The 56,132-nt window shown below is 45.8% G+C and overlaps 1 protein-coding gene across 1 annotated transcript; it reads left to right on the top strand.

Moving 5' to 3' along the window:
- Window positions 1-15,870: 15,870 nt before the first annotated feature.
- Window positions 15,871-54,108, top strand: LOC144145985 (transmembrane protein 120A-A). Its single transcript, XM_077677876.1, has 11 exons — window positions 15,871-16,186; window positions 29,087-29,319; window positions 34,667-34,723; window positions 34,810-34,902; window positions 36,224-36,313; window positions 37,096-37,161; window positions 39,112-39,173; window positions 44,493-44,585; window positions 46,871-46,935; window positions 49,569-49,637; window positions 51,418-54,108. Exons 1-11 carry the CDS (start codon window positions 16,112-16,114, stop codon window positions 51,556-51,558), a joined length of 1,044 nt encoding a protein of 347 aa, XP_077534002.1. The 5' UTR covers window positions 15,871-16,111; the 3' UTR covers window positions 51,559-54,108.
- The last annotated feature ends 2,024 nt before the right edge of the window (window positions 54,109-56,132 follow it).

The following is a 56,132-nucleotide window of genomic DNA, read 5'->3' as shown; positions in this document are numbered from 1 at the left end:
TGGTTGTCTTCGCAGTAGTTTCTCCGCTACGGGGGAAACTCTGTCCCTTGTTCTGACTTTGGTACGCGACCTACAAGAAGAAGGCTTCACGATTCGCATCGGCTGGACACCGGGACACACCATGCACATGGCAACCTTTCGGCACACGCTTCTGCCAGGGAGCGACTTCAAGCACCTCCCGCGGTTCCCAACGCACCAACTCCCTCTCTCCAGTCGGATTGGCAACTTCGGCTTCGGTATCTAAAGAAACTAAGCAGACAACGCTTGCAAGATGCGACACCGGACGGAGTCCTAGACCTTCTAAAGCCCCTTTCACACTCGGGAGAAATATTCGCAAACAAAGTCTACGCCAATGCGTCCTACACCCCTCACGTCATCTACAAATGGGCAGCCTCTGCAGGGTCCGAGCTCCACCGCTGCCCACACTGTGGTTGTGATGGCACACCAAATTTATTTCATTTAATCTGGCTATGTCCCGCCTTCGACAGAGGCCGTGAGTAGCTTAGCTATTGTCCCGGTACCTACATCCGAATCCGAACACATACGCCGGGTGCGGGAAGATCCACCAACCCTTGAATTGATTACTGAATGCGCTCTTGAGAATGGTCTCTTTAAAATGGTGTAGCAGCTTGTCCGACTCCCCTAGAGTGCACCAAGCCCGCTCCATCTGCCCGGTCTCTGTGCGAAAACTGAGAAGAAAACAAGCTAGTGAACTGTGAACCGCATATGAACAGCGAGCATGCGCATTAATATGCAGAGAAAGAGAACTGTGTGAACAGGGAGCGCCGATGAACTGCTCTTTCCCCTACCTTTTGACCTCTCTCCCCCCAGGGCATCTGGCCTCCTCACCTCAATAAATCCATTCTCTCTCTCTCTGCCCCTTGAGAAGTTTCATAGCTGTAACTTTTGCGCACACAAAAAACGAGGACTAAACAGAGACACGAAGACTAGCGCAGTTTGAGAAGTTTTTCACAGCTTGTCTGGAATCGCTCAGGACCGTTGTGCAGCCGGGATCTTTGATTACCAGCGCGATCGCCACCTGCTCTCCTACCTCGGGTCAGCTACTCGCAACGCTGGCCGCCGCTAGGAGGTTGCCCTCGGCGTCGGCTACCGTCACCACGAAGCCCCGTTTGTTGTGGTTTTCTGGTGCATCGACGTAGCGACATCCGGCGTCCCCGGCGTGCAGCTTCGCCAGCGCCTTGGCCCGTGCTCGCCGCCTGCCCTCGTCGTACTCCGGGTGCATGGTGCACGGGACTGCATCCACGTGGATTTTGTCCCTGGTGTCGTCTCGTAGCTGCGCCCTGCTGTTCGTAGTAGTTGTAGCCCAGCTTGCACAGGATTCTTCTGCCTGCTTTGGTTATGATCAGCCTCTTTAGCTGCGCCACCCGCTCGGCCTCGATGACTTTGTCCAAGGTGTTCTGTACGCCCAGGCTTAGCAGCCGCTCGGTACTTGTGGACTCGGGTAGTCCTATGGCCGTCTTATACGCCCTCCGGATGAGAGATTCCAGCTTTTTCTTCTCATTGGTCTTCCACTTGTGAAACGCCGCCACGTATGTTGTGCCGCTCATGACGAACGACTGCACTTGTCGTGTGAGGTTCTCCTTGCGCAGCCCTCTCTCTCTCTCTATTGCAAACCCGTTTCATGACCGGAATGGCCCTGGCTGCCTTGCCGATGACCTTCGCCATTGTGCCCCATTGTTGCCCTTCTCGTTGAGAAGCATGCCCAGTACTTGGATGTGGTCGGATACCCTGGGGACAAAAAAGTCGGGGCAATGGTGCAAAGTGCACCGGGTGGTGCCAAAGGTCGCTCGCAGGAGAACTACTGTGAGATCTGCAATGCCGAATGCCGGATTTCCGCGATCTATTAAGAGTATGTCAACCATGTTATTGTCTGCTCGTCTTCAACAGATATCGTGTCAGGTCAACCCGAGCAGTGGCGTCGCAAACGTGGAGCAAATATTCATAAGGTGATCGCACACGATGTGATCAGGTTATATAATGGGGTCAGGATCCGGGCCTTGGCTCAGGGTCGAATAGGTGGTGAAACGGGAAATACCCAGTTGTAGCATGAAAAAGCTTCCACGCTTCTTTCCCTGCGCTTATTTCTGATGTTCGTGTAACCTGAAGTTGACACACCATGCCGTCTGTCCTACATATATACCCTTCCACAGGCCAACGGAACACGCTGCACAACCCCTATATCGCATTCTACGTACTCGTTTTGGTGCCCAATGCTACAGCCAATATTTTCTTTTTGTACAGGACATGTGTCTTTGCAAAGCCCCGCGAGCTTGTCCTTGTCTTCTGTGTCCGTGTGGTTTTTGTGCGCTTAAGATGAACGTTATGGAATACCAACTAGCCCGAACGCAAGCCCTTCTCCGAACCACTCGGCGGACTCCTTTGGGGCTCTTGCTGGTTTCTGGGCGGTAGTACGACGATAACAAGAGGTACGTACGTCTTAAATTTTCTTGAGCCGGTGGCCAGCTGTATGCGTGCTGCGATAATCCCCTGCACGCAGGTGGAGTATTTGCTTGTGTCGATGAGGGGTGTATACTTGGTCGGAGTGAATGAACACCCCACGCTGTCCCGCAGGCTTTTCTTTTGCATTTTGTGTAATCGTGGGGAGAAAGCGGCTGATGTATCTAGGGATGTGAGGGTTGGCTGTTCGAGTCTTCTTCAGAAGAATGGCGATGGGGCTTTTCGCATAGGATAATTATTCCGTGAGCCGAGTTTTCAAGTATGTGCCGTTTGACGTAAGGCTGCGTGAAGAAGGCCTTGCGTTCGGGCTAGTTGGTATTCCATAACGTTTATCTTAATCGCAGAAAAATACACGGAAACAGAAGACAAGGGTAAGCTCCAACTGAATTTTATGGAATCAGGGTGAAATATATAGTGCAAGACTCGGACACGGGAGATTTGAAGGACGCGTTTAATGACGACGCAGCCTCACCGAGAGGCCGTTGCAAAAATCGATGGTGGAGAAGGCACGACGATGAAAGATGAAGAAGATAGTGTGGTGCTCGCGTGCGAGACACTGATGATGAGTTGCTAGGTGGGATTGGCCATTCGAGTAACAGTTACGAAACAACGATGACGTCTGTGCTCACAATAGCAGCAAAAATACAAGAGATTACGGTTACACAGAGATTAAAATAACGGAATCGCTTGGCACTGTCTCACACGTGTCAGTCATTACCACGACCAGTTCTTTTTTAAGAACGCTGCCTCCTTATCGGACAAGGCTACCGATATCGTACTGACACACTCAAAATCGCCTAGTTGCATTTCATCTGCCTTCTATCTCACGCGTGCGCGTGCGCTTATCAGAGTCGTGAGACAATGTCACAGAGTTTCGAAAGTACGGCTCACACTTGGGGCATTCACCGCAGTGAGTCGACAGTTTCCCATCCTTTCTTTTGTGTACGCTATTTTGATGGTCGCGCAACCTGGAGTTGACGCACCGTACATATACCCTTCCGCAGGCTAACGAAACACGGTACACAACCCCTCTATCGCATTTCACGTACTTGTTTTGGTGTCCAACGCTACAGCCAGTATATTCTTTTTGTACAGGACATGTATATCTGCAAAGCCTCTCGAGCTTGATTGGTGCGGACATTGCAACGCGAACGCCAGCCCTCTGCCCAATTTTCTTTAGGCGATGTGCGATACCGTGCAACTACGGTATAACCGCCGTCTTACGGCGCTCGTTGCAGTCATGTGCACTTGTTTCAGGCGCTTTTATTGCCTGTTTCTCACGCCTGCGGAGAGCCTCAACGACTGCCACAATGACGTGTTCAGGATACCCTGACCGTCCCAGCCGAGATACCTGCGCCTCCACAGCACTCTGCACGTGATGGATGTGATGATTTCTTGAGAGCATTGCTGAAGCACATCGTTGCTACTGAGCGTTTCATCAGTTTGGTGTGTGCAGAGCTAAATGGCAAGAGGGGCTTCTGGCTGCGGGGTGCGTAACTCCAGCAAACCTGGTTGTCCGGAAACATGAGGCTCATGTCCAAGAGCTTCAGAGAAAGGATGGGAACCTGTCGACTCACTGCGGTGAATGCCCCAAGTGTGAGCCGTATACTTTCGAAACTCTGTGATATTGTTTCACGACTCTAGCTGATCAGCGCACGCGTGAGATAGTGCAGGCAGCTGAAATGCAACTAGGCGATTTTGAGTATGTGAGTACGACATCGGTAGCCTTGTCCGATAAGGAGGCAGCGCTCTTAAAAGGAAGTGGTCGTGGTAATGACTGACACGTGCGCGACAGTGCCAAGCGATTCCGTTATTTTAATCTTTGTGTAATCGTAATCTCTTGTATTTTTGCTGCTATATATTTCACCCTGATTCGATAAAATTCAGTTGGAAGTAGCGCTTATCATTGTCTTCTGTGTCCGTGTATTTTTATGCGCTTAAGATGAACTTGAGGCTGCGGCAATTCCATTGCAAAATGGTTGGGTAATTACGTCCCATTCGCGGGTGGGTATGGAGCGGATCGATTTGGAGCGCAATGAGTGGAAGGGGCGTTTCCTTGACTCGGGGTTTGATGCAAAGGTACGATTCCGTTCTCTCCTGCAGGGGTGTGATCGTGGTGTTGAGGTTGGTGATTGCCCCAGTGATGTCATTAACTTTCGTTTCGATGCTATTTGTTCTAGCCTATAGGCTTCCGTTTCGGTGCGGTGGATCTGCTTACTATTGTCGAATTTAGCGTTCAGGGTTTGCATTTATTTGTGAGTTTCCTTCGAAGTTTCGTGGAGACCCTGCGCTTTAATTTGAAGGAGATCCGATTTCGTAGCTATAATGCTGACTGTCTAGATGGCGCCGACGAGTGTGTGTGGGAGCGTTTTTTGGAGTTTTCACGCTGATATCCTGGTGGGGAGACTATTCGCACCTGGTGGTTGCGTACAAGGTTCATTTCCGTCGTGAGTGATGTCATTTCCTAACTCGCAGTTTCTAATGTCTTTTGCAGGCAGTCAACCATTCGAGCCAGCTCTTCTAGACGTCTGTCCTTGTCGCGTAGTCGCGACGTAACTGGCTTCTGGTCAGAGACGACGTCGGACCATACTTTGGAGGCATTTAAGTCCATGCCTGACGAGTTGTTGGCACTGTTTGCCGTATCCTTGCGTGTCTTGCATCGGGATCGCAAACGTGACCCGGAACGCGAGCGGCTCCTGGCTCTGTTGTCGCGTCGGTCGGGTGATTGTTTTGTTGTTTTCTGCTTTCTCCGGTTTGGGCAACTATTACTAATGGCCAGGTGGCCTGTTTCTTTGCATACGGAGCAGAAGCAAGCGTTTTAGCAGATCTCATTCTCCTTCAAGGCATGCACAATGCCGCATTCCAGACGTACTTCTGTATTAGGGCAATGTCGCACCATTACAACATACCAAAGTTTTGGATTTGTATGAGGCCAGCGGAAGGATCTCGTATAGTGATATCTCACGGTGCGGGGTTTTTTCCGGAATTAAACGTGATCAACGCCTTGTTGCTGCGTCCGAGCCTTTTGACGTCTGATATCTCGATCAGCTCGTTGTGAAGGCAGGACATCAGTTGTTCACTCGTTTCGTTCAGCGAAATGCTTATCACTCCTTTACTCGTCGAGCTATTATGGCTGAGGCGGATCATTTCCGCAGAAACGTGCTTTGGGTGTGGGCCTTGTGCCACGGATAGACGGGTGACAGTGCAGAGCCGATTGGCTTGTTCTTCGTCGTACACCGCAATAAGAATAGAGTTTGCCTTCACGTTTTTGCACAGCGAGGCAGCATCGAGATACCTGGGCTTGGTGATCGTGCGTTCAAGGGCCTTGTCTACAGTGTAAGGTTCGGTATATCCGGTCACAGCCGTACCGTAAATAGTGTGAATAAGCACTTGGTAACGGGGCAGACTCACCCGTTCATGTTGCGTGGTGCGAGTCTGTTTCTTGCGTTCTCCTTGCCAGAAGATGCAGCCGTCCCCGTCTTCAGAGATGTCTTCGTCGCAGTCGTCATGGAGTCGTTTCAGTCTTGGCTCATCGGGGGTGCCAGGCGTCAAGTTGTTTTGAAAGCCAGAACGCAGGTCTCTTTGCGCAAGAGGAAGGGAGGCGCCAGAAGGGAGGTCGGTTCGCGCCAGTGGAAAGACGCGCTAGCGGCCTAAGCCGCATCAAACGCACTGTCCAGCGTGGGGCACGTGCCGTCGGGCGCGAGGCTCGTGCCGTCGAGCATATGGGGCAAAGCAGCACGATGAGGTATACCTCATCGGGCTGCTCACGTGCTGCAAGCAGCCGGCGAAGCTCCCAGGCCTAACCCACCGAGTGGGCTAGAAGTTGCCTGGCAGAGAGTCTGCTCACGTGGAACGTCCGGAATTCGGTGTCGAGGTGTGCACGAGACAACCGCGCAGTCAGAAATCACACATACATGAGCATGAGATGAAACTAGACCCTCGAAAAAGTCAAATTCACCAGAGGCCGATGTGAGGGCATCTTCACTTTCCTCGCCCCCTAGCGGGAATCTGTTCAAAGTTAAATAAATACTTCATTATGTACATTCTCAGCCATATAAGAGATTGGTAAGCGATTAATCCAAATTAAAAATAATACTCTTAATAAAAAAGGTCGTAAGGTAGTAACGGCCGTATTTACTAACTCCTTACGAACATTACTACCCTGCTGTCTTGTACGTAGTCTCAGCCACTAGCAACTGCATGGTTAGTAAATTAACTGAGTTTAGGAAGCAGTATGCACTAGATCAAGGTTGTGCTAGGTTATGCATGGCGAGTTAGTAAACGCATGTAGCTCAAAAGAGTGCTATCGCTAGGACTTTACTAGTGGAGGTAGTGGTGCTTACTGCCTGTTTCAGTTTGTAACCCTGACTAGTGCTAAATTTACCTCCAGTTCCTAAGCACCTAGTGTATACTGGGACAAGTAACTTGTTAGTATTCCATTAGTGAATGCCATCCTTAAGGGACGACAGAAGTCACGTGGATGGAGCAAGGTTTGTGTTGCACTAGCAGTTAAAATTGGGAGTGGTCTGTCGGAAAGCGTTCAAGCCTTCTTGAAATATTAGCCACAAGATCGTTTTTGTTTAATGTCAGCCGCTATGGTGCAGTGTCAACAGCTTTGCCATAGTCCATGAAAATTGACTTTTCAGCCAGATGTGAAGCTTCAATAGCAAAAAAAAGAGAGCAAGATCTAGGTCGTTAAAGAACCAGAGTGGATGGGTCTCACGTGAATAATTTTTATCCCGGATTCGTGCTGGTGATCATTAAAAAAGAATGATTTTCTAAGACAGACACAGTGTGGGTTCGATGAGCTTACACGTTAGACTTGTTAAAGGGACACTGAAGTGAATTTGTCAAGCTCCCGTTTTTGCTTGCACTGCGTAGACTGGCTCAAATTAGCACACTTTTCATCGTTTATCCGGTTGACAAATCGGTAATTATTTTACAAAGCGCGAAAGAAGAAAAACTACCATGCGCGGTTTGCGGCGGCCGCACCAACTAAGGCTGTGACGTTGAGAGGAGGGGCGCCGTGATTGGACGATGCCCAAAGTTAGCAATCACACAAGTTTCGGTTTCGGTTCTGTAAAACATAACCAATGGCGTTGTTGGATGGGCATTCTCAATATCTCAGTAATCATCGTACCGCGCTTCTGCCATGTTGTCGGCTGTAAAATGCACAAGATAAGCCTCCCAGGACGGCTTGTAGTCGTAGCATTCACTAGCCGAGACCTACGCAGTGCATGAACGCCCTCCGCGTACCCGCAGCCGCCCAAATGTCATGCGCTTTTCCCCCATATTTGGAGCTTGCCTCCCTCATGCCTGTATCGTAAAAAGCGTGTTCGCACCAGGCCAAAAGTCTGTTCATTCTGGCCTGTGTCCACTGCCTGCAAGCAGTTGGTGCTTATGGCAACAGCACGCCAACGAGAACTCGCTAGCGCGCCAGTGCCAGCCTGCGCGCGTTTTGTGAACTAGTTCGTGTAGCCATGCACGTCGCGGCCCAAAAAAAAGGTGAACTCAATATAGAAAACATCGGCGGAAAACAAAAAAGTTAACTTACAAAAAAAAAAAGCACGTACCTGCGGGGATTCGACCTCGTAACTTGCAAAACATTCGCGGCGACATACCTACGCCTCAGACCACTAAGCCACGGAACGGGACGCGGAGGCTTTCCTAATATAGAGTATATACACCATTTTCCTTGCTAGAGGTGGGCGCCGCCATTTGCTTTTTCTGACCAGACGCTAGCGCCGTCTATGAAGCGACCGCCGAAACCTCCGCGCTGGGCTGTTAAGTGCGCCGTTCTTTGCGTGCGTCTGCTCGGTATCCGTGCATTACCGAGTGAACCGTACTGGTTTGGCGTTAAGTTAGCGGTTGCAGTGCTTGTGTGTGTGTGTTCTGTTTTGTTTTCATCATCTGCGGACGGATTTTAGGTCCTAATTTGCTGCCAGAGCGGGAAATTCCGACCCCGGCGGTTGCGAGCAGCAGTAGCAGTGTGGTGGTGGTGCTCCACAGTTCCGCGATGCAAACGTACCGGTATGGCACCGACTGACATAGAAATCGATATCGGGGAGTAAATACGTGTTTTCAATGCCACCGTGCTTGTTATGTTCACCGATTAGTCATGTTTACGGAAGCGCGGACGTCGAATGCGAAGCGCGCACAGCATATGTGGGTCACGGTGATCCGTGCTCGCGATGGGCTTTCGACGAGGCGATTGCTACACTGTTGACATTAGAATGAAATATAATCTTCCTTAACTAGACTTATGACAGTTACTGACGAAACGAAATTACCCGGGCGGAAAAAAATCGCGCCAATCCACCCCGTGAATGTGGTTGGAAAGCAAAGCTGTACACGGCACGCATAACGATTACCCATGCGAAGTCACTTAAGTTCACTCACATCGCTCTACAAATAGTAAAACCAGAGAGAAGTGAAATGCACTTAAACAGATAATTTATTACTTGAAAGATATGTTCTTGGTAAGGTCAATTCAATGCATGATGCATGAACGGTGTTTGGTTGAGTTTTATTGGTGTAGCACACGAGTGGAAACTTTTTTATAAAATTAAAGTAAGCTCCAACCCGGTGTTAGACGATCTGACTTCCCCGTCTCTGCGCCGCGGACGGAGGCGGCGAGATTTGCGGCAGAGAAGGAGGAGGAGGTGGAAGAAATACTTCTGTTCAGATTTCTGAACGGCCCAGAGTGCAGCCCTGGGGAGTGATTTCTTCTTCTGTGGGACCCATATGCAGTCCGCGCGGCCTGTGTTCTGTCCACCCGCCGAAGCTGGGAAGGTACAGAGGGCCTGGACAGCAGCATCTCCCATTGCTCTTGTTGTGTAGTTGAAGGAAAGAGAGGAGGGTGCTCAGGGCTAAAGCCGCACACCCCGACTACGGGGCGGAGTGTTCCTACTTCTGAGCAAAATTTACATTCAGCGACGTAGCGATTCGGATGCATTAAGTGAAGACGCGTAGGCTGTGGGAAGAAGCCCGGATTGTATGAGCCGTAGGGTAGTTTGCTGTTCTCTGGAAAGGTCAGGGTAAGGCGAAGGTACGGTCTGTCTCAGAAGGCGATAATGCTGGGTTATCTACCTGAACGTGACAAGCGGGTGACTGTCCTCGTGCAGCAACATAGCACGGGAGGTAAAAGCGCAGGTTTGTTGGGTGGGCGTATTCGTTGCCCTCCATTGAAGCGTGAGGGGGTGTCCAGATGAGCTGAATGGAACCGTTTGGGGAGTGGTTTTTTAGCACGCGCAGTGCAGGTCAGGACACCCAACCCGACTAGTAAATCCAGTAGGCTTGCTGGGAATCTGTGACTACCCTCCGAACCCCTGGTTGTGTGAGAGCCAAGGTGATGGCTGCCTCTTCTGCTGCCGTCACTTCTTGGGTCCTAAGCGAGGTACACGCAAGGAGGTTGGTTGTGGAGGTAGCCACGATGATGGCGTATTGCTGCCCTCGATGTTTGGAGGCGTCTGTTTAGATAACTGCATGATCCGCACCGAGGGTGGTGTTTAGCGCTTGAGCCCGTGCTTTTCGGTGACCCTCGTCATGTGAGGGGTTCATATTTCTAAGCAAAGGGAGCATTTTTAGTTTTAGTCGCCAAGAGTGTGGGAGTGGGTCAAGCGGAGTGACATTCTGGGCTGCCCTGCCAATCTGGTGAAGCATGCGATTACCCACCGCAGTTCTGAGTCGGACCTTCTGGTTATAAAGTTGGCCTTCTATCAGCCCTTCCACCGTGTTGTGGAGCCCCGTGCTAAGCAGTCTGTGTGTGGACGCAATCATGAGAGGACCAATGGCCTGCTCGACCGCCTTTCTAATCATTATATAAAGCCTCTCTATGTCTTCCTTGTCGAGAAGACGGGGGTTGAGGTAATTGTGACTCTCCAGAGGACAAAAGCTTCAATTAATAGAAAGTTACCGGATTCCTTAATGCCTCGCTTCTTGGTGGCAGCTCGCCTGATCATGTGTATGATTTTATTAATGCTACATTTGAGGCGCTGCAAGAAGACGTCACTCTTCGTGTTAGCCTCGAGATGTAGGCCTAGGATCTTGATGCTGGGGCTTGGAGTGATGGCCTGGCCATCAAGGTGTATTTGAATGTATTCCTTGATTTGGTGTGAGGGCGAACGACAAGGAGCTGTGATTTTTTTACGTGAACACTGGAAGCCACAGGATTTAGCACATTGGCGTACTAGAAGTGAGATGGCATGCATTGGTGTGAGCTTCCTTTAATTTTTGTAACTCTTAGCACATGAGCAAGGTGCGCACAGGGCCGCTAGATGGGCGTGAGTGGTCGCGTGACGCTATCACGTGGCATTCAGCGAGAACGCAGAAAGCGGCCGTTCAGAAACCCGTAGATGTGCTCGGTGAGTACACCACCCGTCTTCCCCGTCTTTGCGTGGGCTCGTAGCTAAATGGGTAAGACAACGGGATCTCGCCTTGTTAGTCTATTAGTTCCAGGTTCGATTCCCGGCGGTGCCAGTACGTTCTTTTATTTGTTCGCTGGAGTTTTCTGGTGACACCAACGGTCGCGAAAGAACCCTTGGGGGGTAGAGGTAAAAACCTTTGCTTTAAAATAACACGACCGCACAACCAGTCAAATTACTATATTCGAAGGTTGAGCAAAAGGGTTGACGTTCGGGCGAGTTAATATTGGTTGATCATGATTGACTCTGCGCAGCGCATGTGGCCTGTCGCTCGAGCGGAGCGCACCTTTGTGAAACCGCTGCTTGCACCACAAATGTTTTACGCGACCAGCAGTAACTGTTTTGTAATTGTAATACTTTAGATTCCGTGGCAACGCAAAAGGATTAGAAGCTTTTCCTTTGACCGCGTTGTGAACAGGTTGAGCTATTTTCCAAATGCAGCGTTCACGCGTATCTCGAGCTCCATTTCCACATTTGGCTGCCTGCTTATCCTGCTATCGACCAGCAGTTGGCGATGGAGAAAGTTATCCTTTCATATCGTTTGGCAGTGTAATGCGTTGGCCTGAAAAAAAGTAAACAAAACGCCGTGATTTTAAAGGTTAGATTAGCTGAAAAGGGGATTGTTTAATGCCAATCGGCTGTAATGACCAAACAATATATGGTATTTTAAATTGACTACAAGGAACCAGAAGTTATTGTAGTGTTGTGTTGTATCGGCGCTCGTGAAAGATCCCCAAGTGGTCAAAATTAACCCGCAGCCCTCCACTATGGCGCGCCTCATCACCCATGAAGCGTCGGGGCGTTAAACACCATAATGAATGAATGAATGAATCAATCAATCAACCAACCAATCAATGCTGTATTATAAAGGATAAAGTTGCTTCTAACATTTCAGGGGGTTCCGTTCCCTGTCGCAGCTTTGCGTGTGATAAATGGATTTTGCTCCGTCTGCTTGCCGTCCACGTGCACCCAACAAACCCTGGAGTTGGTCGTTGGTACAAAGTCGTTGCGATTTATCAACGGAATCTACCGATATCTCAACTCGGTGTGCGTTGGGAAGCGATGCCGCAAAAACACGCCGCAACCGCACTGCATTTTCTCCAGGCAGTGTCGTGCACATGCGTGCTGTCAGCGACTGTTTCTCGCCACCACCGCGCAGTACTGACCAAGCGACGTTTGCGCCTTGAACGGCATCGCAGCATTGGCTAAAACAGTTGAAAGTTCCACAAAAACTAAGCACACGGTGCGAAATACTCCTGAGCTACGCAGCGGAGCACACCGCGCCGAGCGATGTTAGCAGCCCAGCGCGCTCAGGCAACGCTGGTGGGCCGCCGAGAGAACTGGTTTGAGAGTATTTTCCTCCTTTCCCGGCTGCTTATGGAAAATGGTGTATATTGTACAACCAGTTTACATTTTTATTTAGTTTTGGCATTTCAAGTAGCTTAGGTGACTATTTGTTGTACTGCGATCGTGCAGTAAGCGTCGCCCGAGTTTCCACAGTAGCTCACGTCTAGCAATTGCATTTCGTAGACGGAAAAGCGTTCGCAGATGCGTAGTCGTGCTGCTGACCGCTGTGCTTGTTCGCCCAGCGCAAAAAAGTGCTTCCCGCGCCCTAGTTTTACGCTGTACGGTAAAAATATCAGTTGATTTTATTTCCTTAGTACCTATATTGACTTCGCTGACTCTTCTCCCGCCTTCAAGAGGCCTTATATTTTCCTACTGGCGTACCAGTCAGCGAAGCGTCGCATGTGCGCTTGTGTGAAGCGACCTTGACTTGGAGCTAGATACAGTGTACAAACAAACCAAGTAAAGAAAGGCACATTCTTCCATTCACAAATGTGTCCTGGCTTCGTTTCAACTAAGCGAACGAATTGCGACGACCCGTCGGCGGCCGGCAGACGAAACGCTGGGCCGACTGACTCTGTCTGAAGGCCGGGGAGCCGTGCAGTAGCGCAGCCAGCCAATTGCCAGCTCATCCCCTCCTGACGTCACACGAAACCGCCACAGAAAATGGGCGAGCGTAAAGAGAGGAGGACAGCATTTTCGAATTAGTTTTTCTACTAAATAAAATCGCGTAAACGCGCCTAGAGTGGTCGAAACATGGCCTGGGGACTCCGGACTACAATTTGCGCTAGTAATCCCGCAATGTTTACATATCACTTCAGTGTCCCTTTAATGATGCGAGTCTGTAATTGCTGAGGCTGTGAGTGGTACTTGATTTGTGAAGGGGAACCTCCTTTCATACTTTCCAGTCGCCAAAAAGGCTATGATGTGATAGTCCAAAGACTGTATGAAAATCTTACGTAAAATCACAGAATAAACACACGTATTATGTAAAAAAACTTAGCAAAAACACAAAATTATCCAGGAGCGTAAACAATTTCATGTTTTCTATCGATTTTGAGCCCACCCTGTATTTTGAACCCACCCTGAAGAGTAAGGCGTAAGTTCCTGTTGGCGGTTCCGCGTCCCATAGACACAACAAATTAATGGAGCAACTTATAAAACACGGAGTCTCAGAGCTAAAACAAATAAAAGGAGCAAGGGCCTTATGCCTGCTTAGCCCTTGCCTCGGAAATAAAACACTCGCTACGCTGCCCCATCGAGCGGCGCAGCAGTCAGTCACCAGCCAGGGTGCTCCGCGCGGCGCACCGTTACACTCACTGCCATCACTGAGGCCTCTTCTGCTCCTTTGAGTGCCGAACACGCATAGTGCCAGGTGTCTCCGCAGAATTTTTTTGTACCAACACAGTCAATTATGACAGCTACCAACGGGGCAAAATGTGTGTGTGTGTGTGGGAAGGGGGGGGGGGGGGGGTGAGGGGGTCAGGAAGAGAATGGGCCGCTGCTGGGGCATACGATAAAAACAGAAAGCTTGAGATCCCGCAATACTTTTCCTTGGGTACACAGCTGTTGGCACCAAGGAATAATTCCATTTCGTTTCTTTGTTTCGTTTTAGTTGGCCCTCTGCTAAACTTTGCGGGGTTGGCTGCGACTAAAGTGACGAGAGGATCGATGTTTAATGTTTTCTTTTACGGTGAATAATGCGTGTGCGTACTCGTTACCAACGGAAAGGTAAGCGGGCCACCTTTCCGCCTTATTTTCATACTCTTGCGGTTCCAAAAATTCATTTTTTTTTTACTCAGACAAATCTCACCTTGCTTTTATTAAAGTAAAACTATGAGAATTTGAAAGCAAGTTTCCCGAGGGCTAATAAAGCCCGAAAGGCGGGATAATCTTTTATCATAGTAAAAAAATAATCTGCTTCAATGAGCGCCAGCAATGACAAAAATACAGGCCACAAGTTCCTGATTTTAGAGGGTCAATCGGGGTAAAAATAAAACAAAACTGCCCGTGCCCGTACCAACTCATGTCACATGCGAAGGTCTGGCAGAAAACGTGTAACCCAATAGGCTGCTAGACACATTTGAAAATAGACAAAACGGAACAGCTCTTTGCACAAAAAAAAAAAATTACACATATTCGCGCCAAGACTATGGAAATAATGAATAAAATCAGCGTGTCTCGTAGCAGGAATGCAGACTTGCTTCCTGTCTGGCTCAGTCAGAATGTTAATTTTTGCCTCAAATACGCCCCCACCTTTTTCAGGGCAATTTACGCTCCATAAAACCCTTAACTGCACTCCTTTGGCACCCACAAAAGTTGCGTACAGTCGAATCCACTTATAACGATACCGCTTATAACAATATATCGGAAATAACGATGGACAACGATTGCACTATCCAATTTTGTATGCTTTCTATGGTAAAATAACCCGCTTATTACGATGCTCCCTAGCCGCGATATCGGATATAGCGATTGAATCCGCTTACCGCGCGCGCCGAAAATGCGAGCTGCCGCCGGCGCTGGCGCCGGCACTCGGCGCCGACAGCACGCGACGCGCCTTGCATCCCGTCCACCCCTCAGAAAACGAGTCGGCTGCACCAAGCGAGAGGAGGAGCAGCTTTTCTTCCCGATTCCCCTCCCGGAGCCTCTGCTTTGGCCTCGTCCGCGCGTCCGGCCGAACCAACGTTCGGCTGGTTCGGCCAGTTTGGCTCGCACTGCTCGCAGCTCGGAAGTTTCCCTCGCCTTTTCTGCGCTCCGAACTGAGTGCTTTTTTTTTTCTCCGCATCTGCCTCCGTTCAACGTTTCACCAGTTTCACTGCGGAGTCGGACTGAACGTTCGGACGCCATGGCCGATTCGCCTGCGGCGCTGCGGCGAGCATCTAATTGCCTGGAGCAATTAGATGCTCTCGAAAAAGATGTGCGTCAGCTTCGCGTGAAGCACTCAAAGCTGACTGACTATGGCTTTTCTGCAAACGAGCAGTTGCACTACCTCACTTGCATGCTAATAAAATGTTTTGATCTCTCTTGTGGCTTTTTTTTTCTCGACCCGCTTATAACGATTATCGGTTATAACGATGGGATTTTCTTGGCACTTGGATATTGTTATAAGTGGACTAGACTGTATTCGTAACCGCTATGGGTGGTATGTAGCTAAATTTATGGCGAAAGAACGACCTTTTCCACGTATCCTTTAACTTCCCTCCCCAACAGTCCTAGAGCCCTCCTTACCAATAAAAGCTTCTCTCTCTCTCTCTCTCTCTCTCTCTCTCTCTCTCTCTCTCTCTCCTAAAATCCCATCCCCCTTGGCGTCACCTCCTCGTTATGGGTTAACAGGTCGACCGATTCCCACAAAATCATGCTGGAAGTCCAGAGCATGTGGACTTCCATATCATGTGGACTTCCACATGTGGACCACATGTGGAGCATGCGGACTTCCCTATATGGAAGTCCAGATCATCTGGTAACATTTACGCCATAAAATAAGCCCAAAGCGGAAGAGATTACCGCGGGGCGCAAAGTCGGCATTTGAATTTCCCGCTTTTCGAACGATCAGTGGCGCCTCCGTCGGAGGCGGTTCGCAATCCAATCCAAAGCACAAAAGACCCGCCCATAAGCATTGTAATCGCAAGCCTGCTCCTTTGGCCGGGGTACAAGGCCACAAGGCCAGCTCGTCGTCAGCAAGCGAGCGGGTGGGAGATTGCAGGCTTGTGAGGGCGAGATCGAAAAGAGAGGCCGAAGAAGAAGCGTCGTCGTCGGAGCTGTTGTTGTGTCGGCGTCGTAGGGCAAGGGCGACGTAAAGCCCCGTCAACGTGCAACGGCGCTGGGTGTTTGCTGGCGTTCGTCGTTGCTTCCAGGCCGCCGAGATGAGCTCCACATCGCCGCTGACGGCTTGTTTAGAGGAATGGGACCAGCTAGAAAAGGAATTCTGCGACTTGGAGGTGAGAGCAATCTTCACTACAGCCTCCCCATCGCTTTTACTATCTGCCTAGGATTTGAGCTCGTACGGTTGAATCCGATGTGATGTACTAAGAAAATAGACAGTCGGGTTTTCAAATTCCTCACTCTTTTTTGCCAACGAATAAGCGGAGTTTCGGTGGTGCGTCACGTGTTTCTCTTGATTTCGTTAGCTGCCAACGTGACTGGGCTTTCTCGGCTTTGTCGGAGATTGCTTGTTGTTGGCAGTATCCGCGACTAGACGGGAGCAGTATTGAGCGGTTTTACATAACTTTGACTGACGCAACACGTATGTGTTTCGCTTTCTTCGTGCCGGTCCGGCACGTTGCTTTTTGAGCGGACAGGCCCAGTTTTAGAGTCAGCACCGTTTTAAAAGTGACTGAGTGGTGACTGAGCGACGTTTTTATAAGTGACTCACAGCTGCATCACCCCGCGCGGCAGCCGCTTCGGGTGATGCACCTGGAAAATTGCGGTTTCTGGCCCGTGACCGCAGCTGTTCTAGGCGCAACAACGCTTTGTTGCTTCCATGAAACACAGAAAAACGAAGCAACATTTCTGCGTTCTTACGCGGTTTCTCCGCGTCTGTGCGAGTTTTTTTTTCGGCGTGAGAAACGAAACAAACGCTCGCTCGTTCCAACGATTTGGCGGCCGGTCGCTTCGTCGATCGAGTCAAGGTCGTGCCTGGAGCGTCAACCGCTACTTGGCGTGTTTTCCCGGGCTTCCCTTCCCTAGAGCTCGCGATAATCGTTCAACTGGCGTCACGGAACACTGAAAAACCAATACACAGACACCCGTGCTTTCCGCCGCTGCGGTTTTTTCCCACGTGCATTTTGTCCTAAGGGTCATAGTTTCGTGCGGGACGCGACCCGCCTCCCAAGGTTTCCTCGATCTTCGGCTTGTGACGTAACCTAGCACGGCAAGTTGTAGAGTCTGGGAGGGGGAAAAAATCTCCTTTTTGTCGATTTGTCGACGAAAAATGGAATCAGTGGGCCGAATAACATTCAAGGTAGCCTCGTGTCGTTTTGTACTTAATGCGCGCGCGTGGTTCTGAATAAAATAAGGCGAACTTCAACGGGACGCCCCTCTTGCATTCAAGATGCGGGGGAAATTTATGCGATGAATGCAACTTAGCTGGCTTCCTCGTCTGCCTAGCTTGGCTGGCCAAGCGCGATTTGTTCTTGCCTCACGAACGGAATGCCTCTTTAGCTTCGGCTGGGGCCTTGAATGCTTTCCACTGTATTCGGCTGCTGTTCCTTTCTTGGCACGATAATAAACGCTGGAACACGTTCGATGCTCACCGGCACCTGTTTGAAATTATAGGTCTCATTTTATTCGCCAGTACATGAGCGGTCGGTGGGCAGTCGAAATGCTTTTGTGCACGCACACACACAGACACACACACAAAAAAAGCAAATGAGTTGCCTTGAAGCAGTTCTGTGCAGTTCAGAACGACAAATACAAGAAGCGTAATAATTTTGGTCAACGCCTGCTGGTGGTCTTTTATTTCCATTGTAACAATAAATTCATTAATTCATTTTGGGCTTGTTTCATAACTTTCAAAATTTAGTGCAGAAGACAGATTAAGTACTGCGTTTGTCGACTTGTTCACTATAATTTGTCTTCTGCACTACAGTTTGAAAGTTGTGAAACAAATACCAAAGTCCATATGGAAGTATTGTTCGCTGCTTGAGTGGATATATACTGGCGTGCGTAAGCGCTCTCTACACATTGGGGTGCTCTTTCCGTTCGGAATGTTCGGTCGCGTCCGTGTGTGTGCCGTTAGTAGACAGCGCTCTCGTCGGTCTAGGGAAACGGGGCCCCTCAACCGGGGCCGGGGTGAGTGGACCGGCAGCCAGATAAGGGCTGCCAGTCTGCTTGCTCTGTTCGAGTTGACGCTCGCTGTCTTCTCGAAATGCAGCAACAAATGCCCGCCTGATATCGCCGGCCCCGAGTGCAAAGTGACCGAGGGCACTCCCTGAGAGAGAGAGAGAGAGAGAGAGAGCAAAACGAGGTTGGGCCCCATTTCAGCCTAGTTAGGGGGGGGAGCGTTTTGTGATTTTAGCGGCAGCTCTTCGGGCTGCTACGGTAGTGGGAGTCCGATTTCTTTGTGCTGTTTGTGGACAGCATTTTGGCGAAGTTGATAGCGTGAGGTCAGCACTTTTCCTTAACCAACAAGAAGTGTCTGGTTGATTTTGACGGGGACGATTTAGTTTTTCATTTTCGTTTATGACGTGCCCGGATGACATTTATTTTTGCTTTCGTAACGTGCTTGTGCTTGTAAGCGAACAGTGCTTCTTTAATTTTGTCAGGGTGTTGCTTTTCTTTGGGTCCAATAAAATAACACTGTACTGTCTCAAAAGTTCTGCGCAATTGCTATCATGTTTTCCACTCACTTCAATACCATGGTCTGTTTGTGAAGCCATGGTGGTTGTCGGAGTACTTGTGCACTTTTTTTAATGCAGCAAAGAGCTCTTCTACTAATCGAGATGTAAAAATTCGTGCACACTTAGTACTGCATTCTTGTGAAACACCAGAGCATTACATTTCATTTCAAGCTGTGCTATCCTCGTAGGCCTGTCGTGACAATGCCCTCTTCTGTTTCGTCAGTTTCTTCCAAACGAGAGGGATATATGTCTGGCGTGTGGTAATTTTCACGTTGTAACGGTTGCAGTGATGTCCACTGGTGGGGGTTTTAGGTGCAGTGACTGCATGCTTCTTTGCTTGTCGTGCAACATGTTTGCATATGTGTGCATCCTCTTGTGAAGCACGCCTCTATGGGCAAGCACTTTTCACAGAGGTAGACGCTCTAGACTCTAGCATGATGGAGACTGCACAGATAGGCAGAAACCTATCCACCGGTGTGATTGTGTCTTCTCCTTGCCATGATTGCGATCCTTTTTCCATTCTGTCAATTTCTTCTTTTCTCTGTTATTATGACGGAGATTCGTCAATTTCCCTTGGTAGCCCTATGTATACGCTATTAATGTAAACATGCTTTGCTACTTCGGTAATTACTATGCTAAAACTATGCATGTAGGCATCGGTACATGTCTAGCACACACATTTCAAAGTGGAGGGCCGCAGAACATTCACTAGGTCCATTTTTAATTCGCTAGAACCAAGGCTCTGCCGTGGTGTGAGGAATGCCTGCTCGACTAGCATTCCGTAAACCCTGGGCTCAAATCTACTTTTCTTTGCACCTTTATTCTATCTGCATCATTGCCCATTTTTGCAACTATGGCTCGGTCATGCCAACACTGGATTTCGTGTGACGGGGCGCTTTATGCTTTTGCATTAGCAAGTAAAAAATAATTGAGCATAATATGGTATTACAAAGTAAAAACTGGCTGCAAAAGAAACTTTTTCACAAAGCTTTGCTGAAAACTTCCAAACCATACGCGTTCGACTAGAGAGTATAGTATTCCTGCATTTCAACACACTCGTAATTTTATTCTAAAGAAAGTCTGGTCTAAGAATTAAGGATGTCTAATTTAACTTCATTCAAAGAGGGATGAGGGTTATAGTTATTAGCCTTTTTGTTTGTTTGTTTGTTTGTTTGTGGGTGGAGGCCTTTTAATTCCTAAGGCCTGAGTAAAGAGGGAAGGAGGTCTGCAAAGTTTTAGAAGGGTGTTAACTCGGATCCTGACGATAGGGCTGGGTAGCTAGGTCATAGGTCATAAAATGGGGATTCTAGACAAAGGTTTAGTGCTCAAGTGCACACTGATATTGTACAGCCTCTCTTGCCTGCACAGTATGTAGTTTTAGTTAGGCCAATAGCTCTCTCACAGTTGTATGCCCTCTGTCATTCATGCAGGCTGATATCTTGTTCAAGTTCGTGCCAACATTCATTGCACAACCTTCTCTGAATGGGAAGGGCTGTAGTGTATGCAAAACAGCTCGTGAACTCGGCTGATAATAATGGAGATATGTCACCCCTTTATTGTTTTGGAGCACTCCATTTGATATAGGCTAGATTATTTTTGCTGACGTACGTAATAATAATGATATTCATAATGTTTATTTCTCCCTCAAAAGATACAGAGAGAGAGAGGAGCTGCAGAAAAGCTGTCATGATGGCTTGACTAGGCCGCAGCCCCTGGTCAGACGAGCAGCAGCAGCAGCAGTTAAGAGCAAAGCTGTTAATTACAGCAACAAAATTACGCATGCCACGGTGTTAAGCGCCTTTGGCTCAGAAATATCGCTTCACCAGTGTATTAATCTGGTTGTCATTTACCACAGATGGAGAACAATGAAATGGAGAGCCATGAAACATTTTCTTCCCACTTTTTTCACTATGTAAAGTAAGATTACGAATTGTCAGCAAGGCAGTGACTGTTCACCACAACCCAACTAGCTGACCTATGGATAAGTCCTTGTCAGGTCAGGCGTGGAAGTGCTTGTCCTACCATTACTTTAGGCCTGTGAAAAAGCTGTGGAAGTCTAGTTCCACTGTTTGGGGTGTTGATGCAAGCTATAGGGGTGGGGATACCAATGTTCGAATTTTTTTGCTGTGTGGCGACAATTTTTCTCAATGGGGGGGTTGCAGTATCTTCACTGTCCTTGCTTAAACTGTCTGCTGACAGCTTAAGGAAGGTTGCATGACAGACAGAATGGTAATGAAAATGACCTTTCATTTACATATTTCATTGTCTCGTTGTGATAGATTAATTTTAGTATTCATTTTGCAAATCTTGGGAAAAGCGTCTGTTTGGGGTATTAGCTTCTATGCGTGCTGGGATTTTTAGCCATTCAGTGAAATATTAATCAGATGGGGGTCCTTTTCCTGCAGTTTCGGGGTACTTTACGCATCTACGTCACGTGCAACAAAATTATTCCTTCAAGAAGGCCCAATAGAGACTGTAATGGTATAAGTAGATCCTTGTTTTTGTAGAATGTATCCATTCGTTTTCATTTGACCACAACACTTGGTCAGTGCTAGTCTTCCGTGATCTTAGCAGTTCTTGTGCTTTGATAAAAGAAAAGTACGTAACGATGCCATGACCAAGGTGGATTTATGGGTTCATTACCCATTTCACGAGATAATGTGGTTCTGCCATCGCAAAAAAACAAGTTACGGGGCAGCCATTTTAGGGGGTATGAGGCATAGTTTCAGCCTCGTAATTTAGACCTGATAAGAGGCGCTCAGTGGCTACTAATGGAAATATTAGTAAATAGCTCTGTTTTAATTGTGCACTTGCAAGCCGGCCTTAACAGTGCTTCCTTTAGCCTTGTTTTGGAAGGGCCTTTTTCTTTTCCCGGGCATACCTGTATGCCCTGGTTCTGTGGAAATACTCTAATTGGCTCAGCACTAGCAAATTTCTAGGTGTCTGGTTTACCAGCATTGCAGGGCAGTTGTTGGACACAAAGGCTCTGAAGTGCAGATCCGTACATTTCCTTTCTTTTGTTTCTTTTAACTTCACGGGCGTTTATACTAGAACGCGCCTCAGTGCTGCATTGTTTTTCTGCGTCTGTGTTTCCTGCACGACATCTGTGCTAGGCACATCCTGAATGCCAGACGCTCGTCTGGTCTGGCGTCGCGTTTGTTCTGTTTGCTGGCCTCGTGTTTGTTTTGCACTGCTCTATCTGAGCTTTTATCATGCTCTTGACTCCCAGTGGGTCTCGCCAGTTATCTGATAAGGGCCCTGTCTGCCAGGGTGGTGCTGTTTTTACGAAGTTTCAACCCACATGTGCCGCACTTCCATTTTGAGGGATACAAAGTATATGTAGCCTATACGGAATGGGATCTGGAACAATGTAAACCTACATAGATCTCTACATTGGCATTCATGGAGGTGCAACAAAGTCAAAGGTAATTTACAAAGTATCATGGCTGCACCACATTATTATTAAAGAACCGTGCTATTATTTCGCAGTGATTAGGTAAAACAAGAAAAATTGTATTGTCTTGTTTGTCTGTTTTCTTTTTTTTTCTTTTGGCAGCGTCTTCTAAGATTATAATGCTAACATGAAGGGCAGCAAGTTAATCCACAGCTCACCACTTGCAGTGTGGATTGCACCACACATATTTGTTAAATTTCTTTTCTACTGCCATCAAGCAGTATTTTAACGACTTTGTTCCTCCAGCAAAAATCATAAATTACATCCTTTTGTCATTTAAAAAATTGCAAAGGTCAAATGAACACTTGCAGTGAACTTGTAATGCAGTGAACTTTTAAGGCAATGCGCCATGAATACAGGTGGCCTTTTGGCAGCCTCGAAACGAACACTTGTAAATTGATCACCTCGACGCTCCCTCTCTGTGAGCACTTCTATATGGGATTTGTACGCTCATGTCTGCACCTTTCTTTATCAATACAGGGGAATATCTTTTCACTTTTATTGGCAGTTTCTCTTCTGTACCTTTGACCATTTTCTGGTGTGTCCAATGGTTCAAGCGATTTTTTTTCTTTGAATTTGTCACAAATTTCGCACCTTTTATGTGAGAGTTCATGAAGCACTGCTGGTGAATAAATATAAGCACTGTCTATAGTTAGGTGCAAGGATGCATGGGAGAAGATTTATGGGTTCTCTACATCTAACATTTCATGATAAATGTTGGGGCTGAGAAAAATTGTTTGGAAGGGCAATGGGGTGGCATTACTTTGAACAGGACGGGCTGGGAAAACGGCCAAGAGTGTCGGATTGCAGCGCACTGTATCACTGCGGTCATAGCAGCAGCCAAGGGGCAAAGACCAGTACAGAAGGCACTAAAGCCTTTGACACAGCCCTGGGCTTGTATTTCATGTTCCTTGCTCACAGCTCGCCCCGTTTCGGACAGTCCAAAATGCTTCTGTTTTCACTGTGCAGGTGTGAGTCACCTTGCTTGTGGTTAGTGCAAGCGTGAGCATCTTCAATTGTTGCGTGGAAAACTGGGGCTTTGAAATTCAAGCACTGAGAACGTTACTTTGAGTAACATGTAGAAAACTAGATCTCTAACAGCTAGTGAGTGTCCTAGAAAACCGCTATGACCGTCCCTTTTTTTTTTTCTATTCAGCTTATGTGATAGAGAAGCATTCTAAGAGAGTTAGGATATATGGTAAATTTTGTGGCTTTGTAGTATTATATGCCTACATGGCACCAGCACCACTTCACTGTTCTAGTGGTGAAAAAATTTGAAAAATTCTGTTTGCCCACAATGTGAACCCCTTGCGACGTGCTCACTCAATTAAATGGGCACTGTCAACATTCTCAGTTTTGTCCAGCTTTTTGCAAGCTTGAGTCAATGGATAACTTGGCTCTGGAATTGGACTCTTCACAGAGACTAGTCTTCAGTTGTCAGAATTTTCCCGCTTGGGAGGTGAACACGAGCCTTATATACTGACTCATACTCGTTGCCTCAGGTGTTTCCCCCGTTGAGTCACACACACAAGGTTGCGAGTTGGATTATTCCTGCAGCCACTGTGATCGTATTTCTGATTAAGGGAAAACAGAGCAGCTGCCTGTATAAGGTGTCCAGTTTTTGCAAGGTTACCTGAGCAAGGTTACCTGGGAGCAGCTTGGTGTCCATTGCTGTTCTCTTGTGAGTAATTTCTGGGAAGTGTTTCAGTGTTTGGCAAAGTACTTCTTGCGAAGTTCTTTCTTGTTGAAGGTCTGAACTTTCGTAGTCTCTCTCTCATTTACATGCAATGCGGTGTTAATAAAGTGGTTCTACCAGTTTCCAGAAAAATGGAAGGGATCAGTAACTTTTTGCGACGAATAATGTTTTATGTTCAGCATGAAAACTTGGTGTATGCCCAGTGTGTCGCAATTCTGCTTTGATTGGCTGCCTTCCACCATGGTCTAGGTAATATTTGAGTGAAATGTCTGAGAGTCGCAAATGTAGTTAGAAGTACTTACTTCAGCATGGGGTATTGTACTATGTTGGTCATTAAATTCATCATTATAGTAATGCAAACAAGCTGAGGCCTTTTCCATAGGACATTCCCTGCTTTCTCAGACTCGCAGGTTTCGGTCTTGCGGCAGTGGGTACAAAATGGACCGAGAATTGCTCTGGGTGTTACAAACAAATCATGAGCTCGGATAATTGCTGCAGACCTGCTTTGAAATGTTTGCTGTTCAATACTTAACAGTTCCATGCTTTTAAAGCCAGCCAGCAAATTGAGGGTCTGAAAGAAATGTTTTCCTACGAGTTATTGCGGCCATTGTGCTTCCTAAAAAAAATTAGTGAGGTCCTTCCGAGATAAATTTAGCACAAACTGATGCTCTATTTTCATCACCACCCATCCTCCTTTTTTGGCCTTTTTTGGGATAAACCAAGGCACTTTTTTTCCTGCTTTGTCTCAAAGCAGCTTGAAGAGGCACTCATATAAGGAACAGACATTAGTCGATAAACCTCCGTTCATTCACATTCTGTAGGTCCCATTACATATAGAAAAAAAAGTGCTTTGCTCCCCATCAACTTTTCCTGTTGCCGTTTTGCTCGCTGGTTGCCAGAGAGGACACACCTGCTCGGTGGAGAGCATTAAACAAAGGAAGCATCTGACTTGGGTATGAAAGCTGAGGCCCCGCAGGAAGAGCCTTGCAGCTGCTCTAACCCTGGCAGTTGTGGGCTCATTTTATTCGCGCCCCACACTGTGGCCATGCATTCTTCTTCTTTTTTTTTTTTTTTTTTTTTTTTCACAGCATCGACAGGAGTGGAGTCGTTCGAACCATCCTGATCCAAAGCCGCGCTACCCAGCGACGTAGGAACATGTGAACCTGAATGCTAACTTGAAGCATCAGCGGAGACAAACCAAAAATTTAACCATATGGCTGACTCGTAAAATGCTGACGCATAGCAAAGAGGACATTTTGCTCTCTTCAGGCAAATGTTAGTTTATAATAAAAAAAAACATTTTGCGCTCGAGGAAAGTGCATCATCTCCCTCTGCTTATCCAGGTTTGGAATGCCTTGGGCATTCAACAAAAGAAAGTGCACTAGCATAAAATTTTGGGCCATCTCCACAAAGGGGACACTTGGGGAGGGGCGAAGCATGCAGTGTATAAGTATGTTCTTGGCGCCTTGGCGTTTTGCCAATGGAGATGAAACCGTTGGGGGGTAGAGGTATACAGCTTTCCTGTAAGAGTATCACGTCTTTGAAGCACGAAGCTTTCTAGCACAAGGCGTAAACGCGTGTCCCAATGCTTTTTTAGTATGCATTACGAAGCGTTTCAGCGCGTTGCATAAACGAGTGTCCTGGTGTTTTAGTACCGTGACTACATGAGACGACACTTACGACGACGACATTAGATGCCGACAGCCCGAGCCCCTAAGGGGCTTCACCCCTAAAACTGAGCAAGTTCCAGACCACTTTGTAATCATTATTGGAGGTTGGGGGCGAGGTGAGGGAAGCAGGAGAAGGGGTGATTGTTAGCATATAGTTATGACGTACGGCCGCACCACATAACATCTTTAGGAAGGGGGTGGTAGCTTCTTTAACAGCACTTCAAACACTCTACTTTTCAACAATTTTTAGCGTTTGAAGGTGTTCAAGCAAGCCGGAATTCAAAACTGCACCGAAAACTCTAATATGTGCTAATCAAACGTGACATAAGAACTAACCTGTCATAGAACTCATGAACTTGAGTGGAAATTGAGCCAGGAGGGCTTGGGCTGAACCAGCTTTCCCTTTTTTTTTCCTTTTCCTGTATGATTGTGTTCGAAACAGAAACATATACATTGGGACCAGTAAGTTCCACCTACTCCATACCTACAAATTTGATGTGCAAAAAAAATCCCGGGCCATCTCCTCTAACGTGAAACCTGGGGAGGGGCAGAGCATGCAGCGTTTAAGTGTTTAAGTGAATTCTTGGCACCTTGGTGTTTTTGCCCATGGAGATGAAACAGTTGGGGGCTGGAGGTATGCAGCTTTACTGTAAAAGTCCCGTGTCTTTGAAGCACAAAGTGTTCTAGCACGAGGTGTTGGAAAACGTGTATCCCGATGTTTCAGTACCATGTCTACATGAAATGACAATGCCGACAGAAGACTCTGACAGCCCGAGCCCCTGTGGGGCTTCACACCTAAAATTGTAATGGCAAGCCTGTGCTCATTACGGGGATTTGAATGGAACATAATCCCCATATTGTCTCTAGTTTTTCAAAGTGCTAAGAACGAGAAGAATTCCCATTGTTTTGCGAGTTATTTTTTTTGAATTGCATAAACTGGATCTACTGTTGCTTACCTCACAGAACTAGCCTCTGGAAACAACACACACACATGAACAATAGTATCGTAAATCTTTATACTGTCTTGACACTCATGAAGTAGTCACCTTCTCTTCCTTGTGTTCAGTAATCCAAGTGTTAGGCCCTATTTGATATTGCTTGTTTCGTGCCTTTGTAAGTGCCTTATTAGTTATGAAACAGTTACAAAAAGTCGACTGTAAACGACACGAAGTACGTTATATTCCTGAATGCAGATAACACCATTTATTGCACATTATGAAATATATTTGTACTAAACTTGCTGTTTCTAAATCAGCTGAGGCCACTTGCAGCATGACCATTTTCTATATTAAAGCAGATTGACCTATTCACGAACGGTTGTGGGCTAAATCCAGAAGGTGACCCTACGCATTTCCTGCGTCGTAGGTAGGAGCATTGATGACTGGCATATTCGATCTTGTCGTGAAAATGATCGAGGTAGTGCTGCTGGGATCATTAACCTTGGTTGCCTCGGCGGTTGTCCCATTGTAAGGAGGCATTCAGGTGGCATTAAGGATTACTCAATGAGTACGTCAGGACAGCACTTTGACGTCTTTGTCAATGAGGTTTTTATGGATCGGGAACTTGCACAGAGCTGATGAAAATACCTTTACGACGTGTAATAGTCACGCAATGGGTTGCTAATGTGGGCTTTTGTCTGCAGGTGAGCAGTTGGGCTGGGACAAAATCGTTGCGCTTGGTGGCTGCTTCTGGATTTCGCACTCGGGGCGTGTCGCACAATAGGGCATCTTCCGTGAAACATCTTTGGAAGCGCACCTACTTATAGCCTTTGACATGTTGAATTGGTCACTAGCAGTTGTAGTGGGTACATTGCTCTTACTTCTTTGCTGTTGAATCGAGACAGGTTTGCGGGGCATGCAAAATCTGCTACAGGTGAGGGTTTGGCTGGCTTATCTCTTGGCTTATTGCTTTTTAACTGTCCCGTCTTGGGAGGCACAGTTTGTTGTGCTGTTCAGTTAGATGTGGCCAGACCCCAACTGTAGTGTGAAACTTCTCTCTTCCACTTAAGCTGGAAGCGCTGTCAAAGTTGTTCTTGGCTGAGAGTGGTAAAAAAAACGCATTCTGGCCACCCCCAGCTCCTAACTCTTTATCTCCCCTACCCTGTCCCTGTTGTTTCAATAAATGTTTTCTCCCTCTCTCTCCCTCTCTCTCATAGTTTGATTCGAGCAGTGTCGAAACCAGTAGATAATTGATATGTAGGGCTGTCGCATTAACATTTCGTGGCGGCCACCGCATAGTTTATCAGTATCAAACCAACCCCCACCCCCCTCCAAAAGGAGGGTAATATGTATACGTGCTTTCAGCCTTAATTACGCACTCAGGTAACACCTTGTTTTGTTGCACTGTAGTTCCGTGTGGGATAGCCAAGTGGTTGCAGTGGTCATTTGTGGGTTTTTGTTAGTCCGTGCTGCATTCTTGCTACACAGTTCCAGCTAAATGTCATTTCACCTGAAAGATCACCACTGAAATCCATATGGCCAACAAAGCGTACCCCACTCGCATAGTAATCCCCTGAAATATCATAGCTCGCTTAGTAACGCCTTGATGCCACATGTTCAGTACTTTGCTTAAACGTTCATTAATTTGACCTCACGGGCGACGCCACTTAAATCTGGCCAAAAAAATTGAAAAAATCTGAGGAACGGGAGTTTGAATACATAGCTTTATGCCCTGATGGTACCTCTACGCTCATGTAAATTACTGGCCAACTGCACTCAACTTTTACCTCAACCAAATTTATTTGAATCGTGCTGTATGTACCACCAAATCAGCTGGGACACGAGTGGTAGCCCCGTAAAATGACTCGTTAATTAGTCAGATGCAATTACAATAGCTCTGTCGCAGACGACGCTGCACCTGTTGGCGAACCGCGTAAACGGCCACGACGCGCTTCCGAAGCTCCGGCGAGCCGGGACTTCGGCCTCTGGCCAGCCACGCAGCTGGAGAACCGGTTTAGCTCTGCTGTGAACGCTTCACCCATTTGCGGTCCCATGAGCGCTAAGAGCCTGCACGTGGGCTTGCTCCCGAGCTGCTGACCATCCGACCGCTCGCTGGCCATCTGCAACGTCCCTTCAGTGGCCGCACGCTCCTGAATTTCGGTTAAAATTGCCAATTTTTGCTGATTGCTTTCAGTGTCCATGCGCGTATTTCAGCTGTTTCGCATCTTGCTTTCTTGCGTATTTTGCACCTTGCTTTCTTTTTAGGCAAACTGTACGGAAATAGTGCTTTCAAGGGGACGAAATTTTGAGTGCAGTTGGCCTTTAAGTGGTCAAGTCAAATGATCCGAGGTAAAACTACTGAGCCAGTGTTTTCTGCTCAGTAATCTTAGCTAAAGATGATGAAACAAAATGGCAGTTAACTTTGCTGTCTGGCCAAGGGGCTGTTGAAGAAGGAAACGCCTTGCCTCCCTCATGCCCTCATCATTATCATCATCATCATCATAATAACTTGTTTTATTAAGGACATCATCGAGATAAGTCCGGGCAGGTTGCCCCTTTCCCAATATTTTGGTGCTGAAACCCGAGATTGCACCAGGAACCTTTAGATCAACCGGGACTTTGGACCTTTCGAGCAACGGTCGAATGCTTGTGTCTGTATTCGTTGCCCAGAGTGCACGAATTCCTCACACAGTCCGCCCTGTGCCGAACGCTCGGCATTCCTCCCCATCCCGTCCTGTGCAGAAGGCGCACCGGCACTACCAGACGGTGTCGGTGGAGGCCCATCGTGCGCAGGAGCAGTGCCTGAAGAACCTGTGGCACCACCGGTACCGGTCCACCCAGATCCTCGAGACTCTGCAGAAGCTGCAGCCGGCCAATGATGAGGACCGGGCGCACAAGGAGCAGCTGCTGCAGAAGCTCGACTCCAAGCGGCTCCACCTGGACGACATGGCCCAGGACCTCCCCCACTCCAACGGGTGCGCACCTCCAATCCATAGTTTCATACTAATATACACTAGAGGGAAATCTGGCGCCACTGTCTACGGAAGCCGCGCTTCGGCAAGCGTTTCGTCATGTACCGGGCAGGCACATTCCACTTGTCCTTGGCATGGCTCATGAACAGGCTGAAAAGTTGGCCCTGGCTGCACAAAGCAACAATATTACTGTAGAAGGTTTATCAAATTTGTTTCGTTATTCTAAAATTGAACCTCTAGAAAGAATAATTTGACAGTGACTATGTAGAAGCTTCATGCACGATGAACAAGAAAACATTTGGCTAGCTAAGCCAAGTAGGCGAGGAACGTCGCTAGCGGCAATGGCGCCACCCACGGCGGCCCGCGACTGCAGTGACAGATTTCCCTCTAGTATATATTAGTATGAAACTCTATGCTTTAATCCTCTTTTCTCCAACCAGCCTTGGTTGTGGAGCTTTATACTATAGTATACAGGGTGTTTCACTTAACTTTACCCAGAGTTTAAAAATAAGCCGACGCACTCTAAGAGGACGCGACCAAATGCATATTGCTCACTTTTGTGTGTAGTGTGTCCCACTATTTTTTTTGTATTTTGCTTAATTAGTTAATTAGTCTATTTTAATTAGCAAACTTCCAGACCAACAAAGCTGGGGGAAAAATCCCAATTAGGAAGTTGCAGAGCAGTCTGCAAAATGTCCGAATAAAGTTTCCATCCTTCTACTTGTTACGTAGCTTACTGAAGTGCCTGCGAAATACAAAAAAAAAAACACCACGTGACATGCTGGCTTGCGTGTCTTAATTGCAGTGCTCCCAAACGTTCCGTGCAAAACAACCATAGGCACGCTGCCGCTTAAAAGGCGACAGGCCAGCAATGTAAGCATTGGCTGTGCCATTGACATCATCGATGTGCTTCTTTCATGACGGTTCGTCATAGCGATAAACAGACGCAGCAGTTACCGCTTGTGCTGCCCGAAACAATAGGTTCGTCATCTGCCCTGTCACTTTTTAAGCGGCTGCACACCTATGAATGTTTGTACACGGGACGTTTGGGAGCTCTGCAATCGCGGAACGCGAATGGGCATGTCACGTGGTGTTGTATATCGCGGGCAACTTTAGTAAGCTGAAAAACACTAATACGTAACAGATAGAAAGGCAGAAACTGTTTATTCGCACGTTTTGCAGACTGCTCTGCACCTTTTTAATTGGGATTTTTTGCCAAGCTTCGTTTTTTCAGGAGTTGGCTAATTAAGAATGACCAATTAACTAAGCAAAATACAAAAAATAGCATGACTCCCTGCATACAAAAGGGAGCAACATGCATTTGATCTTGTCGTCATAGAGTGCATCGGCAAATTTTTAAACTCTGGCTAAAGTTAGGTGAAACACCCTCTATACTAGAGGGATCTGGTGCCATTGTCTAGGCAAGCTGCACTTCGGTGAGCGTGGCGTCATGTACCGCAGAGAAGCGTGTCATAGTCAATTGGCATGTCTCACCAGCAGGCTCAAAAGTTGTCTGTGGCTGCGTAAAAACCACGATAATATTGTTCAAAGTTGTTTTATCGATATAAAAGTGGAGCTCTAAAAGATTCGTGCGTCGGAGAAGCGTCGTTCAAGATGAACAAGAACAAGATGTCGCCCGTTTGTTGATTCTGGCTTCAGGATTGAAAAGTAGCCTGGTGGCAAGCCCAGCCAAGTAGGAGAGAAATGCTTTTACAGACTTCCCTATAGTATATACTAGCATGAAGATCAATGTGTGGACCACTGGGATTCCAGTGCCACTGTAGTGCTGTCTTTCTCTTGGGTTATCTATCCAAGGTCGGTCGCATACCGAGTGCAGGTGGTTGTTCAAAGGGAGGTTGTAAGCTGTTCAGACAGTGAGTGCTTGTGAGGAGCGTATGGTTTACAGCAGATCCCCGCTACTGCTATGTGTGCCTTACTGGTAGAGCTTGTGTTCAAGCAGGTCGATGTGCCTTTTAAAAAGAATGGGCCAGTTTGGACACGGTTTGAAAATTTGTATCGGGACTTGCGTCTGCCGTACCTCCTTTATGGACTTATCCATAAATGGCCATTGTATGTCTCTCGAGTCCTTGGGTAGCTCTCAGCAACAAACTTCATTCTTTGTATTATACTTGGACCTTCATAGATGTATCGCAGGCTACGCAGGTGAGGAAGCAGTAGAGCGATGTGTGCAGTAGCCCATGTGGCCATCAGCGTTTATACTTTGATTGCCATTTTGCCCAAAGGTGAAACATGCAACAGAAATGCAAAACAGACATCAGCTTGCTTAATGTAACAAGCTCCAGTGCTCTTTTCCTTTAAAAGACATTTGTTGCTGGGCAAGTTCGAGAATACTAGATGACATTGTTTAAGTGTTAAAAAAGACTGGCACATGAACCGTGACAAGTGCTCTTTTTTTATTTTTTGTTTTGTTTAATGTCAAATAATGCAGAGAAATGTAATCAATCTTTCTGTGGACCTATTAAAGCCCAACGGAAGTGTGCTTTGTAATGGTTGATGAATATTTATTTTTCGCAAGTTCTTCAGGAAATTGTGCTGGCTGCAACATCCTTGATCTTCTTTGCGCTGTTGAATTTTTGCGCCTTGACCTTTCCTGCGCTAACAAGAGTGGCATATTTGTATTCTCACCGCTGTATTGTACCGATGGAGACCAACTTGTTTTTACTCTTGAATCCCCTTTTATATTCAGCAATTTCAGAAAATTGAAGCTAGCCTTTGACTAGATGGACCAAAAAATAGTTGCTTTTTGGCACCTGTCCCCTTATCTAGCGGTACTACATAGGAACAAGTCAAGCATGTATTTTCTTTTGTTTCAAACAGGCTATCATGCAGGGTTCGTACAGATCCTTGAAAACCCTAGAAATTGAAAACTCAGTTTTCAAGTGCTGTGAAAGCCTTGGATTTTTTCCGTCTAGAAAATCCTTGATTTCTTTGGTCAGCAAAGAAGAGGCCCAAATATTTGATGTTCTTTTCATGGCTTATCAGTGTGGCACACTCCCCATCAAAAACAGGCTTTTACAATTTAAGGCCAGCTGGGGAGTACGGGCGTGCCTTTATACAACTGCTCATGTGTAATGAAATCCCCGCTTCAGGCAAGGCAGAAATTATCATAGGTCGCCTTCCCATATTTGGTACTGCTTTCTGCATTGCCTCATCCTGTTGTTCGTTTTGCATGCCTTCCTGTTGTGCCCCACCATAGCTATTCCTCACTACATCTTGAAAACGAATGGTACCTGCCGCGGTAGCTGAGTGGCTGAGGCGTTGCGCTGCTGAGCACGAGGTCGTGGGTTCAATTCCCGGCCGCGGCAGCTGCTTTTTTGGTGGAGATGAAAAGCAAAAACACTCGTGTGTACGAGATTTCGGCGCACGTTAAAGATCTTCAGGTGGTCAAACTTAATCTGGAGCCCTCCACTACGGCACGCCTCATCGCCTGCGGTGCATCAACGCGTTAAACCCTACAATCAAACCAATCAAAAACGAAGACACTCCAGGATGACATAAAATTGAGCACGATAAGCAAGACTCTGAATGTGAGAACACAGTGTATCTAGCTCCTATAGGAATATTTATTTTGACGAGCAAAATGGTGGGTAGGGTCAGTAGAGTCGTCAATACCCCCCCCCCTTCCCCTCTTGTTGATGACTACAGAAATTTAAGGGGGGGAGGTGTAGGGGGACAATGGCAGGAGGTATTATTTTGTGTCTCACTATCTGAGACACAAAACGTAGTGACGAGATACGTAGTGGCACTGGCCGAGTGCAAGGGACAAGCCTTCCGAGATGATGAGAAACATCTCGTACCCTCGCGAATCAACATTTGCAGTGGTTCACAGCAGCTTTGCTGGACATCCACTTTCGCAGGGCAAGATGGAGATCTTGTTTTTTTTTTTTTTTTTTTTTTTTTTTTTTTCGAAATCTCTACTAAAGCTTTAGTGTTGAGAGAAAAAAAAGTAGTAAAAAGTTCGTAAACGTTCTCCCCTGCACCCTTGAAAATGCCTTGCTAGGGCCTTGAAAGTCCTTGAATATCCTTGAAATCTCGTCTCTGAATCTTGTACGAACGCTGCCATGGCTATTAGGCAGAGTTTACTCAGGCATAGACATTGTGCACATGTATTTGAAATAGAAGCATGAGGGGGCCTATGGTTCAGTTCCTTGCTGTTCTTGAGTTTAGGCTTTGTGTGCTCGTTGCGTGTACTAAACAAAGCCTGGATGTAGGCTACTAGGTGTTTGAACATTTAAGGTATACAAAGGAGCTGGGCAGCACTAGAGCCTACTACCAGATGTTGGGAAGACAATACCTAAATGATTCTGGCACAGTAGTACCAAAATAAAACCAACCATGGCTGTACTAATTGTACTCTCTTGAACTAGGTGGAATCACTTTGTTACACTTGCCCTTTGGCCTCAAAACCATGATTTGAATTAGTATTTGCTATGTAGTGAATTTTTTTTTTTGCCATACCCTTTTTAAATGAAGAGCCAGCAGGGCAAAAAATGTCTACCTATCTATGTGCTCTGATAGCTGTGTTCTCAAGCATGCTGTGTATAAACAGTGTCCACTTCTTCCTTATCTTCTCTATGCTATCTATGACAATGTGACAGTGTTGCAGTGTCACCGGTGATGCTGGAGCTCTTCACATCTACCTGTTGCCCAGCCTAGAGATGCAAGCCCATTTTATCTGTTATCACAGGCCTGAAAGCTCTGGGGGCATCAGAAGCATTTGAAAAGGTGTTGGATATGAAGGGGAGGTTTAGACGTAGTGTAGTGGTTCGAGAAGTTGAGGAGGAAATGTAGAGTAGTGGCAGAGTTGGAAAGGAAGGTGTAAGGTTGACCGGAAGAATGCACTCTACTCTAGCCCCTCTGGCCTAGTGCACTCATTGTCAGCGAATGTTCGAGTTGATTTTGGGTCAGTTGTCAAACATCTGCGTGTAACTAACAAAATACAATCTCCAAAAAAAAAAAAAAAAGAAAGACAAGTGTCAGCCTTTGTGCTTCTGAAAACACGTCTGATACTTTTTATGCATTCTGGTTTGAACATATATCTTCAGGTAAGCGTCACAACCAAAAATGGGTCTTGCACGTTGTGACGAGCCCTCGTGATTCAGTTTAGGTAGGGTGCCTTGCAAGCTTGACATTTTAACAGGCCGTTTGTGACAGCAGCAGCGCGAGAGTCTTTCTCGACGCAACAGTCGTGTTAGCTGCATGCTCATCTAAGTTTGCATTGGGACCACTTGCCACTTTGGGCACGAGTGATGCTATGTGACTGCAGTGTGTGTGACATTCTTCCAGCACATGGCGTATCTAATTGTGTCCCTTGCGTGCATTTTTGCAGACTCTACTTGCAAATTGTCCTTGGGAGCGTCAACCTCTTCCTCAGAGATTCAGAAAAGTAAGTGGAATTTGGCTGCCACTGAGTGCCACAATAAGTCATTGGGGGCGGAGCTCATTTTGCCTCGTTTTTTTTTTTCTTTCAAGGTATCGGTATAAAGACGAATACGAGAGGTTCAAGCTGAAGGTCACCGTCTGCATCCTGATCGTCTCCATTTTATGCATAACGATGAATTACAGGTGAGTGATGGAACGTGCAACACCTTCCTTGCAAGTTTTGAATTAGAAGGCTGACAAGGTGCATCCTTATAACCTCGTCTGGGATACGCACCATTGGTGTGGATTTTCGTCATACATTGCTTCAGTTGAACCAGCTGCCTGTGGTTCAGTGAACATTAATGAGTAAGCATTTATGTTAACATGCTAATAGAAGTACAGTTAAACCTGGATGTAACGAACACCCGCCGCGGTGGCTCAGTGGCTAAGGCATTCTGCTGCTGAGCACGAGGTCACAGGTTCGATTCCTAGCCGCCACGGCCGCTTTTCTGATGGAGGCGAAAAGCAAAAACGTCCGTGTGTACGAGATTTCGGCGCACGTTAAAGATCCCCAGGTGGCCAAAATTGATCCGGAGCCCTCCACTACGGCGCGCCTCATTGCCTGCGTTGCGTCGGCACGTTAAACCCTACAATCAATGGATGTAACAAACTTCTTTGTGACAAATTCTTGGATTTAATGAAATTTTTCAATTCTCCATTGCCAGCTCCATCGAAACCCATCTGTTTGCGAACTCTATGTAACGAAGGCGTTGCGACAATTAACCTTTATGTAAGGAACTCGTTACGCTGATGAACCATTGTTTCTTGCAGTTTTTCTTAAAAATCGGCGGGAGAAATACTTTAATTTAGCGGACATGGCCCGCACTGCAAACTAACGTGCGTTTTGAGTTTAAGTGCGGTGTCTGTTAGGTGCGAGGCCTGCCTGTCGACATGTAGTCATGCCTCTCCAGTGCCATCTGTGGTGTTGGCTCGTCGTTGATGAGTTCAGCAGCCAGACGACGATGTTTTGTCCTTTCAAGACAAGCTCTCTCGATTTCAAATGTCGTCTTCGCCGGCGAGAAAGAAGAACATTGCCACCCTGTCGCAACAATTGCAGCAGCCTCTCAACAAACTGGAGTGCGGCTAAGAGCACCAAGTTTGTGAAAAGGCGCCCTTTCAGCATAAGTTTGGTCCTTGAAACGGGTTAAGGCACTGAAAAGTGTCAAAAGGCAAAGGTGATATTAAAGTTACGTATGTGAACACAGGCGTAAGTGAACTTGCTTCTTTGGAGTCGTATATGGCATGTTGAAACCTGCATGCAACGAATAATTGTGAATTTTTTCGACGTCGTTATATCCAGGTTTAAACTGTATTCATTAACTTAGTGCATCGCCTGACGTGCGAGTTTCTCTGTGTGAATGTGCTTTGCTTTTCATTTTATTGTGGTGCAGTTTGCATTAGTAGCCATTTAGGGGCCGATGAGTTGCCAAGAAAATAACGAGCATTCCTCCAACGGGCTTTGCAGGGTCAACGATGCTATCTTGCACTTCCTGCTGGTCTGGTACTACTGCACTCTCACGATACGGGAAAGCATCCTGGCAGTCAACGGCTCCAAGTAAGTCGTGGTCAATTCTTCACTTTTTAAGTGCTAGGGTCTCACCTTGTCATCGTAGCTCGATCACTGGGCTCAAGTAGAGCCACACGGTGTTCAGTCGTTGTGGCGTAACCCAGAGGCTTTGAAAGCCGAGTGGTTTATATAGTTACAAGCATTCGAAACTCCTGGACTGCTAGCGCTTGTCATACGTTTCCCCGTTGTTTAGCGCTAAGAAAACTGTAGGTACATTTGAGGCAAAATGTGCGTAATTCTTTGGCAGCGCCCGCATTAATTCAGTTAGGAACGCTCGTTGGGTTGGTTTTTACGGCGAAAAAAAGTGGCAGTGCAATGCCAGTACGTGCGGGAGGAAAAGCAAGCACAAAAAGAACAGAACTCCCGCTGGCGCAGTTTCAGGAAGGGGGCGCGTGAGGAGTGCGGTGGTGGGAAATTTGAAATGCGTTGGATGGTAGCAGTGAGAGGATAACGGCGCTACAGCCCATTATGGCGAATCACTGCTCGGCACTTCAGACAGATTTCACATTGAGTAGAACAGCTTTAATTTTTAGTTTTTTTTTTTCTTCCTTTTGTTTCCCATGTGCCGACAAACCTGCTCTGCTTCGCTCAGAAAATTGAAAAACTGGCATTTTGATGCTTGTCTGTGCATTTTGGCTTATAATGAGTGGTGCTCAAACGTGACACCTCTGAGTGCACACATTTCATGTTGGCTCCACTCGTACACTGAAGAGATTTTTCTCCGCTGCCTTGTCCTTCCCTTGATTGCAATCTTTCCTTTACGATTTCAGAATAAAGGGCTGGTGGAGGCTGCATCACTTCATCACGACAGCGCAAGCGGGGATCATTATAGTTTGGTAAGATACACGTTGCTGGAATTTTACCTACTACAAGGCTGAAAGAAAGCTTAAGCCTGCAAAATTTGTTACAGAACGTGCACAAACAGCCATTTTGTAAAATGTGGGGATCTAAGTGTGTGTGTGCAACCGTATCATTTCCTGCGAAGTATTTCCTGACTTTCTGGGGGATACCAGCCTAGTTATTTATTTTGGTGTACTCCCATGCCCAGCGGGGATTTTGCTCGGACAGGGCATCAGACTTGCACACACAGCAATGTAGTTACAACAACAGGGCACAGTAGCAAAATTGTATGAATAGTTTTAAATTCTGGACATTGCACGTAATTCAGACGTTCTAATTTGCCAGTTGGAAAAAAAAAATGCCGCTACTCAACACTTTCTACATTGCTGCTATATGTAATGGGCAGCAGATACATTAATTAGCAAACTAAGAATATGGGCGAATGTATTTTATTCGGGGCAATGTTACCTACAACAACAACAAAAACAGCCGAGAATGATCCGAGTACAGCTAAAACTTGTTATAACGAAATTGAAGGGGCACCGCAATTTACTCATTATAACCAATCTTTCGTTGTACCCATAGCGGGCATTTACTGCAAACATTGTGCACTGCACTTACCCAAAATGATCAGCGGGTGAAATAGCGTCTCACCGCATGCCAGCATACTACGAAATAACCGCATTCTGGAGATAAAAAAAGGAAAAATTCATGTGCTACTTTATTGCGGCTCAAAATACGTAACCCGTATTTCAAACAGAGTTTGCTGCAACAGAGTCCGTAATTTGATGTTGATGTAATTGGACGTTGATGCATCTTCCTGGTGCAAACGATGGCTCGCTCAGCCTCATACCCGGTGCGACGGCTTTTATCCTAGCAGCGTTCTTCTAGCGTTATAGCCTTTCACTATTGCATCCTGCCGGGCGCGTTCATGCTGCTAGAATCGCACGCACGCAGCACGATAAAAAGTAAGGCTGAAGCGTTCAAAAAAAAAAAAAAAAGAAGAAACAAGCACACTAACAACGCGGCTCCTGTGGGGCATGCCAGTAAGAGAAAACAGTCGCGAGGCGCTACGGGGTGTGCTTGCATTCTGCGTTCATGCATACCGTGTGCAGAGAAAATCGGTGGGAACGACTTCGCGGGCTTAGTGCGTGCATTGCTGGAGGATGCATGGCGAGAGTTTTGAACAGCTAAATACAGTTGTCATGTTGCGTGCCATCTAAAATCTGCGTTGTGCACGGTCGTGAAAGTGGTTGAAAATGTTATTTCCCATTGAAATCTGTTCGTTATAACCCGTAACGGGCAAATTTTACCTTGTTAAAAACGAGGGGTTCAGTACATGTGTTTTTACTTGCATGGGTTAGTACGATTTGCTCGTTATATCCGTTATTTTGTTATAGCCCGTCTTGTTGTAACAAGTTTTACCCTTCTGTCGAATTCAATTTGTTGAGCATAAGTGGAACATGGGAAAATATGTCAAATAGTTATAATATACATACTTGATAAGATGCTGCAATATGCTCTAAAACACACAATTAGGAGTTGCCGAGGTATCCATCCGTGCATCACATGAAGGTGTTTTTCAAGTAATGTTAAATAGTTCGCTAAATCTTCAGTATTGGAGGTAGAAGGCCCCAGTTTATTCCATCCATTTGTTGGTAACGAAAAACTGAGTAGTACTTGAAGCAGTTAGTTTTGAATGAGTATTAGTCCAAAACCGATTTCCGCGAAAGCTTAGGTTCCCTTTGGGCAAAACATGTGCCAGTATGTGTGTCTCTCATGTTAGTATGCTTCATTCCCTCAGTGCAATAGATAGCTAAAATTGCACTAAGCCTAAGGAATACACAAAGTTAATGCATGCCCGAGCTAGCACAGTTAGTGGTATCATGCCTAGCTTAACAGAAGTGGCACTGTCCTCATTGTTCCTTTCTGCTGCTCTGTTACAGGCCAGATGGTGTCATCTATGGCATGTTCCGAAGACAGTTCACGTGGTACGTCTGTTTCATAAGTGAGTGAACTTCGTTTTCCTTCCATTTTGCAGTGCTTCAGGGCCTGAAGCACTTTTAAAGGGATTCTTCTCTCAGCAACTCTTTCAATGCAAGTGGAATCCCCAGTTCAGAAGTGCTAAACTTTTTTTAGTAGTGGACTTATATCAATTTTCGCTTGAATTTAGCAGAGAACTTGCTATCAATGACCATTGAACCGATGCATGTGTGAAGTCAAATGTCAATACACAGTAGAACCTCGTTACAAGAGACACTGTTACAAGGGACACTTGGTTACAAGAGACACTTGAGTGAAAGTGGTTTGGTTGCTTTTCCTATGTTCGCCATGTTAGCAACATTGCATACATACAAGAGACCTGGGTTACAGGAGACACGTTTTTTTGGTTCCCCTGAGTGTCTCTTGTAACGAGGTTTTACTGTATAACAAACCCCGGTTTTAAGAAATTTGGTATGTACCAAATGTTTCCTCTCGTTATGTTAGCCCCCTTGAAACCCACGTTTTTTTTTAATTTTTTTTTTTCCCACGTTTTAAGAGAAGGCTTTTTAATTTACTTTCAATTCAGTGGGACTACGAGCATTGGTTGTAGGTACCAGAAACCATTTGACAAGCAGAATTGTGCCGTTTTTTCTTGCGCATAACCTGCCCCTGCATATACCTTGCGCCCCGGTAATTGTGGGCCACCATGCAAAGCAAAAACATCCTTCCATATTACCCGCACAATTAGCTATGCACTGAAACTCTTTTAGCCTTCACAAAGAAATGAAGCAAGGTGCAGTTACATTGCATTTAGCCAGGCAGCGAACATATGTTCAAGTAGTAGTCAAAATTTTTTTTACCATCCGGGAAGAGCATGAAACTCTCTAAATAAAAAATGCATCCGAAAATGCATCTTTGTTGGCGAGGCAGATGTGAGACGCATCTGTTGAGCTGATTACTCTTAGATAGGTGATAGGCGGTAAGGAGCTTCCCCTCTCTCTTCTGTCAACGGCATCCTCTTGTTATCTGATCCAGATGTTATTATTTACCCATGGTGGCATCTGACTTCGAGTGGCAGGCGCACTCGCAATAAAAATAAGATAACCCCGGCGGCCCAGTCTGAGCAGCGGAACTTTGCTTTCTTTTTTGCTTGTGACAATAAGCCAGCTAGAACAGAAGAGGAGAAAGGGAGTGCATTGCAGGGCGCCGTGTTTTTTGCAGTGAAGCTGCACTTCGGGGCTACACAGTATCCACACTCCAACTCTGCTCTGAAGGTTTGTCAGTAATTCATGTGAGCTATGCTAGTGAAGGTACGGTAGGTGGAAGCATCAGCACAGGCAGATAATCATTCTCGCACTTCCTGTGAAGAACACGGAGTTGGGCATAAGTGCAGCCTGCATTGCTGCGCTGTCTGTCCTGCGTGTAGACAGTAGTGCTGAGCATGCTACTTGTGGCAACCTGAGAGTGCTTCGGAAGCTCGCAAATGTGTCACTGGCCAGTTGGAAAGAGAAAGTGCCAACTGGAGGGGAGGACCTTACAAGCGCTCTGACAAGGAAAGAAGACAACATGCATTGGCGGTCAGCATAGCGTTAGTATATCAGCATCTACCAAACTCGAAATGCAGCCATTGTGAACGGCATGTGGCTAGGTCTGATGACTTGCACAAACAGCCGGAGCTTCTGGGAGAATTTTGTTTCTGTGCAATTTTGCTTATGTTGCTGACAAATACCGGGAATGTTCCAAGCACCCGTAACGTTATTCGTACTGTGGAAGTGTGCAAACCACGACTTAGCGAAAAATTCGCGATTCAACAGTTTTTGCTGCAAGTAGAAGTTCGTTACATCGAGGTTTGGCTTTTGTGGGGGTAGATGAAGGCTTCCTGAGGGGGAGCTCCCTGGTGAAAATGTCGGGTCACCAACCGATGACCTGTTACACACACTACAATTAACGTAAAAGCTCAAGCACAGGTCCTGAAAAGGGCGGGGAAAACGCAGCATTGAGTTGCAATTGAAGGCTTCATTTCCGATATTTGCCTCTGTAGGTATGCCGAGGGAAGTTAACATAACGAAAGAAAAAGTCTAAATGGGAGCACTGGTTTCGTGGAAGGTCAGTGCAACACATAATGTGTCTCATTTTACGAAAGTAACGAGATGCAATTCGCGTGTACGCAGGGATCTTTTCGCGTTTTCTGTCGACCCTTTTGCATTCGACGTTCGGCTCTTTTTTGCAATGACCGGAAACAGCGCAAACTAATGGGACACAGAGTGGGCGACACGTGCACTCAGCACTAACAACCAAGTTTTATTGCTTGCAAGTGCTTTAAATACACATCTGCAAGGCAGTGGAAAGGGAGAAAAGGTGTTAGAAAATGCAAAATGAACAAATTTTGTTGGAAACACAGGAGTTGCATCGAATAGTAAGTTTCAATTACTCATTCTGAAGAGGCCCAATTTCTTTTTCGGACATTAGTACGGGTGGTTCGCTTACGCACCTGTCACCCCTCTGACTGATGCAAAAAGCTTCATAGATTTCCTATTCTATGGATTTCCGTATATCATATTTTCACGCGTATAACACACCCCTGCATATAATTCATGCCCCCACTTTCAGCCCGCCGGAAAAGAAAGAGAAACCTCGCGTATTGCCCACACATTTGATACAGGAAAGGCTGCACCAAAGCTACTGCTCAAGCAACACATCACATACTGTGTAGACAGAACATCTTATATATTTAGCAAGTAGAATACACTGACTGCAAGGCGAAAGTCACAATTCACTCATTGGCACTGTTACAGGTCTTTCGTCAAACTAATAAAAATCAGTTGTTAGGGTGCGCTCGTCCTTGCATGTTCTGTGCAATGGCTGCCATGGAAGGCTTAGTCAGTGTTACCGTGTGGGAGCTTCACGGCACAACATGCATTGCTGTGAAGCTGCACTAGAGGAAAAACTCCGCGTATTATCCACGCCCCTACTTTGCCACTGAAATTTTCGCATTTTTGGTGCAAGCTATACACGCGAAAATAGGGTACATTTCTTCAAACTTTAACGTGTGCCAACCAGCCCACTTGCTCTGTATTCTTTTTGAAACACTTTGTCCTTTGGACAACAAGCAACAAGTTGCCTGCAATAAGATTGCAAGGGGAACTGTGGGGCCCTCTGTTCTGGCATCCTTGGTGGCATCCTCTGTTCTGCTCCTGTCATGGTGTAGGCGCTCAAGTCAGTGTTGTGGGGGTTATAAACCCCTCAACCAAAGTTGTTGGAGCAGCTCTGACTACCACACCTAAGTGGTGGCAACGCCTGTGTATGCACAAGTACACAGGAAAGTGGAGAGATTCAGTCGCTGCTGTAGCTGAGTTGGTGGAGCATTGGATTGGCGATCTGAAGGTTGTGGGTTCTCATCCCACTAAAGGTGCAATTTTTTTTTCAGTTTTCTTTCTTTTGTACTATTCCACAATTCCTATTTTCTCTCAAAAAGGGAGGTGAACTTATTCCCCTATGCCCCCGTTGGCGAGCTTGGCTGTGGGGTTTTCCTAGTACTAGTTTATACAACAGACCCCTCGTTCCCAATAATCATAAGCTTATGTTTGATGCGAACTCCAAAACTACCTAGGCCGTGAGGCATGCCTTAAGGGCACAGGGTAAGCCCTATACTTCCCATGCATTTTTGGCCATTTTGAGGTACATTTTTCTCGGCATCTAATAAAGGTATATACATAACCTATATACCAGTTTCTGTCAAATTTTGTGCTCTTGTAACTGTACTAGAATTATGAACATTCTTAAAAAATTCAGTTTCTTACAATTTTTTGCCCGTTAGTACCTACATTTTGGCATTATTTTATTATTAAAAGTTGTGAACCAAAAAAACTGCTACGTGCATATTTTCAATTCTAGTACAGCAGGTGTGACAAGTTATGTAGATGACAGGGGGAAAAAATCAGCTCGTTGTCTTGGAAGATATAGGAAATAATGGTACCTAAGTAAGAAAAAACACTGTTTTGAGATAATTGAGTTTAAAGTGAAAAAAGAGGTGAAAAACAATACTTGTTGGTCAAAAACACCACTGGAGCCATTTATTTAAAAATCACCAGCTTCATAATCACTGTCAAAGTCATTTGTTTTGCTTTTCACCCGGTCGTCTGTCCCTCCTTGACTATTTTGTGTAACATCGTATAGATCTGTTCACAAAGTATTTTGCTTGTGGTCAACCTCTTTAAGCCACTTGATGGTGGTGTTGCGCCCAGGTTTTGGTCTGAATGATTTCAAAATGCTGGCTCATGCGTTGCTTCACCATTTATTGAAAGAACAGCATCCAATGTTGCAATCATTAGAGTGTGAAGCCCAAAAAAGATGTTTTTTTGTGCGCAGCTTCGAAGGGCAAATGTGGAAAAAACTTGCAACAGGGTCTTTGGATTGCCCTCACTGAAAAATCAGCTATGCAATGGTTGCTAAGCAATTTCTTATTACAGCTGGTTCCAGAAAAGCATTTTGATCTGAAACTGGAAGTTTTTCGATGAAAAAAATTGACAATAAACCCTGAGAACATACTTAAGAGGATGTGGGCACTTACTACTTGCTTACGGGAAAACTGATTTTTAGCGAGAAATAAGACTTTTTAAGGCAAGTGTGAATATGGAAAATGTGCACAAGGAATTGAACTTCCCTAATTGCGAAGAAAAACAAAAAGTCATTTTTTCAAAATTTCGCCTTACCCTGTGTCCTTAATGGAAGGCTACGAATTAATTTAGTCCACTCTGGGGAGCTGGACGTGTCAACCTTGTACACAGTTGTTTTTTATGTCTCCATCAGAAAAATGGCAGTCGTATCTGGGAATCGCACTTGCAACACTGCACTATGTAACACAATCTCTTAGTCGTAAAGGAAAGTTTGACATCCACCTAAATGCAGCCATACGGCTACAAAGAAAAGCTGTACAGCTTTCTCGGAAACTTCGCAGTTGAAGAAAAATTCGTCCTGGTCCAGGATTCGAACCCGGAACCACTGCTTAACCGGAGCAGTCGCTCTACCAACTGAGCTAACCAGGAGGCTAGTCGTTAGTAGCGCGAAAGCGAATTGATCAACAACTCGAATTGAAGGACAGGTGTTAATCAACCAGTTAATCAACTTTACAGAAACTTACTCCACCTTGGGGATTTCCCCTAAATCTGGTTGATTAATCTCTTAGTCGCTTAGACGCCATGGTGGACTCAGTCTTATGTTGGGATTCAAAATTTTGGCAGGGGTGTGGGCCAAAAAAGTTATAGCATTTCTTCTTTGGCGCTTTCTTCGTGATGGTACCAAGTCTGAATTTTTTTTTTTTTTTTTTTTATTTCTTCTCTTGCAGGTATTATCCAGTTTTGGCAGTTCTACTACCAGCAGGGATGCCTGTACAGGCTTCGAGCGCTCGGTGAAAGCCACAACATGGACATCACAATCAGTGAGCTTCCCTTCTTTCCTTCCAACACATTCTGGCGCTCTTCGAAGCTGCACAAAGAGTGCAGGCACGGAGGGCCACTTGGGATTCAATCCTCCTCTGCACTTCCCCTTTCTACTAATACAGTTTCTTGTTTTACATCTTTTTCTGTGTCTGTGGCTTTTGTTTCAAAGTGTCCGTCTTGTGATCAAAACCCCCTTTAAATATAAGTCTTCTGAACACAGCTGTGGGCCCATTCGTGTGTCTTGTGATCAAAGCCCTCTTGAAATCATTTTTTCGTGTGCAGCCTTAGGCACATTCAAACTCTCTTGTAACCAGGGTTGCGTGACAAAGTTTCGTTAACACACCTCAAGATATTTGACCCCAAGGGTGCCCAAAACAATGGCGCTGCATGTAAAGAAGTTCAGCACATGCAAACAAGCACACATGTTGTATTATAGGTACTTCTAACACTAACACAAATGTTTTGGCAAAAATAAGTGTGTACCAACCCCAAAGACCTGTATTGCTGCGCATACAGTTCAATTTTGAAACTCTGTTGAATAGACTCTCATCGGCAAGTTGGCAACGCTGAGGTGGGTAGAGGCCTTCTAAGTTGAACCTACCCTGTAAAGTAAATAAAAACAAAACACTTTTATTCGTACCTGGAAGCAAATTTAAGGGCATATAGGGAACGGCAACGAGTATAATGTGGCAGATAGCGAGCTTGTAATAGCCCGCACAACAAAATGAGATATGCTTATTGGAGTAGGGAAAACAGGAAAGAAGGCCTGGAACTGTGTGTTTAGTTTTTGTCTTTGCACTTTCTTGCAGACTCAATGACAGCTGCTTGAAAAAAACAATATTAATATTAGCCTACAGAATGTTTGGTGGTGCCCTTTCATTTTTGTGTGCTTTGGAATGTAGGTCTGTGTTGATGGCAATTTGTGTGATACTGCGATCCAGTCTTCCGGCATCATTACTGACTTGCTAGCCTGAAAAGCGTCTATGGCTTAAATGGGGGTCGGGGGCTGTGGAAAATGGGGAATTCTGCATGCATAAGCTGCACCTCTTGCCAACACATGGAGTTTTATGTAGTTAAATGTTAAAAGTAGCTAACATTGTACCTGTAGTAGGGGGTGTAGTAAATGACCTGTGTCTTTTCAGTGCACGTGGGCTTCCCAACAACAGACGTACTGTGAAGCATGCACAGAACGTGGTACTAATCTGAGGCATTCAGATAACATCGAGCTATCCACCAATGGTAGTAGTGAGATCGCTGTAGTTTCAAATAAGATGCATTTTTACTCAAACCCCCCTTCCACGGGGACAGCAGTGCAAAAGAAGACAGAGACTGAGAATAAGGAAAGACACAAACACGGTGCTGATTTTTATTCTAAATCTTCGTCTACGCTATTGTCACCGTGAACGCACTCTAACTTGCCCGGTTTGCAGTACTCGCACTTTTCGTTTCTTGCATGGGCGCTTGGGTGTGAACTTGTATTGCATAATGGGTCGTTCGATAAGAAAGTGAGATTGTACAAATTTCTTTCTCGATATTGGTGAGAAGGGCAGGGATGAAGGCTGGAATTGTAATTCCAAGGTTAAATACGGAAAGTAAAGTGAAGGTCCTATCTTACTCCACTTATAAGAGTGGGACATCCCGCTCTTACGGTTGAAAATAAAAATATAACGAGCGTGGTGTTGACCCTAAATGATTTGGTGTTTCATTTTCTGTTTGTTGTTGACCATAAATGATTTAGTGTTTCATTTTCTGTTTGTCTTAATGTTAAATACAAACTCATTTTTCTGCCGAAGTCATATAATTATCTGGCTGTATTGTGCTAGAGGACCCGTGTAACGACGGGGCATGAAAATATAACTGCATTTTTGAAAAAAGCATGAACAAGACCCAACTTATTCCGCAAGTGCTGTGGAGTTGAAGAGACTCCAGACAAAGGAGGAACCCAAACCTTCTTTTGTGGAGTGGAAAGGGTACTACTACTTGTCACCAACATTTGGGTTGCAGGTTAGGTGAGCAGGAAAGTTATTTTGTTTGTGCGCAACACATTCGCGGGCTCTTTTATATCTGCCATATATGGGCTGCCTTACTCGCTGTGGATTGCTTTCACCATGTTGGTGAATGCAGCATTTTCCACAACTTTATTGCGAAATGAAATGAAATGAATGTGGCACAATTTGTGCTGCCTACGTCGCGATAATGTCCAGCTCGGGTGCTGTGATGTGCTGCAATTGTTGAGATACTCTGGAGGGGTGACATGCGTGCTTTTATACGTCTCTTCCGACAGGTGGATTTCGGTCTTGGATGTGGCGGGGGCTCTCGTTCCTTCTTCCGTTCCTGTACTTCGCCTACGTGAGTGAAGCGAAGCCGCATGCTTGGCACGATGTGCATTTGTGGCCTTTTTTGGTTGTTGTTGTTGTTGTTGTTGTTACTGTTGTTTTCTTCTTGAACCGCGCTGTATTAAAACCTCAACGGACAAGGGAAGAGCACACAAGGATTGGACGAAGCGCGAAACTATCGTCTGGTTTATTTTCCACAACACACACAAATATACATAAAAAGACACTGGGGCAAATCAAGGTTATAAACAGATAACAAGAAAATGCCAACCCGTAAAAAACAACCCTTGTGTGCTCTTCCCTTCTCTGTTGAAGTTTTAATACAGTGCGGTTCAAGAAGATGTAGTATAACCAACTGGCCCCCATTTTAGCCTTGCTGTTGTTGTTTTGTTTTACTCTGTGCTACCATGTGTCATTGTGTTCCCAAAATTAACAATTGTTCTTCATCCCAGTGTGGCAGCCTTCCTGGGGTATTGAATGTTTTTCTCACATTTCTCGCTGCAGATTAATTAGTTTTTGGACATGAGTATAATGCCTTAATACCTAGCCTTTCAAATGGCCAACTCTAATTGCCCCATAATTAGGCATGCCAGATTGTGCATTGTTTATCAGCGTGGCTCACCTTTGCTTCGCAAAGCCTCTCTCTCTGTGCACGTGTGTGTTGAAGGGCGGGGGGGGAGTGTAAGTTTAATTTCACACTTGTTATGTCGTAAATTTCAACAACCCTGCACAAACATTCAGCTGCGAAAGATTTACAGTGAATTCAAAAAGCTCATCTCAGCTGAAAAAAAACAATTGGACGTCCATCTGGGCCTGACAAAAACACAAATGGTTCAATTGGAACCAATTGGAAGTGCAAATGCTTCCAAATGGACCAATTGTGTTTTTGGCAGGACCCGCTGGACTCCAATTTTTTTTTTCTGGCTGGGATGAATTGGAAATGGCTCCAAATGGCATAATTGTATTTTCGGCAGGGTCAGTTGGTCCCATTTGTTTTTTTGCGGGGATGTACAGTCAGTACACACAGCACTATGGCTGCAAATGGCAAGTGCAAGCACAGTCTTGCATTGGTCATAGACAGGGACCTCTCTTCAAGTCAAGAGTACAGAGTAAAGTTTGCACTGAATGGAGGCTTAGAAGCATGGGGAAACTTGTATATTAGAAGCGTGGATGTGCAGCGGCGGAAGAAGACAACACTGACGAAGTACGAAAGTGAATCCACAAATTGTGACGAGTTAATCAAAAGGGGAATGCGAGAAACTAGTGGTTTGGTGAGTGGAAAAATTGGGAATGAAGAAGCCTGTAAAGGTGTCTGTGAAGCCAGCAGATTTCGCGCTGAGAAAAAGAGGGCTGCATTGCTTTTTTTTAAACTTGAGCTGGCTGTCTGAGAACGAGGACCCACATGAGCAGATTGGCGAGGCTCGCACATGCTGTAGCAAAAGTAGCAAAGAGCCCCCCCAAGACAATTCAATGTGTAACGCCAAAGTATTAATCACACCAAGAGTGGAGGGGACCTTCAGGAAGCACTGGGTTCAACAAACAGGGCTTTTTAACTGGCATGCAGTGGAAGTAAGCGGTGGGCAATTATGGTTTAGAGTCTTGGTGGGGAAAAAAAGAGCAGGGAAGAGGTTGTGATAGAGCCATGTCAGACATAGGCAAAGAGTGATCCTAATTTTTGACAACGGGTAAACAGCAACAGCTAAATAACTCACTGTCCTTATCCAAGAGGGGGAATCCTTTTTGTGTCATCTTCAGTGCAGTGGGCTCTTGATGTGACATTTACTGCTTTCTGTTATGGTAAATGAAAGAGCCCCGTTTCAGAGCCTGACAGAATTGATCGTTTGAGAGGAACTAATTTGGTCTCCTTTTAAACTGTCTAATTCCCTCTTGGCAATGTTGCGAGATTTTTTTTTTTACAACTAATGCTCGGCCTTCTAATTCATCGAATTCGAAATAAAGGTACTGTCGTTAATAATATTTCTGCCCCACAACTACTAAACCCCAATAATACCAGATTCGAGGAACAAAACAATACACTACTACCAAAGGTGCGCACTAATTACGGGAAACAAACAGTCCTTTTTTCAGGAATAGTGCTTTGGAATTCATTACCCGCAGACATCAAATTCATCAACTCTGAACGCTTAGTTCATAAATCCTTAAAAACTCGCTTGTGGTCAACAGTTTGCAGTTAATCAAGCACCATTATTTACAATCAACCTTGTTTTATTGTGTCTAATCCTGTACTTTGAATATATCTTTCTTTAATTATGTTCTATTGATATTGTTTTTTGTTCTTTGCCAAGTATCGCTTCACCGATCTCTGTAACGCTCTACCTGCCTCTGTGTGTGTGTTTCTTTTGTACTCAGCGCAGGAGGTCCCCTCGGCAGTGTAAACTCTGGGACCTCCTTTCTGTAAATTTCTATTGTTCTTTTCCTGTATGAAAATATTTTTCAATAAAACCTGAAACCTGATGATTCCGATTTGCATTTTATGAAGCAGCATTTGAGAAAAGGCTGTACTTGTTGTAATTTTATTCCCAAATGCAGCTCGCTTGTGTCCACGAACATCTGCAGGCACAAAAACTTGAAGTCATTGTTGTGTATTTATGCTGATGCCTCTTCTGCATTCCGAAACCTGTGCAGATGTTCCAGCTGTACAACGCCTACACGTTGTATCATCTCAGCCTCCTTCCCGAATGCACAGAGTGGCAGGTGAGTGTTTCTTTGCTGTCATCCCCCAGTGAATGGGCTTGTTTTGGTCTTCTTTTCTCCGTAGATACAGAGAGCTAGCTTTTGTGGGGTGGTGGTGGTGTACCATTTTCTATCCTTCCTTTAAGGGAAGGAGGTCTAAAATTGACCAGTTTTGAGTGGTCTCAGAAAATATTTGTCTGGTGCTACATATTCATATTGGTTAGGCACATATTTCAGTGGCATCAAATGCAGATTATTCAAGATTCAATGCCCTCTCAAACACCAGTTTTAAGGTTTGTATAAATAATTGGTGAAAAAAAAAATTATCAAAAAAGTTTTGACCAGACGTTGAGGAAAACATGATTGCATGTGTATAACATGCTACTAGTACTAGAAAAAAAAATTGAGAATATATATTCGGTAGGTAAACCTTTCAAAAACCCATCCTACAAAATAATTGAGTTTCAAAATTTCCCAAACTTCGTTTCAAAATGCGCAACTTTGCAGGGTTCTCTGGAAGAAATCTGGTAGTTTGACATTATTAGACTCACCAATTAGTCGCCACATGATGTAAGAACACTTTGTCAATGACTACAGCCTGCGCAAGACTCGGGGAAAGCAATCGATGCAAAAAAAATCGCTTGGAGTTGAAAATTCAACTCTGTGGTGGATGCGTGTTGATGTTCTCATCATCACTTATCTGTCGAAACTTTGACTTGCAGTTTATTATCATCTTCTGACTCGCTGTGGTAGCCCTGCTTGCAGAAGTAAGGTTCGATGCACTATAGTTGTGCCCAACAAGCTTTTAGCAAGCACCTGACGAAAATAATTTAGCTCTACCAGCCTCCTACATTGCAGCACCACCTAACATTTTTGAAAAGAAAAGATACCAAACTTGTTGGAGACTGTCGGTATAGGCAGTTCTACTACGCAGCAAAACTAGACCTCCGGAAATATACGCTCTTTCAGAAACATAACTGGCTGGTCAACAGCTGGTGGTGTTCAAGGCTGATTGAAAGTGCTCTCCTTGTCTGAACTGGTATCGGACAACTTGCTGTTATCTTTAGACTTTCAGCTGGAGTTATCACAGAAGTGAGGTGTTGGTGAGGTGAAATTACAAGCCGTGTGCGTTTTTCGAGGAACAGTAGTGGGCAAGAAAGGTGCCATGGCAAATCTGCTTGAACTCTGGTAACTTTATAGTAGGGCCAAATATGAATTTCGCAACGCCAAAATGAAACTGTCAATCGTGCCCATCAGTGCTAATGGTGGAAAAGTGGACAAACTTGGACAAACTTCTGTTACAAGTGGGTTTAGGTGGGCAAAAGTGGGGAAACAGGGTGTCGACATGTGGAAGAAAAAAAGTGTGAAGAAGAAATGATGATGATGGTAATGAGAGGATATGTTTGGCAGTTGGGCAGTAATACTTTGCATTCACTGTGTAGATCCTTGGGTGACCTCGTAGGTTTCTTTTTTTCTCTTTCTCTCTCTCTTTTTCTTTTTTTTTTTTTTTTTGCAAGAGATACACAAAACATTTTAAACTGAGCTTGTCTTCAGCGTGAGAAGTTGGTGGTCGTTATCAGCCCAATGACGACCGAGGCGGCCCTTGCGATCAGGGAGGTCTGTACCTCCCTGTCGTGGGATGCCAGGGCTTCTCTCCACTGCTCAGCTGTGGTAATTCGGGGATAGGGGTTGACCAGCCAGCAAGTCCAGCCTTGTTGTGTTTTTGTGTGCACACTTGGTGTTCAACCTTGCTGGTGCTCAACCTTGCTCACTGTCGCCCCTCTCTTCTCGGTGTTCGCAGGTGTTCGTGTCGGCGGTGATCTTCTTTGTCCTCTTTCTGGGCAACATCTGCACCACGTCGCTCGTCATCTTCCACAAGCTCAGCGGTCGGCCGCTCATCCGGCGCCTGGAGAGGAAGCACAGCCACGACCACATCAACTGAGGGAGTCCCTCCTGTGGAGAGTGCCACGCTCCCCGTCCACCCAGCCGTGTGGTTGGCTTCTCTCTCAGTCTGCCCAAAAAACAAACGCCACACCACGCCCCGCATTTTTTCATTGGTGGCGGCCACTGCGGACGACTCGCCGCGCAACTTCATTGGGCTGACCTTCGGAACGTGTTCAAGCCGCCCTCCGCCGGGAAGAGGGATGCTGAAGGGAAAGTGACGTAATCAGCCTAGTCAGACTCTCTCTCCGACTCTTTTGAGAAAGAGGCCGCGGCCCTAGGATGTTTTGTTTCCTTTGCTCTTTTACATTGTTCTCACATTTCACTCCTCACTTTTACCGAGCGGACTTTGTTGCGCGTCTTGTGCTCTTGCGGACTGTTTGTGCGCTCCTCCTTTGTCTTTTTCCTTTTCCATTTCGACGTTGGCGCGTGTTGGATCCTGTTCGGACATCTCTGTGAAAGGACACTGTTGCGGCATGCTACGACTTTTCCCAGTTCCCCTTCGGGGGGGCCACTTGTTGAATGGTGTTTGTTGTTTGTTTGTGTTTGTCCTACACGTTCGGGTGAAAGGGTCTGTGATGCTTGAGTGTGCGAATGTAACGGGGACTTTTTCCAGTATATACTTAATTATAAGGGGATGCCGCCGATCACTACTTCAGAATGTTTCCGAAATGCTTGCTCGTTTGTTTGTTTTACTCCGCCATGCTGCTGTAAGTTTACTTCCTCAAGGAAGGACAATAGGAAAGCGCAAGTTAACAACGCCCCGACGTTATTCTGAGCGCCGTGTGTTTGTGAGGCGGCCAGATTATTCGAAAGTGCTCCCGGTTCAATCCTGGTGTACGGTACAAAAGGCAATACACTTGAGCCCCCTTGACATGGCTGTGTGTACAGTTTAATGTGTCGTCTGTGCCTGCTACAGTTGTATTGGGCTGCCGCAACAGTGTGTTGCATCAAATGTTCAACGCACGTGCCGTCGTCTTTGGGTGTGCCTTTTCTCGCACATTTTCTGAGGTCGCAAGTTCTTTTCTTTTTCTAGAAAGCCACGCGACGGTTTTCACGCCACAGATGTAATATTTATGAATAGCCACCACCACCACCACTGCTGCTTCACCCTAAATTGTCGTTGGAAATGTGTGCGAAGCGTGCGACTGGTATTTTTCGGCGTATTTTTCGATGCTGCGAAAATCCCGTGCCTTCACTTCACATTGTAGCAGCAGGCTAAACTTTCTTGCCTTCGGTTACCAGCATGTCTCAACATAAGGTCTACGTATTTGCACGACGCAAGTCAAGTGAGATTGAATATTCGACGTTTTTGTTTTCCTGAAGCATAGCTGGGTTGGCCGTTGTTTTGACAGTGAGAGCCTCTGAATGGCTGAATTTTCTCTGTTGCTCGTTTTTGTCTCTTAAGAATTTACGGTGCGCATTTTTCTTGCCACAAAGTTCTTTTTTCCTGCACGGAGCCAGTGTGAGCTTACTTGGAGGTGCCCGGACATGGATTTTATGCGCTACGGATTATCTTACATTTCCACGAAAGAACGCTACCATCTGTTTTCTCATACGGGTCTAAATTCCTGTACAGCATGTTTTCTGTCGTTTTTCTGTGCATTTCGAACTAAGGTTGCGGCAACCGTGTTTGAATGCTGGCACGCGCACATTCGACTACTTTAAAAACTTGAGTACTTTCTAATCTCATTGTCCAAGTAGTTGGCATCGCATCACATTTAAGCAATTTTTTTTGGGGGGGGAAGCAATTTTTCTTGGTATTTTTGTGCAGCTATCTTACTTCGTCTGGTGTTTTCTCCTTCTCTTTCTTTATCGACATAAGGTTTTTCTGTTTAACAAGCATGAGTTCCATCATTAAGTGTGAGGTCATACGCATTTCTTCTGAAAGAATGACGTGTGGAAACTACCTCCGCAAGGGATAACACGTTTTGGTTAAAAGTGGTGCACATTGAGGCTGCTGCCTGTGTTGCAAATGGAAGGGTTTGTTTAATATAAAGATGTCTAATGCATTGCAACACCACGGCCCGTGTAAACTCACTGTTGCAAAAGCTGTGCTCGTGTTTTTTGGCCAGTTTTGCTGCGTGTTAGTTTTCGTTAATGTATCACCCTCGCAAACCGCATGGTATTTTTTTTTTTTTTTCTGCACATATGTAGTTCAGGAGTAAACTGTATGTAAACTTCCTATGTGCCAAAAAAATTTCTCCTTTGGCATTTATACCTTTTTGCATTGCAGCCCGGTTATAATGCGCACACTCTTGGTCGTGGTAAAAGTTTTTTACTGTGGCACGATGCTTTTGGAGCCGGATTTTTGCTCCAAAGTTTTGCAGGCACTTCTACTTTCCTTGGTATGCATGGCCTATGTGGTTTGTCAAGCTATCATTTTGCGCATGGAAAGAGGATGGTTTATGATACATGTATAATATATAAATATATATATATATACACACACGTGCTGTCGTGGTTCATAAATGTTTCATTAAACGTTGTTGATCAAACTACAGGGGGACTGTTCTCATCTTGATGGAATTAATAAATTGCGTCATCAAAACTTGCTCGTTTTGTTTTAAGTGGCTGCCCTGCCCAAATCAGTAACTCCCTCACGCTCCCTTTTGAATCTTCTCTTCATTTTCTTTTCCTTTTTTATTATGCATTCATGGAATTGATATATTAGCTTCCAAGTTACTATAAATGGACAATACCCAACCACAGTATTTCTTTCAGTGTTTTACAAGTATTATGCATTCGTTGCATAAAGTGTACTTGTGTGGCTGCAATGCTGAGGATTTGCGGTCTGATGACAGCGCTTCTCCAGTGGCTGCCGTTTGCCAGCCACTTTGAAGTTGGAGCCAGCATGGCCACCGCATCTGTCATCAGCGGCAGCGACTGTAAACAGTGATTCACCAGTGCGAGCACCAGCCTTAGGTGGGCGGTCGCTTCTGGCCGCTGTGTTGCCATTTCCAACCAGTGATGATGACGACCTTCTGCAGATGCTTGATGAGAACAGCCGATAACCACCATGGCTGCTCCGTGGCTGGCTAGTGTCAATAAAAAATCGCTCAACGAGCCTATAACACTCTCTCATTAAAAACTGAGGCATCGGGTAGGTCTAACTAAGGCCTTTAAGAGTTAGATTTACACGAACAAGAGCTTCTGTTCATTCCCTTTCTATACCCTGGTGTTTGTGGACCCATTTGGTTCATGTATCCAATAAATGAACGGAGAAGAAAAGGTTGAGGCGTACCGTGCTTTTCTTTTTGTCATTGTGGAGTTTTGGTGACGAAAGTAAAGATCAGGTGCACACGTGATTCTATCGTTGAGATTTCCGGTAGTTTGGTATTTAAGACACAATGAGCATATATTGTGTCAGTTTGTAGGGAGTGAACTGCAACATGATTGCAAAGCTTTTCTGTGCCTTTTTAGCATCGTCTTAGAGTTTGTTATCCTGCTGTGCTTGTGTTTACTGAGGAATAGAATTGTACTCAAGGGGGAAAAATGTACAAATCGGGATTTAAGTCACAGTGTGTGCAACTACTAATGGGTGCAAGACCAGCAGCAAGCAAATTGAGGAGACACTTGATCGAACTACAGGCCTGTTCCCCCTCTCCCCTCCCCACTGTGCACCGTGGAATCCACTGCACTGACCTCTCCCCCTTACTCTGGATAGGGCTGCGGCCAAGGCGAGCCTGAACGTACAGGATGTGTAATGCTTTTCTATGGGCCAATATCTGCCTCCTCCGTGGTAACGTTCTTTTTTCTTGCAGCTCTTTCAAGTTTATTGCTAAGAGCACTCTCCCGAGTACTACTTCTTGACGGTCCCATTTTTTTTTGGCACAATGGCAAAAATTACACAAACGAGGTGTTTCTTTAAAACCAGAACTTCGAATGATGTTTGATCAAGAAAACAAAATTTAGTACTACTGAACGAAAACTAAAAAAAAACTACAATTAAGCTGCACGATGACTGACAACCTTCTAGTAAACACGTTTTGTTTTCTCCTTTTTGCCTGCTTGCACGTATGCCAATGTGCCTATTCAACGCGCATGTTTTGGGGAAATACAAAGCTCCACAAAGATTGTGCGGGTGTATGAATGAATATAGATTACGTATTGTATATGATCTGGGAGAAATTTTTAATTTTTGAACAAATCTCGCCAGAAAGAGACATGCGCAAGCCGATGTGAGCTTGACGTGTGAAGAACTGCCATGAGCTTAAGTCCGGGTCTGCAGAAAACAAACAAGAAAAGCTCGCACAAACCACTGCGTTGCTTCTGTACGATATACGTTCAAAGCATCGTGCTGTTATGCGACGTCAGAAATTGGGGATGGCGGTGGATATCTTTTATTACGTAGAAGAAAAAGAAAGAAAACAACTGAAAAAACTTCAAAGCAATGTGTTGCCATATTGGAATGTAAAAAAAACCTTGACCATCACCGTACTAGCAGAACGTGTGGAAGGGAAAGCCAGGGTGAACGAGCCCCTGGAGGAGAGAAGGAGAGAGAGAGAGAGAGAGGTGAAACGTTTATTAAGGCTGTCAAGGCAGGAGTGGATCCTTGGTTCAGGAAGCCATGTG

The sequence above is a fragment of the Haemaphysalis longicornis genome, unplaced genomic scaffold, assembly GCF_048455015.1.
Source record: "Haemaphysalis longicornis isolate Haplotype H1 unplaced genomic scaffold, Haemaphysalis longicornis Haplotype H1 scaffold_7, whole genome shotgun sequence".
Lineage (NCBI taxonomy): Eukaryota > Metazoa > Arthropoda > Arachnida > Ixodida > Ixodidae > Haemaphysalis > Haemaphysalis longicornis.
Note: the sequence above shows the minus strand (reverse complement) of the source record. Positions and strands in the feature narration are given on the sequence as shown.

Coding starts and splice junctions, on each gene's coding strand:
- LOC144145985 (XM_077677876.1), top strand. CDS start 16,112: ATGAGCTCCACATCGCCGCTGACGGCTTGTTTAGAGGAATGGGACCAG. Junction 16,187..29,086: donor AGGAATTCTGCGACTTGGAG/GTGAGAGCAATC, acceptor CGTCCTGTGCAG/AAGGCGCACCGGCACTACCA. Junction 39,174..44,492: donor GTGGTACGTCTGTTTCATAA/GTGAGTGAACTT, acceptor CTTCTCTTGCAG/GTATTATCCAGTTTTGGCAG.